This window comes from Anastrepha ludens, chromosome 3, assembly GCF_028408465.1.
Source record: "Anastrepha ludens isolate Willacy chromosome 3, idAnaLude1.1, whole genome shotgun sequence".
NCBI classification, from domain to species: Eukaryota; Metazoa; Arthropoda; class Insecta; order Diptera; family Tephritidae; genus Anastrepha; species Anastrepha ludens.
Window position 1 is genome coordinate 114912131 of NC_071499.1, and position 72089 is coordinate 114984219.

Consider the following 72089-nt stretch of genomic DNA (forward strand, 5'->3'; position numbering starts at 1 on the left):
ATAATTAGTTAAATAATTCACTCAGTTTTATTTAGCTTTAGTTTTTTTTTAACATCAGGTGGCATTGCCCGCGATTGCAGGTGTTGTTGGTGTTCTTCTGCTTTCGGCAGTCAAATCTCTCTCTCTCTACTGTAGTGTTGCTTAGCTTTGGATATAAAAACGCACTAAAATGCCCATTTAAAGTAAATAAAACACCAAATTTTTATTGAATCACTTGAAGAACTTTTTATGCGTGACAAATTGTCTTTAGAATGCGCGTTTTTTTTAAATAAATGTGTTATGCTTATGTAGAATTTAATTTAAGATTTTGTTTTTGTTAATCGAGACTCTTTTGTTAAGTGAACGACTTATTTGCTATATTTAAGGTTATGTAACTCGATAAGGTACTCTTTTTGTAAAAACGTCAGTATGGTTTCTTTAGTATTTTCTGGTATTTCGTAGCTTATTTTTACAATGAATACACCTCTTGATGCCCTATGTCCCAGTAAGGATTGATGGCCGGAAGAAACGATTACACCTCTATGGTTTTAATCCACATTAAGTAAATTCAAACGCCTTTTAAAATGAGTAAAAAGGTTTTCAATCTTAAGGGGGAAGTCTACTGTGAATTTTTCAAAAAATCGATTTTTTTTTTATTAGCTTAAAAAATACTTTGAACCCTCTTAAATAAGGTTATTACAATATGTGTTACAGCTGGCTAAATTTTTCTTCGTTGAAATTTCGACCTTTTCCCGAAGCGCGTACCTGCTATACTGAAACTTTAAACGCATTTTTCTCGAAACTAAGTTTTTGTATACGGTGTACACGATATCTCGAGTTCTGATAAATGAATCAGCTTAAAAATTTAATTATATATTCTCTGTAATAGTGTCTCTCGTCTGACATAGGATTTTTTTGATATCGTTATTTGTTAAATTGTTATAAACAATAGTAACATCAATTTTAGGCAAAAAAAAAAGAAAAAAATTTCAAGAATTTTTTTTTCAACGCCAAAATTTTTTATCGACATAATCCTACGTCAGACGAGAGTCAATACTATGTATATGATAACAATATTTTGTTTTTTTGTTTTAGATCACCGAAACGTAGGATTTCATGTACACCGTTTAGGCACCTAAGAAAATCGGACCTGCGCTTGCAGAAGTGCCACAGCGACCATTTTGAATATTTTGACTTAAAATTTTTTTTTCAAAAACTTAAATATATAATAAAGATAAGAGTTTAAATAGATTTTATGTACGAGCAATATTTTGTTAGAAATAAAATCCGGAAAATAAGCCTGTTTTTTCCCTTGTCACAGTAGACTTCCCCCTTAAGAAGAGTTGAGAAAGGGACATTAAATATTCTTGCATAACCTTAAAAGGAGCAAAAAATTAAATTCACACTTTCAAAATATCAAATTTTATAAGAACCTACTAATTTTCATTAGCACTAAAATCCTCTCAGAGTAGCCTTTTTTAACCTTCTTTTGTATAATAATACAGTTTTTTTTAACTTAAAGTTTCGGTAGCATAAATTAAAAAAAAAGAAACAAACACGAAACCTCAAAATTTTAACATTTTCGGTATAAAAAAGCACTAAATTTATTGCGAAGAGTAAATGGTTGGCAATACTGCACAACTCGGAAAACGTGACGTCGCGCACTCTCTGATGGGCGCAATCTTCTTTCTATCATTCTTGAAGATGTAGACAAAAATGAGAGGGAGATTAGTCAACTTGCAACCTAATAAATTAAGGTTAATTAGCTGGCATCTAGCATGGTCGGGGGAGTATTGCCAGCAAAATGCAGAGAACGCAGAGCATAACGAACAACACCTTTTTTGAATTCGTTCAAGTCGATTGATATTACAAGTAAATAGGAAAGCCTCTAGATTAAGGTGGCGTAATTTAGCTTAGAACGCACAAGTGAGATATGTATATGTAAAGTAGCTTAAAGGTATGAGGATCAGTGAAATCTGAACTTAAATGACGAACAAAAGCCAGAATAAAGTATGCCTATCCTATCGTGTATTGTAAGTGACTTTGTAATGCGAATATATGAATCTTAAAAGACTACATCTAGAATCTAATTTCGAAATTTAGGTAATTTCCTCATTTACAAAAGGCAAGTGTACCTTAAATATTTCTCGAAAAAACGTGATCCAAAATTTTCCTGGATCATTGAATACCATTGAAGCATTGATACCCTGCATTCCACGTAGAAGCCACGTTAAAAGTTTTAACTCGCGAAGAACAAGTATGGCGTCAGGTAGAGAGGAGGAAGAAAGTTCACGGCCATTTACAAATGCCACGATATGTTGCAAATAAATACTTTATATTCGTCCTTAGAAATGCAAAAAAAAAGTCATGTAAAAAATACATGCGACATATAGTAAATTTGGGTATAGATTCTACAACTTTAAAAAATCTTGTAAGTTGAAAAAACTCTTAATATTTTCCCGAAAAACTGTGCAAAAGAAGTAATAATGAAACTCTTCTTCTTCTTCTTAATTGGCGCGATAATCGCTTACGCGATTTTGGTCGAGTTCAAGAAAGCGCGCCAGTCGTTTCTTTCTCGTGCTAACCGGCGCCAATTGGACACACCAAGTGAAGCCAAGTCCTTCTCCACCTGATCTTTCCAACGCAGAGGAGGCCTTCCTCTTCCTCTACTACCACCAGCTGGTACTGCATCGAAGACTTTCCGAGCCGGAGCGTTTGAATCCATTCGGACGACATGACCCAACCAACGTAGCCGCTGGATCTTTATTCGCTGTGCTACGTCTATGTCGTTGCCAACGTGCAAAGGTCCAAAAATCTTACGCAGAATCTTTCTCTCAAACACTCCAAGCGTCGCTTGATCGGATGTTGTCATCGTCCACGCTTCTGCGCCATACGTTAGGTCGGGCATGATGAGAGTCTTGTAGAGTATTAGTTTTGTTCGTCGAGAGAGGACTTTACTACTCAATTGCCTACTTAGTCCAAAGTAGCACTTGTTGGCAAGAGGGATTCTACGTTGGATTTCAAGGCTGACATTGTTATCGGTGTTAATGCAGGTTCCTAAGTATACGAAGTCCTTTACAACCTCAAAATTTTAATTGTCAACAGTGTCGTGGGTGCCGATACGCGAGTGCGCCGACTGTTTGTTTGATGTCAGGAGGTACTTCGTTTTGTCCTCGTTCACCACCAGTCCCATTCGCTTTGCCTCTTTATCCAGTTTGGAGAACTAACAGCGCGGTTGTTAAGGCCGATGATGTCGATATCATCGGCATACACCAACAATCGTACGCTCTTATAAAAAATTGTGCTTGAGCGATTAAGTTCTGCGGCTCGTACGATCCTCTCCAACATCAGGTTAAAGAAGTCACACGTCAGCGAGTCACCCTGTCTGAAACCTCGTTTGGTATCAAACGGTTTGGAGAGGTGCTTCCCAATTCTGATGGCGCTGCTGGTGTTGAGCAGCGTCATCTTACATAGCCGTATTAATTTTCCAGGTCTAAAGCCACACTGATAAGGTACAATCAATTGGTTGACGGTGGGCTTCAGCCTTTCACACAATACGCTCGCTAGAACCTTATAGGCGATATTTAGAAGACTACTCCCGCGATAATTGGCACAGATTGCAGGATCGCCCTTCTTATGAAACTCACGTTGCATAAATATTCATAAAACACAAACAATTCATTTTTATTACAAAAGAATTAAAATTAGTGTCCAGTGAAAATTCAATCCAAAAGTACGAAACATAAAAATTTAAATTAAAATGAGCAAAAAAAACAAATTTGCAACTATTCAAACGTGCACGCTCGTTTATTACGGACTGGACAAAAAATGCTATAATCAGTAGATACCATATGTCAGATACTATGTCAAATATGTCCAGCCTATCTGTCGGGTTTTATTCAAATAATTAACGGCACCCGCAATAACAGAGTCTGTTATTAGCCATTGTTTTTTGCTTTCCCGATTTGTTTATACAAGGTGGCGCAAAATTAGTCACCCTATCGTATAATTTATAATTTTTGCAAATGGCGTCATACGTCAGTAATATTTGACATTTGTGAAGTTGACAGCTACAGTATACAAACACACCAGCAATGGATCACGTAAATCTCAAATAAAGATTTCCTTCACTCAAAATTATTATTTTTTGTGTTCAGTAAAGAAATTACTCGAAAACAAAACTGGATAATTAATTTTGCTCCACCTTGTACAATACTTGTTATCCAGCTAGACGCGACCTAAAGATTACGTTGAAATCTACACAGATGGCTCCAAAACGCTCCAAAGAGTAGGAGCAGGAATAGTGGGGCCTAGAGCACGCAAATACCTAATACTAAGTACAGATACCACGTTTTGTGGAGCTCTTTGCCATAATGGAAACAGTGGAAATCATATCCAAAAGAGGGTACGAGAAAGTAAAAATTAAAATACTTTCGGACAGCCAATCGGTTCACAAAGCCTTGAATAGCTTCACATTCAAGTCAAAAGTCCTAATAGAGTATAACAATGCACTCAACAAACTGATCACTCATGACCAGGTCTCACTGATTTGGGTACCAGGGCATGAGGGACACGAAGGAAACGAGAAGGCAGACTTGTATGCCAAAAAAGGGGCAGAAAGGCTATTTATTGGACGAACCCAATTTTTCAGCTTTAACAAAAATAATATAAAACAGGAAACCAAAAAATGGATCCAAACTAAAATCAGGGAACACTGGAGCCGCACAAGCGGCCTTAATCACACCAAAAAATTTTTGAACTTCAATGCCAACAGAGAAAATCTGCTCTAACCCTAGATGAAAAGGGCCTCAGATTACTCTGTGAAGCACTTACAGGGCACTTTGTCTGTAATAAACACTTTAACACAATAGGGTTATCTAATATAAGATCATGCGCGTTCTGCTGTGATGAAAAGGAGTCTATGAACACTTAATCGCCAACTATGAGGCATTAGGCCACAAGAAACACAGAATCCTGGGCTCGTACCTACTAGCCATTACCATAACCATGTTGAAATCTAAATTCACAGTTGCACTTGGTTAGTTCTAAAATGTACTTATTGCTTTTATGTTACACGAAAAATGTTTTCTTAATAAGGCATCCTTTTAAGAATTATGTTTGGTTTAGAAAATCATTTTTTGTTTTGAGATTCGCGCAAGAACGAAATTGTCGTGTAAAAAATGTTTTTATCATATGTTATTTTCACAATGACAGCTTCTACCCGCTGGCAATTTTGACTGGACAGTCAGTACCGTATCTTCGCGTAAAGAAATACTTGAACAACATTGAAGATATGAGCTTGGAGATCTTTGACTCACAGCCGTCAACTGGATTAACAGAATGCGCTACTGCGAACCCAGCCAAGGCAGTCATATGAATATTGAGATTGTTTGCTATTTCAAATACAGGGAAAATAATTTTTTTTAATTTTTTTGAAGATTTATTTATTTAGTTGAAATATATAAGTAATTATAAATAAGCATATTAAGCCAAATAGCATCAGAGGCTATCGGCCTACATCTCCCACATTGCACATCTCCTTCATCTATATTCATTCTATATTAGTAGTATAAACGCGTTCCCAACATCCCCCGTAAAATGCGTTTTGGCAGAAGGTGGTCTCACTACCATAAAGGAACGTGTAATCGAAGCGACATGGCTACTAATTCCGAAACTCTTTTCTACTACTAATCATATTTTGCACAAGGATTACATATCGGCGTTTCGACACAAACGTAGATATAGGCTCAAGTCCACAATTTGCCACTGTATTTCGTATGGCTTAGAGATTGATTTGACTCCACCTAGGAGCTGCACTAAATTAAACTGCCTACCATCGTGGTTTATATAATATATAAAACGAATTTCAACACCGTGCTTCATGCACTTAATAAATCTACGACAAATAGTTCGACCAATCAACAACTCTTCGCAGAACAGGAAAGAAACTACCGGAACAACAATTGGAATTTTTTATATACGGATGGATCAAAAACCAGCACTAACATCACGTTCGCTATAGTTAATCAACAAGGATTGCTCATTTCTGGAGGCCAGTTATCTGAACACTGCTAGGTGTTCACAGCGGAAGCAATGGCCATATACAAAGCAGCAGATTTCGAACAGGGTAATAAAGGAAAATTCCTCATTTGTACGGATAGCATGTCGTCTATTAAAGCCATACAAAACATTTATAGTAATAGCAAATTGGTTGAAAAAATAAGAGACCTTTGTATTCGGAATTCAAAAAAGATCAACATTATGTGGGTGCCAGGCCATAATGGCATCCGAGGCAACGAGCGAGCCGACGAAACAGCTCGACTTATGCCAGCAACAAGCTCATTGTTTCCAGTTTATTCAGAGAATGATTTACATACAAAACCACATATTGACTCGATTAAGCTGACAGAATGGTATACGTTTAGCCATCGGTATACTGAATTCAACGACAGGCGCAACCATCTATATACCCAAGCAATACACCTCGATATTTATCAAGCCAGTTCGCCATACTCAGAATCGGACATACTAAACTCACACACCAACACCTCCTCACAGGAGGTACCCAACAACAATGTCCATTTTTGTGATAATAACGCAGCAGCTGACCATCTTTTAAACGATTGTCGTACCTTAGAAAGTTTCAGGAAAAAACACTTCGGATCCACCAAAGCTTCTGCTCTGCTGGCTACGGTTTCTATAACCAATATAACTGCTTTAAATAATTTTTTGAAAGATTGTAACTTAACTATATGATTTAATATGATTTGCTAATAATAACACAGACTGTTCTATCTAACTATCGAGTTGTAGGCCCTGGCAGCTAGTACTCGTTCTTGTATTAGTTTTAGTATTATATATTAATTCTAATAAATAAATAAATAAATATTCGTATGGGAGCCTTATTGAAAAATCTTAACCCGCAGCTCGGGAGCTAATTGTTAGAAATACAACGCTGTACCTTAAGCGCATTCAGCCGCACTGTCGAAATCAAATGAAAAAACTTTGACTGGTGCGGTCGTCCTGACAAAACGTTCGAAAGAAACAGCTTCTTATTAAAAACTGCTCAGAGGCACCATAAAACAAGGTGCAAGCCACAACTTAGCGGAGAAGATTGATCAAATACCTACATATGTATTTCTTCTTCTCTCTCCGGCTTAGAAAAGCATATTTGCAGAAACCAGCCTTCGTTGCACTTTCTGGCCAAAAACAAAGATCTAATCCGGATACTTTTTACACAGAGTGTTTATGGAAATGTGCAAGTAAGAACGATTTAAATACATATGCAACGAGCATGCTCCATGCTTCTGTGTGTCAATAACCCTAAATTTTTCACCGAATTTCACCAACCGTAACTATATGTAAATGCACGTAATGCCGCACAAAAGTTTTTCGGTCCATATGCAAATATAACGACGCATACAAATTAACTGTCAAACCAACAAACAAACACCCATACAAACGCGCGCATTCAGTAATAAGTAAAAAACACTGCGGCATATTTATGCAAATGATTATCAATTTTGAACAGGAACGCAGAAAATTCGGCGCAAGAACCCGAAACATCCGTGCATGTGATGGAGGAGTATACCCGTGCAAAAAAACACAAAATTTAATACGAATTCGTTGCGCGTAGTGAGAGTTGAGGGGGAGGAGTGAACACACAGTCACAGCGGCCAGGACAATCATTAGTGAACGAACTCTGGTATACATAATACATACATAAATATTATAAACACAAATGTAGATATGTATGTATATATGCCGTTATATGGCTGCAGTACGCCCCTTTAAGCTTATTCATCCCACCAGGCTTTCAATTCAGTTTGGCTGTAGAGTTTTTTCTTCTTTGTAGGGGAAGTGTTGAGGAGGGCTGCGCAGGAAGCAACTACAATGCGAATAGGAAACTTCATTAACAGTTGTTACCATGAGTTCAAAATACACATTTCATACACGCATATAAATGCATGTGTACATATGTATGTGTATGTGTGTTCGCCTAAATACGAACCAGCTCGTGTTTTTGTAGGAAAAAAGCTTTGCCTTTCACTTTTCAGTCTTTTTGCATATTTTTGTTCAGTTGCGCAAGCACCAACAACAATCTTCCCCATTTCCTATGCATGGCGTCTGGAATTTCGTGATACACATTTTAATACCATATGCCAAATGGCTCTGAGCGGCAGCGAGCAGGCGCCAAAATTAATTTCGTAGGATAACACCAACACATAGACAATTTGATATTTGCAGAAGAAACATACTGATGAGAGCGCTAAGGTACTACAGCTTTTTGCTTAAAAAAAAGGTTCTGGTTAAAATTGTTTGGTGGCCTCCAAATATTTAGTTTACTTTGTGAGGGATTTTATCGCCCCCCGGGTATCAGTGAAAATGTAGATATCAACTCCCACCAATATCATCTCATCATTGCACCAATGTCACGTCTTTTATTATTTCCATCAGTTCAGCCGGAAAGACGTTACAGTAGACGGTGAGCCGAAAACTGAAGGAGATCCCCAGGTGTTCGGAATATACACCTCCGCTCACCCTGCGCTCGAAGTTTGAGGCGTCTGCGTTGGTATATGGATGGGCTCGTCCTGTCTTGCCCACTCTTCCCTTAAGGGTAGTAGGGTCGTGAACGTTGTAATCGCAAGTGTAGGCGGATGTTCATCGTCCACCAGTCCGGGAAGCTCCGAAATACTAGCCAGGATTTTACCGTGACCGTAGTCCGCGTTTGATCCACATACTTAAAGTGTTCAGCCTTATTGCTACACTGCGCGCGACGTATCTTGCGTACATACCTACATAGGTATGATAACACCCGACTGGGGAGGCTAATTGATAACTGAATTACGCTCGTGAAATACTTGCTAAGAACAGACATCCTTTTATATTTCTTGAGGAAGGCAGTAGATTTTTATAACGAAGTGCATACCTCAAACAATAACGTTTTCGTAAGTTCTACTTACAAAGGATGCAAAGCTACGACTACAAGTGAATGTAAAAAAATAAAACATTTGACGATAAATGCGAATAACGCGACCTTCAATATTGAGGAGAACAGCATTAACAGGGTGAGCAGCTCTCAATATCTTGGAAGCCAATTCACGGTAGATGGCGGAATCAAAAGTGATATTTCCACAAGGCTACAGAAAACAAGAAACGCCTTTGTTAATCTCCGACCAGGATGGCTGTCCCAACAAATCCGCGTGCGTACCAAACTTCAAATCTTTAATTCAAATGTCAAGTCTGTCCCTTCTCTATGCTTGGCGTCTATCAGCAGAAACCGTTCAAAACCTGCATGTGTTTGTAAACCGCAGCCTGAGGTACATCCTGCGCCTTTGGTGGTCAGACAATTGGCTATTAAACGCCAAAAAATTTTGCAACAGAGCACGAGGAATCATAATTGTGATAAAAGCTAAGAAGAACTCGAGAACTCGAAATTTTTCTCCTGCTGGTGAATATAATTTTTTAAAACGCCGCCAAGGCTTTTTTAATTAATAGGTTTGTGATTATTTTTGCTTAAGTATGTTTTTTTTTTGCTTTTGGTATGCGGTTCTGGGAGGTGGAGCCGACTCAAACGTATGCTCGATTCACATGCGATATTCCCCAGCTCTTTTTGAACTAAGTTTCGTAGTGCCTATCGCCTCGCTGTTCTTCTTTTTTCCCCTCGGTATTACCAGTTAAAATATTCCTTCGTGGGCGCAGGATGTGTTTATTCACTCATTTGTCTGCGATTATTATCAATTCTCAGCCTTCGCATAATTGTTGGGGCTGCGTTACAACCATAGTTCCACATTTCGATTCTGATTCAGATTCTAGCATATATTGTATTAGGCTAGCAGCTGTCATGCTCCCGCCGATATTTGAGCGCCACATGCTTCGTTCACCATCAAATCTAGAGCATTCTAACAGGACATGCTCAGGAATTTCATATTTTCCTGGGCAGCATAGACAAAATGGGGAGTCTGTGTTCTTGTTTTGCTTGTACCTGAAACAGCCATGCCTAGTCAAAAACTGTGTCAGCATGATGTTAACGTTCCCATGTGATCTCCGGATCCATTTCTGTATGTCGGGGATCATAGTGAGAGCAGTTATTCCCTCCCCACTAACGATTCATTTGCAATCGATATCATCGATCCTCTGTAAGGTGTCCCTCAGTGAGGCTTTGTTACCATATACCCGCTCGTTTTTTGTATGCTGGTATTTTTGTTTCATATATTTTGCATTGATATGGAGGAGGACTCTGCCTGCTATTACCCTTGCTGATTCGTCAGATATGGCCCTGTAGCCTCTAATGATTCTAACATTGCATAATCTGTACACCCGCCTGTCTCAAGTAGTTGGGATATTTTACTACGTGTAAAACAGGATCGTTGCTAACAATGCTCTCATTTGTTGTCTTGGTCCACCCTCATTGGGCATTAGTCGCGATAAAGCCGCGTAGGATTTTGCAGCTTTCGAGCTTGCGTATTCCAGATGCTTTTTATAACTGAGTCTTATGTCTTCACCCATATTTTATAGTACCCGTTGATGTTATATTGTGAGCACCAACCTTTATTTGAAGGTTTTCAACTTTTCATCTAGAACTTATGAGAACCGGGTCGGTCTTATGGTCTGCTAGTCTTAGCCCAGACTATTGTAGCCATTGCTTAATTCTATTGATGGTGTCCTCTACCCTTCGTGAGACCTCTTCTAGCGTTTTCCCTACAAGCCTTGAGGAACTCCTCTAGTTACCTTATAGCTTTCTGTATTATACCATAGGGTTATCAAAGTATGAAGCAATTACCTTATCAGAAAGTTCGGCACATTCATACGCCAAAGTGCCATCAGTATTTGGTCCCATTTGGCCATATTGGACGCGTTTTTAACGTCCAGAGTCACGACTGCGCAATATTTTTTGGTTCCCCCTAGCCATATGCTACCCGCGATAGCAGTTTTTCCTATTTCACATACTTCTTTTATTGCGTCTACTGCACTGCGATGCTTTCTGAAGCCGTAAGCTGACAGACCAGTATGGCCTTCTGAGTACTGCTCTAGTCGGTTACAGATTATTGGGCGGCCTGTACGATGACGGTTCTTCTAGAGGTTTTCCAGGCTTCTTCAGTAGGACCAGTCGCTGATGTTTCCATTTCACAGGAAAACTACGCTTTTAATGTTGTGTACATGTTTCGAAAAACATCTGGTCTCACTTGGAGTGCTTTTCTCAGCACGGCGTTAGGGATTCCATCAATGCCTGATGCTTTTTGCAATTTAATCCTTTTGCAGGCCAGTTCTATTTCGTCGTGGTTCAATATATGCATAGGAGCATATGTGCATATACATATGTATGTATATGCAGTTATTATTTACAAACATAAGCCACCTACCTATGATATTTGTATATATGTACAGATGTATGTATGTATTTGTGACTGACTGCTTTCGACTTTTAAATGCTGACTTGACTCGGGAAAGTGGGTAGGAATATGGTTTGTAGCGCTGTTTGCATGTGTGCAGGTATGTAGGCTTGACTTCTTATTCACTTTCATAAATTCACTTGTTGCTGCTCATCACTCAACCACATATATACATATATACATATACTCGTCCATACATATGTATGTAGTTACGATTGTTTATTGTTGTGCCTACTTGTACAAGCTTTAAATAAGTAATAAATTTACACTTATTTACATAAACTGTCGGTTCCGCTCCGCTTTTTCCAACACCTATGTATGTATGTAACTGCATTTTTAGTTTTATATATTTGTATGTATTTACATCTGCGTTTTTTTTTTGTTTTTGTTATTCACCGCTACACTGAAAATTGACGCAAAATTTACTTTCTGGATTCATCTGTTTGCCTGGAGGAAACATTTTGTTGTCACAGATCATGCGTCCGATTGCATGTGTTCCAGTGGCAGTGACGTTCACTCAGCAGCAGCAGAGAAATTCACATCTGTGCCTAATTGGCTATCGCCTGCTGGAATACACAGCGAAATTCGTAGGTGCTTACGCTGGTGGGTATGCAAGTTCTAACTTACAATGCACATACATATGTAAGTACTTATATACGAGTATGATTGAGTGTGTATATGCCAATGTATGTGTAGGTGTAGATGGCAAAACGCTGATAACAAGTGGTTGCTGTTCCCTTGACTGCTACTACTACGCGCATTTGTATTTATAAGCATACATGTTCGTACATGCACAGTTAGGAGGCTGGTTGGGGTGTTGTTCGATTGCCATTTGGCGCTCGTGTTTTTCACGTTGACTGATGTTCGCTGCTAAAGGGTGGTTAGGGTTACTATTGGGGGCGCAGCAGTACTCGCTGTGTGCGTCAAGTAGCAACCTACTCTATTTACCAGTCGGAGAGTGCTTTTTTCATGCATTTCGCGGTCACCAATCGATAGTTTGATTACATGCAAAAGCGGAATTTATAGTTTATACTTACATATACATACATACATACATTCGTATATATGTAATAGGACTATGAATAAGTTCGTGCGGTTTTTTTTCGAAATTTGAAACTTTATTGACGTAAAATGGTTACAAATTTAATATTCAAAATATTGTCCATCGCTTACTACTACTTTTTCCCATCTTTCTGGCAATTCACGGATTCCCTTTGTGAAAAATTCGGTCGGTTTTGCCGCAATCCACGAATCGATCCATTTTTTGACTTCATCGTAATTACGGAAGTGCTGGCCAGCCAGGCCATGTTGCATCGATCGGAAGAGATAGTAATCGGATGGCGCAAGGTCTGGACTATACGGCGGGTGGGGTAGGACATCCCATTTGAGCGTTTCTAAGTATGTTTTGACCACTTGTGCAACATGTGGCCGAGCATTGTCATGTTGCAAAATAACTTTGTCGTGTCTATCGGCGTATTGCGGCCGTTTTTCTCGCAGTGCTCGGCTCAAACGCATCAATTGTCGTCGGTAGACATCCCCCGTAATCGTTTCATTCGGTTTCAGTAGCTCATAATACACAACACCCAGCTGGTCCCACCAGATACACAGCATAACCTTCAGGCCATGAATATTCTGCGCCGACGTCGATGTTGAAGCATGGCCAGGGTATCCATACGTTGCCCGACGTTTTGGATTGTCGTAATGGACCCACTTTTCATCGCCAGTCACAATTCGATGCAAAAAACCCTTTCTTTTGTGCCGTTGAAGCAGTTGTTCGCATGCCATAAAACGGCGTTCAACGTCTCTTGGCTTCAATTCATACGGCACCCAATGGCCTACCTTTCGGATCATTCCCATGGCTTTTAAACGTTTGGAAATGGTTGATTGATCAACTCCCAAAGTTTTTGCAACCTCTTCTTGCGTTTGAGCCGGATCTTGATCGAGCAATTCCTCCAATTCGGTATCCATGAACTTTGGCGGCGCACCCTCGCGTTCTTCGTCTTCCAAGCCAAAATCACCACTTTTAAAGCGTGCAAACCACTTCTGGCACGTTCGCTCAGATAGAGCATGCTCACCATAAACTTCCACCAAGATACGATGACTTTCGGCTGCTTTTTTCTTCATATTAAAATAATGAAGAAGAATTCCCCGCAAAAACACATTATTTGGCACGAAATTCGACATTTTCAAGTGTGGTAAAAATATTGTTGTTTACGCTTCAAATAAAAAACTTATACTGACGTTTGTGCCTTACGACAGTAGCTCTCCAATGAATGTTTGGAAATGTGGATCGATGGAATAATAATCAAGTTACGCCATCTGTTGTAAAACCGCACGAACTTATAAATAGACCTATTATATAATAAAATGTACACTGTACGCAAATGCACAAATGTATAAGTACAAGATAAAAACATATGTATGTACATACATATATACGAGGTATGCTCAAAAAATGAGGTGAATTTTCATTTTTCTCAAAAAATATTTATGTAATATATTTATTCATCAATTTCAATTTTATCTCCTTCAAAGTAGTGCACACATAACGCCATACACTTAAGCTAGCGTTTTTTCCAGTCCTCGAAGCAGTTCTTATATGCACTCTTTTGTATGTCCTTAAACTGTTGTTGTTTTTGGCCAAATAATCTTTCACAAGCAAAGATGAGTGAGCAGCATTATCATGATGTAAAAGCCATGAATTTTGTTCCACATTTCGGGGCGTTTTTTCGTATTTCCTGACACGAACGGTGCATAACTTCAAGGCTATACTCCTTATTTACCATACGACGCATGTGGTAAAAACTCCTGATGCACTACGCCATGGCAATCGAAGAAAACAGTGAGCAAAATCTTGACATTTGATCGAACTTGGCGTGCTTTTTTGTCTCCGTGCGCTCCTAGACTCTTCCATTGGGACACTTGCGCTTTGGTTTCGATGTCATAACCATATACCCACGATTCGTCACCAGTTATGGCCCTTTTAAGCAAATCTGGATCATCGTTGACGCCATTCGTCAATTCCTGAGCGATGCTCATGCGACGTTGTTTTTGATCAAAATTCAGCAATTTTGGAACGAACTTCGTTGCCACACGCTTCATGCCCAAATTTTCCAAAAAGATGGCTCAGCAACTTCTCTAATTGTGATTCGACGATTCGTCATAACAATTTTCTTCACTTGCTCAATCTGCTTTTATCGGCTGTTGATGTGCTGGGCATCCAGAGCGAGCGGCGTCATTCTGTGAAAAGCTTGTACTACTCGTAAATACGTTTTAGATTCAGAATACTCTCACCGTATGCCACCGTCAACATTTCAAGTGTTAAGAATTATGTAAGTGCCCAAAATTCTTTTTTTCGATAGCAGAAAATCATCGAACACGCATAATACTTGTCGTATTTATGCCTCTCACAAACAAAGTAAACCTACTACTAAAACCATGAACGTATCTTAGAGACGAGCGTACAAACATAAAAAAGAATAATAATCGAAAGCCGAATGTACGTAGTCCACGAAATTTGAAAATTCTCCTTACTTTTTGAACACACCTCGTACATATGTACGTAAGCTATGCATGTAAGTTTCCGTCCACTAAAAATAGTAATTGGCTCTAATTGGCTCCACAAAAGAAGGGACCTTCATTTTTATAACCACTCCGAACGGCAGAAACACACCCGTAGTCAAAAGTATTTACACAAAACTGAAATTGTGACACTTTTTATTAAAAAGCCTTGCTTGTTGTTGTTAAATAGCTGTATTGGAAATTGCTATTGTTGTTGAAATCTGTGCTAGCTCAAAGAATGCAACGGTATCTTTCACATTAACCCTTAGAGTACTGAGTGGGGCGCCTTAAGTCCCCCAAAATTAGTTTTTCTTTAATAACTTCGCTAATGATTCTTTTCACTCTTTTTCTCTTTAAGTAGCCAAGTTTTATTTTAAATCCTGTATAAAAACTTATTAAAGGGATTCTAAAGGGTGGTTAAATTTCAAGGGCCGATGTTGAATGTAAACCCACCTAAACGTCAAGTTTTTTCTGCGTTTCATTTGACATTTTTCAATTTCAGACTAATTCAATTTGAACCATGGGAAGATACACAATCGAGCAACGCGTTAAAGTTATTCAGGCTTATTATGAAAACGGGCGTTCAAATCAAAATCAAAATCATCTTCAGTGATGAGGCACATTTTCACCTCAGTGGATTCGTCAATAAGCAGAATTGCCGCATTTGGGCGAATGATAATTATCATTGGATTATAATCCAAGAGTGATTGCCGAAAAACCAATGCACCCACAAAGGCTGACTGTTTGGTGCGGTTTATGGGCCGGCGGCATCATTGGGCCGTATTTTTTCCAAAATGAGGTCGGTTAGGCAGTTACTGTAAATAGTGTTCGCTATCGTGAGATGATAACGAACTTTTTATGGCCCGAATTGGAAGATATGGATGTGGACGATATGTGGTTTCAACAGGACAGTGCCACTTGTCACACAGCTAACGCAACAATGGCTCTTTTGCGCGAAAAATTTAAGGCCGAATAATCTCACGTCGCGGCGCCAAGATCATGTGATTTGACACCGTTGGATTTCTTTCTTTGGGGTTATTTGAAAGAAAAAGTGTACGTCGATAAGCTAGTAACAATTCAAGAGCTAAAAGATGAGATATTTCGGCACATTAACGGCATAGAACCTCAATTATGCCTCAGCGTCATCGAAAATTTGGACCATGGGATGGAGGTGTGCCGCCGGCGGCCATTTGGCCGATATTTTGTTCAATACGTAATTGAGCCATACCAATATTATCATAATAAAGATAAATGAGAATAATTTCCTGAATAAAATGTATTTTATTCAAAATCAATACCGGCCCTTGAAACTTAACCACCCTTTATTATAAATTCATGTATAATTAATTATAAGGAAAGCTTTCATTTGATGGATCCAAGCTATCGCGCTTCACCCTTTATGCTACAAAATAGACTCCGTACTCTAAGGGTTAAATCAAGCGCTTGAACTTATGCCTCCTAGCGTCAAAAGTAATTGATTGGCAAGATAACCGCTTAAGCGATCTGGCCGAGTCTAACAAAGCACGCCAGTCGTTTTTTTCTCATGCTAGGCGGCGATAAAGTCCTGTTCCACCTGATCTTTCCAACGCAGAGGAGGCCTTCCTCCTCTACCTCTGCTACCACCAGCTGGTACTACATCGCATACTTTCAGAGACGGAGCGTTTGTATCCATTCGGACGACATGACGCAGTCGTCGTAAAGCTCATACATCTCATTTTTCCATCATTTCTACGATACTCGCCCTCCACACAAGGATTTTTTTTACCAATTTTCTCAACAATTCGAACTTTAATAAATGTTCATGGATTTTAACCATTGTCAAAATGTTCTTGAAAAATAATTTTTTTCTTCTGCAAACTGTGTATTTTTTCACGAATGTTTTTCTTTCAGTTGATCTAAAATGTTACAATAATATTCAGAATTTATTGTTTTACGAGTTTGCAAGTAATTCACACACAAGATTCTTTCGCATCCCAAAAAACTGATGGTAACACCTTCTTGGCCGATTTCTACACAAGAGCTCGATTCGGAGCCGAAGAGCCAGGTACACACCACTCTTTAACCTCCTGTTTTGATTTAGGATCACGATGATAAATCCATTGTGTCATCCATAGTGATGAATCGACGCTCAACATCCACTTTGTCCTTTCGAAAACGCTCTAAATTTTGCTAAAAAAAATGGCATTCGAATGTGTTTTCGTTCCAATGTTAGCGAATGCGGCATCCATTTTGCATACAGCTTTGTGAAACCCAATACTTCAGTCAAGATATTGCTTGCACTGCCTAATGAGAAGCCTATGGCTTCTACTAAATCTCTTTCAGTCACTTGGCGATTTTCCAATACGTCTTTTCTACGGTTTCTGGTGCTCTTTGGACGTCCTTGACATGGATCGTCTGCAAGGCTTGTACGACCAAGTTTAAATTCAGCAACCCATCTTTCTACTGTACTAATTGATGGCGAAAAGTCCTTATACACTTTCAACATTCGTTCATAAATTTGCTTTGCTTTTAAACTTTCGAAAAATAAAAATTCAATCACCGTATTGTGCGGTTGGTTTTTCCTTGGCTTGTAATCAAAGAATGAACTGACATATTGAAATGAAACTTCACATACGTTCATATAAAGAGAGTACCAATATGACAGAAGGAAATCTAGGCTAGTAGCAATGCCCTCTCTTAGCGGACCGCAAGACTTATTGAACAACCTGGCATACCTTTAATGCTTTCGATGTGTATTTCGGAAACAACAAAAAAGCAGCAACTGTGACTGGAGGCTGTGATTCAGAAGTTGGCTTTATACCATTGGCCGATTCCTATTTAAGGGTTTAGGGATAGTCAGAGGCCCGAAAAAAACGATGATTTTCAATATTTTTTTTTTGCTATTCAATTGCTTTATTTCACAAAAATAAAAACATAGCATTATACATACATCATGTTTCGACTTGACTTTAGCAAAATTTCAAAAAAAATTACAAAAATTAATAATTGTAAAATTTATCGCTGTTTGTGTGAAGCCCGTTTCTCCAGAAGTCCTTTGCGGTGATCGTCACAAGTCCTTGGAGATTCATCTAAAATCAATCGGACAAGAGAAATTAGTTTTATTAATAGAAAATCTTGTGCCTGATCGAAGCTTTTTTTTTGTTTTCAAAATTAACAATATGGCGGCCTCAGGAAATATTTTTCAGATTTTCGAGAAAAAAACCGACAATTAATTGTTTAAAACAATCGAAATTTTTGCAAAAAAATTCTTCGATCAAGCGCGAGTTTTTATGTTTTTCAAAAGCAGTATAAATTTTATTAAAATCTACCAAGCGGTTTTAAGGTACAGTGAACACCAAAAAACATAGTTTTGAGAAAAACGCCTTTAAAGTTTTACGCCGAGCGCCGGAGTGGCCGCGCGCTCTTTGTTAATTGTTGAATAACTCGAAAAATATTTGTCGGATTCACTTCAAATTTTCACACAATATTTTTAAGAAATACTTTTAGAAAATGCAAAACAAATCGAACTTTGTGAAAATTTTGACTACCCTAACCCCTTAATTTATGACTTCAAATAAACTGTATAAATTTTATCTAAAATATATTTACTTACATTCTACATTTTAACCACAATCTTTATTTAAATTTAGAACTTTGACTCAACTCGCAAATTTCAATTTGCGATCAGCTGCTTTTCTCACTTGCAAATTCTTACAAGTAAAAATGTATCCAATAAAAACTTACAACTTCCCCTCAAAATGAAATATCATTCTGCTCTCTCACTTTCCCCTACTTTGCAGGCTTTTTGGCGTACATGAACACCATTTTGCCAGTGAGTGGTACTTCAACCATTTCGACTACCTACAAATTATTTGCTTCAAGAACAGACCTACATAATATACAGTTAATTGATTTGATTGAAGCTGAGTGAAAGAAACAATTACTAATGCATACTATGAAAGATGTAACAAAAACACACTCGCTCATGCAATAATATAGGGTGGGCCATGTAAAATTTGCTTTTTGAATCGGCTATAATAAAAAAACTAATCAGCATTTTTTCAAACTTTTTTTTTTTAATTTGAAGATTGAATATTGTCATTTATGAATGAAAAATAATATCGTTCAAATGACTGCCACGACTGGCTTTACAGTAGGCCATTCGATCAACCCAAATTTTAAGCACATTTTCGATTGCTTGGGCTCCAATTTCATGAATGGCAACTTCGATTTCGTATTTTAAAGCAGCAATCGTCTCTGGATGGTTTGCATAGCATTTGTCCTTAACGGCTCTCCACAAAAAATAGTCCGACGGGCTTAAATCACAGCTCCGAGGCGGCCAATTGATATCGGAATTTCGGCTGATTATTCGGTTTTCAAAAACGGTAACCAAAAGTTCGAGTGTAACTTTGGCAGTGTGACAAGTTGCACCGTCCTGTTGAAACCAAATGTCGTCCAAGCCATCCTCTTCAATTTTTGGAAACAACTCGTTGAGCATGTAACGCTCGCCATTTACTGTAACCGCGGCTCCTCGTTCATTTTCGAAAAAAAATGGCCCGATGATACCGCCAGAACAAAAACCGCAGCAAACAGTGACTCGTTGTGGATGTATTTGCTTCTCTACAGTAACGTGTGGATTTTCTGAGCCCCAAATCCGACAATTTTGCTTATTGACGTAGCCACCGATGTGAAAATGAGCTTCATCAGAAAAGAAGAAGAAGACTCACCACTTTGGAAATAGGTTTTCAATATTTCCCAATTTTGTTCAAGCGTAAAGCGTGCCATTTCATAAATGTCAAACCTTTGGGTAAATTATGAACACATTGGACATGCCATTTGTGTTACCATTCTCAAAAACATAGGTAGTTCAAAAAGCAAACGGTGTATGGCCCACCCTGTATAAGATTCAGCGATTAGTTCAAACAAAGCATTTGTTTTAACCACACAATGCATTTTACTTAGTAAGTAATTTAAAACTTTGCATTGTACTCGCGCAGCCACCCGCAGAATAAAACAAGCAACGCCTTTTTGTTACATGTAAATAATTATTTATTATATGGATTACTTGAATATTTCTATATTCGTACATATGTATGTATGTATGTATCTCTTCACATTTATAAGGAATTACGAATTGCATGTAATGTTTATCCATATGTATGTATGTTTGTATGTAATGCATGTATTCTAATATATTTATGTATGTATTTTTTTAACATCGATAAAATCTAAAACACCACAAATTTGTTAAACTAATTTAAAATTACATATTCCTCCGCTTCTGCATGCCGAAGTATGCGCATAATTTTTCCATACTTGCACGCAGTTTTTTGTTTTTTAATATGTTTGTATAATATTTCGACATACATACGTATGTATATGAATTATGTAGTTGGTACAATTTTGCATCCCTATTTAATAAATTTAATAAAGTGATTAAAATTCAATAAATGTCTATTTGTTGGATAAAAATATAAAACAACTCAACAACACTTGCAGTTGAAGTACAGAGCTAATTGAGGTAAGCTATTATTATATAATAATTTAGAAAAAATAAAAGCATTCCAATTGTTGGCAAATATGTCGCTGCTATTTATGAATTTACAAATTTGCAACAAAATTTTTGAAATTGTCTATTTCTTAATACTAAAAATAGGACTTAGTATTCAATTGCATTTAATAAATATTAATTGAATGGAACTGAATAAATACAAATAGGCAATTCTAGTAAATATTTTAGTATTACTCCTTAATACAGCAGTATTCAGAACTTTTCTAAGTACAAATAGTTTCATATAGTTCCCATCTACTTCAGCTAAGGTTTTCATTACCACATACATAAGTATCTGGCATGAACAAAGAATAAAATTTCTAAGGCGCGCGTATACAATTAACTACTCAATAAGCATATTTTTTTAAGGGAATTCAACCACAGCAACTTAACAGTATTGCATTGTCACAATTTTGTCATCATAACGGTTTTGAACTACTTCATACAATGTCAATGCGTGTCACTTAATACATTTGTTGTTGTTATAGTCGTTACTACACAGCGCTTATATTACTGCCGACGTCGCTGTGTTGTTGCTGTGCCCGTCGCTGTATTGTATGCACTAAACGCTGCCGCTGCACCACCTCCCAACGTCCCACTCCGCTGCAAATATGCCGCCAGTCTACCATTGCGCCCCTGCACCAGACTATTTGCAGTTAACGCATTACCGGTACGCGCACAAGCTGTCGCTGGCTGTTAGAATAGTCGTTTCTCATAGGAGAATAAACCATGCACATTACCCTCGAGCTGTGCGGAGTGTGTGCGCTTCATAAAACGCAACTTGCCATTGTAAATCATTGATCTATAAATGAATTACATTAATATTTTTTTATTCATTAGGAGACAAGTCAAAATAACATACCTTAATTCATTGACTGTGCGTGCGCCGATATCTTGGCAACTATGCTGCAGTCCACATTCCAAGTAGGGCAAATAACGCAGTACTGAACCCTTGTCGACAATACTGCCGCTCACACCCTGTGCAACCTTTGTGCGATCCATTTCTGTGTGATAGTAGCGTGACATGGCAGCGCCTTTAGCATCACGACGCTCCATTGCCTCCAGTGAACCCATACCGCGGTACTTCTTCAAGCGTACACCATCCGAAAAGAAATACTCGCCAGGCGCTTCGGATGTACCGGCTAAAAGTGAACCCATCATAACAGCGCTCGCTCCCAGTGACAATGCTTTTACAATATGACCTATGGATTGGATACCACCATCAGCAATAACTGGCACGCCAAACTGTTTGGCATACATGGAGACCTGGTAGACAGCAGTGGCCTGTGGACAACCGCAGGCCATAACCTCTTGGGTGATACAAATCGACCCGGAACCCATGCCAACGCGTAAACCATCAACACCGGCATCTATTAGATTTTTAGCCTGGGCGCGTGTCACCACTGCGAAAGAGAAAAAGCAGTTATACAAAAAATTAAAAATTCAACTGCAGGTCCTACTCACCATTGCCACCAATCACTTGCACTGCGTAAGTGTTCTTGATAAATTTTATCATTTCAATCTGATAAATGGAATTGCCTTGCGAGGAATCCAATACAATTACATCAACGCCATTTTCAATCAGCAATTTAAGACGGTCTTTATCTTCTGGGCGTGTGCCAATAGCAGCGCCCACCAACAATTGCTTGTTGCTATCTTTCGAGGCATTCGGATATGAACGAGATTTCTTCAAATCGGTGCGCGCAATCAATGCAACCAGCTCACCATTTTCATTTACAATTGGCAGTTTACCTTTCTTACTCTTCTCTAATATGGCATTGGCCATGGGCAGTGTGATGCCATTCGGTGCAGTGATCAATTCGGTGGTCATAATAGTACCCAGTTTGATGTCTGGCTGATTTTCACGAAAATCAATGTCGCGCGATGTCACAATACCCATCAAACGGCCACCTAATTTACCATTCGATGTTATGGGGTAACCGGTGAAGCCGTTTTTGCGGCGCGCTTCAAGCACATCACCAACCGTATTCTCAGGGGACATAACTGAGGGGTCACGTATGAATCCATGCTTGTATTTCTTGACTTTGTGCACCTCATTCGCTTGATATTCCGGTGTGCAGTTGTGATGGATAATACCAATGCCACCGCAGAGCTATAAATAAACGAAAATTATATTAAAACAATAAAAATATATGGTGATATAGCAGAGAATGCAATATATTATTATTATATACATAAATGCAATATAATGGAAGTCTGAACGCTTCATATAAAAGTTTTTAATTCAATTAATTTGAACAAATATTAAATAATTGCTTTCGAAGCAATTTTAAGAACAGAGGCTGTTCTTGTGCTTATGTTTAACTGGACAGTTATTTAAGTACTTCCGGAAACTTCATTTGAGATTTTGATTCTTACGTTGCATGATTACTAATATACCAGTGAAATATTTTTTGTTGTTGTTGTTGTTGTTGTTGTTGTAGCAGCATAAACATTCCCCATATTTACATACGGGGAAAGCTGCTGGAGTGACAGTCCCTGGCCGGATATAAATCCGGATATAGATATATAAATATTTTTTTCGTTGCCGTTGCCTGTTAGCAAACTTCAAATTGTAAATTCTGTTTGCCTATTATTTTTGGTCCCTGATCAATAACACTTACTGCCATTGCAATAGCCATATCTGACTCGGTGACAGTATCCATAGGCGATGAGACTAGTGGTGCACGCAATGTTATATCTTTTGTTAAAGGTGAACTCAGATCTACTTCCTCAGCGGCGAAATCAATATAGCCGGGCAAGATAAGAAAGTCACTAGAAATAAAAGTAAATAAATGACAAATGTAAGAGCACGCAAATAATAAATTACTTGCTAGAATAAAACGTACTTGTAAGTCAATCCATCACTGCCAGCGAAAAGTTCAGTACATGAAAGGCCATCCTGCAGTTCGTCTCCATTAACTCTTGTAGCTACACTTTTCACCGACGAACTTTCAAAGCCATTGGTGGTAACATCGTTTGTTGCTGTTTCCATTGTTATAAGATCGTGTGAAACGAACAAAAACGTTTGGCACTAATTAAAATATGTATGTATATATATGTTAATTGACACAGGTAAATAAACTCTTCTTTTTATCGAAAATTTGGCAAAATGTTTCTTTTTGCTCGTCAAATCAAGTGCGCAAAATGCTTCAAAATTTGCCTGCAGCCGCTTGAATGCCGGTGGAAAATTTCCAGATGTACCACTCGTATAATATTCGGAATTAGCCACAAGTTATATATATACTTCTACAAATTTGTTAAAAATGCAAGTTCCACACAGTAAATTAAAAACAATTCTGTAAATAGAGTAGAAATTTTCGTAAGTAACGCAGTAATATGTTAGCTGGCAGTTGTCTATAATACCACATTTTTTTAATAAATTACTGACCGTCCGTCTCAAAATGCGTCTCACTCAAATGCTCCACACTAAATGAGCACTTTTGCAAACCCCACGTGTTGCTTATGTCCGTCTTGTTGAGGGTTCCCCATTTTCACATGGTTGCATTGCTTATTCAATTTTATCCCAATAAAAATAATTTATTTATATATATTGAACCAAATTTTATTTAATTTAATGTTACTACAGCTGTGTTATAAGAGCGTGTTAAAGACGGTTCTACGTTACCGGAACGACCCGGATTTATATCTGGTCAAGGACGGTCATTCCAGCAGCATTCCCCGTACATTTACAACAACTGCTACAACAACAACAGCAAGTAAATTTGAAGTTTAAAATAGCAAATAAATATATAGCTAATTTACTAAATAGGCATTTAAATATATAATTTCGCAACGAAATACATCAGAGTTGTGTAGTTTATATTCCGCAGTTTTCTAATGCATTAGCAACCCTGAATGTATTTCTCAACATTTGTCATTGAACATACCTGCCTACTGACAGCCGCGCTAAACAGCTGAAAAAGTTAAACAATTCACTTTAGGAGAAAATTTTACCTGCCTTTTAACTGAATTTTTGTTTGTTGTGCCAATCATTACTCCTGAAGTTGTCCGCTACGGTTGCGCGCATCGATTTTCCGGACAGCAAAACTTTGAGATTAATTATATACAGAAATGAGTTTGCCTCCTGCATTGTTGCAACGTTTGGCTCAGCGTGGTCTTGTGCAAAAGTCCAAAGCTAAGGAAACAGGTTTGTAACTGAGACTTACACATAAAATTTAGTAAATGTATTTTAACGAATTGAATTTATTGCGTAGATCCGCCTCAGTCTGCGTCAGTTGAAAATGAAGAAGTTATCGCTGAAGATTACGATGAAATGGAAACAGATGATCAAAGAGCTAGTGCCCATGAGGAATATCAATATCCACCCCTTTACGACACCGACACGGGAAGCAAACGTGTAGAAGAGAATTTCTGGCTCGAACGCATGAAGGAGCGTATGGGGGAGGCCAACTCCACTACCGGTCATCGTGGTTGTCCGAATAAGTACAATATTTGGCACAAATGTACGCTCTTTTGTGTTAATCGCTGGGGTGATGGCAAATCCGAGCCAAGTCATGAATATATGCTACGCTACAAACGTTTGCGTCGCAAGTACCCGTTACCCAAAGGTTGGGCCGATCGTTATGATCCCGGCTGTGGCTGCTATTACTTCTACAGTATCTCCGAGAACTTAGTTTCATGGCTACCACCCACGCATCCCAAGTCCCAAGTCACTAAGAGTGCTGCCGTCTTTCGTAGACAGCTTGAGGAAGCAGCTGGCGGTGAGGGTGGTGGCGGTAGTGATGGTGAACAACAACCAGACGATAGCGATGGTGCAGAAGAAACCGAACTGGCGCGACATCAACGCGAAATAGATGAAATAATAAGTTCATCGATGCGTCCACGTTCACCGACAGTACCAAAACAAGATTTCCCCAGTCTACAGGAAAACACGTCGGCAGTAAGTTCGGCAACGCCACCACTGCGCAAACCGAAGTCCCGTGATTTAGACCGCACGCTAGCCAAACAACGACGAGACCGTGATAAGGAGCGTGAGCATGGCAGTAGCCGCAGACATCGTGGTCGAGGCGACGCAGAACCAGCAGATCCTATGGATCCCAGCTCCTATTCTGATATACCGCGGGGCAAGTGGTCCGATGGACTATCTGCTGGCGGCAATGAGGAGCAAAGGAAGTCCAAAAAGGCTAGCAGCACAACTACCAAAGAGACGGGAAGAGAACGCGAAAAGCATGTAGATAGTCGACGTGATAGTGAAGACTAAGCGTTAATATAATTGTAATATATTTTATACTAGAAATAAAAGTAATACAAAATAGTGTATGTATGTACGCATTCTGTATACCATAAACTATCTCAAGTTTTGTTATTAGGTTGTGAAGGCAGTAGAGCTGCGATTGACCTGTCGGTGTGAATACTTTATTCTGTTAGCATTTAGGCACAACCCCAATTATACAAACCTAAGCATACAAGCGTTAACAGCAGCAGCAACAACAGCTGAATAAAAAAGCAAACAGGAGGCGTCATCGAATCGTGCAGCCTCTATTAAATTGCTACTTTACTTTAGGGTTCTTTATTTACTCACATACCCAGCCCTGCCCATTCGCAGTCAGCAGCTCTCCGTTACTGCATCATATGCGCTCTCGCTCTCTCGAATCTCCTTGCCGGCATTAGCAGTGGTCTGCGTAAATTCCTGTGCTCCTGTTACATTTGATGAATTTGAGGCGTATCTAGGGCGTGGTGGATGCCGACCTTGGGTGTGTTCGTCGGCATTGCCGTTCCGCTATTTCGCTTCAACCTTCAATGGCCGGCTGGCTCTGTTCGTTGCCACAGCCCCGGCAGGAAGGCAATCAGCGCGCGCCTAATGGTTTGGTCAAGTAGACGACGATCTGGCCTCTCAGTAGCTTTATGCCGAGCCCAAATGTTTGTTACTACATTGCATACATACACATTCTTCATTCTTTCAGCGCTTTCCTTCAATACTAGGGTGGACAAAGCGACATAAACAAAGTAAATTGATGTGAATGGGTGCAAAGCAGGGCGGGGAAAGTACGCAACACAAACAACAGTAAAAATTTCAAACCAAACAACTGCCTGTCATTTGTGCGCTTTACTTGTGTGTTGTTACTGTCGCTGGCTGTTGATATGTACTCGCATGTAGTGTTGGTGGAGGGATTGTGCTTAGCCAGAGCCAGTCAGCTGTTACGACATGTAATCGTGCATAATTTGCCGTTCGGAATTCTACTCTTGTTGGTTATTTGTTTTGTTGTTGTTGATTTGCTTTTTAACGGGCGGTTGGTTGACATGTGATGATGGTTTCATTTGTTTTTGTTTTCACTTTGCCCCTATCTACTAACCTGCTGGTGCTCAACATTTGTTGTGAACAATACACGCGCATTGGTTTTATTGCCTCTCTTATTTCCTTACGAATCAATGAGGCAAGTCCATTTAATTATGTGTTCTCAAGTAGAGGTGGTGTAGAGGTCTTCTTGATGTTAGTGAATAACACCGTATAAGATTTTAATTAGTCACACGCTTTACAATTTCTGTCTCTTTCTGTTCCGGTAAGTGAACAAACCTGTTAGGAAATTAATAGCCCAATGGCTATAAAACTTTAGAAATTATAATTATCTTTATCTATATATATAAAAAGAAGTTACATTTCCTTGGTAATCTTATAACTCAAGAACCGCTGAACCGATCGACACAAAAATTTTAGAGTTCTTTTCTATCATTGAGGAGGTGGTTTGTGTGAAGTTTGATTGAAATCGGTGCAGCCGTTCCTGAGTTATGACATTTTATGTGAGTAATGGTTTCCTCTCATACGAAATGCCTGTATGGGAAAAACAACAACAAATACACAGCCGCTTATGAGCGTTTCTGTTCTGCTGTTGTGGTTCTAAGTGTATTATGTTAATATTAATTTGCTGTCGTTGGAATTAAGTTGACAGTTCTCTTAGGTGCTTTGAGTTCTTTTATATCGTGCTCTCATTGCGAACAGACATTCTTTTGGTGAGTGTTAACTGGAATTGTGGAATAAATACAAAGATTTCATGGCTGAAGACATTTTGATTCGACTTCAACATCGTTCCAATAATCCTGCATTGCTGCTGACATTGGAAATGTATAATGAAGCCTTGATAATGATCGAAGATTTGTACCTTACTATTGCAAATAAAGGATTGACTCAACCAAATCGTCCAATGCATGATTTATTTGAACGAGAATTGCAACGCGAACAGCAATTCGATCGTGATGAATTGCGTGCGTTCGTGCAAACGTATACTCCACAGTTAAATGATCAACAAAAAGATGCATATGACAAAGTGATGCAAGCTGTCAATAACAACACTGGTGGATTGTATTTTTTGGATGCACCTGGCGGCACTGGAAAAACATTTTTGATTTCATTGATATTGGCAACGATTCGGTCGGAACGAAAAATCGCATTGGCACTTGCTTCTTCCGGTATTGCAGCTACATTACTTGATGGCGGCCACACAGCACATTCCGCCTTGAAATTACCATTGAATATGCAAGCAATTGAAACACCAACATGCAATATGTCAAGGAGTTCTGGAATGGCTAAAGTCTTGCAACAAACATCGATTATTTTATGGGACGAATGTCCAATGGCCCATACAAAATTTTTGGAAGCCTTAAGTCGAACATTGCAAGATTTGAGACAGAGTCAACAGCTGTTTGGCGGTGCATTAATATTGTTATCTGGTGATTTTCGTCAAACGTTGTCTGTTATTCTGAGATCAACACCAGCTGATGAAATTAAAGCATGTTTGAAAAGTTCATTTTTGTGGGCACACGTACAAAGGCTTTCGTTGACGACCAATATGCGTGTGCGTCTTCAAAATGATTCATCAGCACGTGAGTTTTCAAAGCAATTGCTGAAGATTGGCGATGGAAAAATTGCAAGTGATCAAAATGGGTTTATCATGTTACCGAATAATTTTTGCATAATTGTATCATCAAACCAAGAACTCATTGATCGCGTTTTCCCAAATATTGTTAAAAATCACAATAACCATGATTGGTTACGAAAACGTGCAGTTTTAGCACCAAAAAATATCAATGTCAATAAAATCAATTTCCACATCCAGGAAAAATTGCCAGTTGATTCGGTAACGTATAAATCCATTGATACTGCTATGAATAATGAAGTCGCAGTCAATTATCCGGTCGAATTTTTAAATTCTTTGGAACCACCAGGCATGCCACCGGATAATTTGAATTCGAAAGTTGGTTCATCGATTATACTTCTCCGAAATCTTAATGCACCGAAACTTTGTAATGGAACGAGACTTTCAGTGAAAAAATTGATGCCAAACTTAATTCAAGCAACAATTCTCACTGGCAGAGCAAAAGGTGAAATTGTACCAATACCGCGCATTCCATTAATACCAACGGACATGCCATTCGAATTTAAACGTCTTCAATTTCCTGTTCGGCTACCGTACACAAAGCCCAAGGGCAAACGCTCCAGGTGTGTGGAGTTAATTTAGAGGAAGCTTGCTTTTCCCACGGTCAACTGTACGTTGCATGTTCGAGAGTTGGAACGCCAAAAAATTTGTTTATTTATGCACCACAAAATAAAACAAAAAATGTTGTGTATACAATTGTATTAAATTAAAAGTTGCTTTTCTTTTTCCGAAATAAAAATAAAAATTATTTCATTTTATTTTGTGCGTTATTGTGTTCACAAATCAAATCTTTTTAGCAATCAATTTTTTATCGAATTGCAAGTCATTTTGGACGAAAATATAATAAAAAATTGAATGCTCCAGGAGGAACTGGAAAAACATTTTTAACTTTATTTATTTTAGCATAATTTATTTAGCGTAAAAAATAGAAATGGAAATTAAGGAATCAAAGTTTAATTACAAGTTTTTATCGGCTCTTTCACCTTACATTCAACTGTTTAAACATTTTACGAGTTCTATAAAGAAAACTTAATATGAAAAATTTCTTGCGATATAAAAAAACATTTTATGTATGATGGTGCGAAGCCCACTGGGTAATGCTAGTAAAACTATTAAAATTCGAATAAAATATGGATTTTTTTTCAACAGATTAATCTGCTCTGGCTAAGAATTAACTTTTTTCAGTATCATTTATTTGTAACTATGCACATTAACCGAAACAACACCGATTTTAGATGCCGACAAAAATACGAGCAGAACAGCTCGTGAACTCTTAATTTTCCTTGAGTTTTAGATGATTATTTATTAGGTACACCAGCAGGAGCAGATGAAGCGAAAGTGGCTGTTGGAAGCTATACCGTTTATACCCTCCTGTCCCGTGCGAAAAACCATTGAGCAAACAGGTTGAAAACTACTCCATTCCGACTACCCCGACAAAGGTGGCAAGTTGGCATTTGTGATGTAATACATAATATGTACAGCTGCGAACACGAAAATAGCAGTACCAAAAATATTACAATAGATTTAAAAAAAAAATATTATTATGTGATTAGAAAGATTTTATTAATATATTATTTCGAAATATTATTCTATTCCTTAACTGTACACATTTTTAATTAAATAAATTCTGTAACGGAAAAATAAAATAGAAACTCAGCGTTAAGGCGTTACATACATACGTTCAGAATTTTCAAAAAATCGATTTTTTTACAGATTATTATTCTTTATAGCTTTAGGCGTATTTCTGTAGAGGTCGATTGTAAAAGTTCCCCATAGATACAAAGTTATGGTAGAAAATGTAATTGCCCGACGAGAGTTTGATGCGCACAGGTAGCTGTCCTTCGCAAGAAGAGCTTGCTTCAGTATTGGGAGTTACCCGCCAATCCATGCTTTGGGATTGCATGCTTTGGGAATGATTCAGAAACAGGGGACTTGGGTTCCTTATAAGTTAAAACCAAGGGATGTTGAACGTCGTTTTTTCGCCTGTGAACAACTGCTCCAGCGGCAAAAAAAGACGGGTGATGAAAAATGGATTCATTACAGCAATCCATAGAAAAGAAAGTCATGGGGACTGCCTGGTCATGCTTCTACGTTGTCGCCTCGGCCGAATATTCACGCTGCGAAGGTTATGCTATGTATTTGGTGGGACCAAGTTGGTGTTATTTATTATGAACTTTTAAAACCAAGCGAAATCATCACTAGGGATCGGTATCGACATCAATTGATGATCAATTGAGCCGAGCACTGCGCGAGAAGCGGCCGCAATACGCGGAGAGGCATGAAAAAGTGATTCTACAGCATGACAACGCTCGGCCTTACATTATCAAATCCGTTAAAACCTACCTGGAAACACTGAAATGGGAAATCCTACTCCACTCGCCATTTTCTCCAAATAATGCGCCGTCCGATTATCCCCTGTTCCGATCGACGGCACATGGTCTAGCTGACCAGCAGTTCCATTCATATGAATGCATTAAAAAATGGTTTGATCCGTGGATAGCCTCAAAAGATGTACATTTTTACCGCGACGGTATACGAGATCTACCAGAAAGATGGGGAAAGTGGTATCCAGATATGTGTAATACTTTCAATGATTCACTTGTAATCATTTTTTCAGAATAAAGTTGTATTTTCATCAAAAAAAACAGCGAAAACTTAGTTGTTATTCCTTCTATAAAAAATTTTTCTTTTGGCGCATTTTTGGCGCTGCTGGACCTACGTAACACCTTAACATTAAAATTTCATAAAAAAATTAAAGAAACCCTACATTGACAAAGTTGGCAGATCCAATTGAAACTAATATTTAGTTGAATTTCTCAAATTTTATATTACGGTAGCACAATGGCGCGGCATTGAGTCCACCAATTGCTCACATCGCTGCTTCGGAATCTGCCAGCACACATGTTTAACAATTTCCCAAAATTTTTGACTGTTGCTCGATTTGTCATTGTGTACAAATCTTTTTAAGTCCCCCCATAAATTTTCTATAGAGTTGAGGTCGGGGGACTGAGCTAGCCATTCCATAGCCTCAATTTTGCATATTTGCGGGAAACCAATCCTTGGTTTTACGACACGCGTATTTAGGATCGTTATCCTACTGGTAGACCCATTTTATTGGCATTTCCTCTCTGCAATATGGCAACATAGCATTCTGCATTAATTCCACATAAATATTGGTGCCCCTTTAATGACATCAATTTTTTGTATGGGGCCTGCGCCATAATGCTCGTATAAGAATCATTCCCATACAATAATTTTCGAGCCCCCATGTTTAATGGTTTTTAGAGCGTATTGTGGCTGATTTTCAATGCCAGCTGGACGTCTAACATATTGTCGTGAAACCGTTCACCATACAAAACTATTTTAAACTCATTAGACCTTAAAATATTACGCCACATGTCAGCCGTCCAGCTAGCATTTTTTTTTTTTTTTGCAAATTTGAAACGTTTTGCCTTATGTTTTGGTGTCAGTAGTGGTTTTTTGGGCTGCGAGCTGCTTAGTAGTCTTCTGAGTACGGTCATGTCAGAAACATTTATGTCACCTCTTTTTTAATTTGTATGGCAGACTTCATAGGATTCTCTTTGGAGCACTTTACAATACTGTGAGCGTCTTGCAAGGAAGTTTTTCGTTTACCTACTCTATTTTCCGGCTATTCCACATATTTAATTGCATTTAAAATGATTTTTGCTGAGCATGAAAGAGTATTTTGTATGTATGTGTTAGATCTTCCATCTGCTCTCGCTTTCAGAAGCTGCTTTCGTTATTCTTTAGTGCTGTGTTTGGCTCGACCCATTATAAAAAAATAAGAAATATATGCATGAATCTCACTAAGATTAAAAAAAAAAAAGTAAATAAAAAATAAAATAATAAAAAACGTACTTTCGTCTAAATCTGTGCAAAACTGTATTAATATTCCTTGCTGCTATTTCAATGTTGCACTAAAAAAACGTAACGACACCAATAAAGAGCCGTCATTTACGTAGTTGCTAGATTTATTCAGACAAATTCCAGAAATCTGAAATCTCTTAAGCCTTCGTAGATATTTGGTATTGAAATTTTTTAAATGTAATTTCATAGGTCTCGAAAAGTGTCAAAAAATAAATAATATAACACATAGGTCAGTTTGGGATTACAACGTATTTTTATGCGTTGGATACAATTATGGGGTCCGAAAGTGCCCATTACGCTAAAGTTTCGTTAAAAGTGGAGGTAAACCCCATAAAACGTTTTTTGTTTTGCTTTTCTCAAAAGCTTTACGTACCATAGACTTCAAACTCTACTAAATTTAAAGCTGGAATCTTATTGGGTAGACAGATGACAAAGTTAAGGGGCATTTATGAACGCTCATTCAAATTTTTACTTGACAAGCGACAATTTTGTTAATTTGACAAGCAACTGATTTGTTTCAATTTTGATGTCGTTATACACGCACAATACCATTATGCAAGTGATTCTATGGCTGATTAAAAAGTTTAAATTGCTGATGAAGTTTTGAAAAATTTTGTTCAAAACTTGAAACTTTGCCATACGTGGTTTTTGTTGCAGTAAGCATCATATTTCTATAAAAAATAGTGGTGTGTTTATAATTTTGCAACGGGGTATACATAAATGAGATGAAATCATTGGGCGTACTAAGAAATAAATAGTGGTTAGAGCAAGCACCTATTACAATATATTCTTATTATGTAAGTTTTTATAATTTTGGGGCAGGAAGACTACCCTATAAATTAATGAAAACATTTGTGTGTTCCCTTCCATGTTTTTAAGTCAGCAACCGAATTTTTTCTCGATTTCCCGTCTATTGAGAGGCGACCGCTATTAGACATTATTTTTATCAATTGATATTTCTTGACCACAGTGGTCAATTAAATTCGGGTAGAATCGATGAGGTGTCATGCCGAACCTCACTCATGGAATATCTTAAAAAAAATGTAGTAAAAACAACAAAACTTTTAATGTTCCGGAGCTGCCATGTATTTGTTCACTGGTTCAGGTTTTCCCTGCAGGGATATTACATATCCGGCTAAGAAATGCATACTAGTGACAGACCGAATATCCATTTTCAATTAGCTATGACTATACAAATGTCTATAAAGGGCTTTTCAAAAGACGCGCTTAAATATTGTTTTAAAATAAAACATGCAAAAATTCAGATTCTTTCAGATTTCACTATTATATTAAAAAAAAATTTAATTGAAAATAAAAATGAAAAATGGCCTCACTTAAATGCCCACCATAAGCACGTCTACAGGTAAAATCCGTCAAGCAGTCATTTCATGAATGAATCATTGAGAACGTCGAGATGCTGAACGTCGAAGCTGAAGGTTGTTCAGCAGAATACATTGCGGTGCAGCAGCAATATTCTTAACAGAATGTCTCGTTTCTGGTGTGCCAGTCCTTTTTCTATCCTTGATAGAACCAGTTTCTTGATATTTTTCACCAATCTTCGAATTGTCGACTCATTTCGACGATTAAAAAAAATCAGGAATTTTGCGATATGTTGCTCTTAAAGATCCACCATTTTCATAATAAGTTTCAATAATTTCAACGCGTTGTTCGATTGTGACATAAATAAAAGATACGTCTAGGAATTATTCACTACTGACAGCCAAGCGTCACTTTTGAAAGACCGATATAGGTGTACAAGGTGAAGTCCAAAATAAACAAGACTGACGTCATGTCAAAAATATTTTTTATGGCGCCATCTTCTTAATGAGTTAGTGCGTTGGAAGTTACATCCCTAGCTGACTTCCAGTGAAAGCTTGGTGACATTCGGTTCAGTGGAAGCGAAGTTATTGCGTCTAAAGTGTCAGTATGTTTGTGTCATCGGTACAAAAATGAGTTTTGAACAAAGAGCTAATATCAAATTTGGTTTTAAAATCGGTAAAATCGTTTACCGAAACATTTGAATTGGTGTATAGCGATGATTGTCTAAGTCGTGCCAGAGTTCATGAATGGTTTACACGTTTCAGAGGTGGTTGTGAGGACAGAAAATCAGTAATCACCGAAAACTCCATCGAAATTGTTCGTAACTTGATCAAAAATGAACCGAAATCATTGTTGAAATTCATGGAATCGGAGTTGAATATCTCCAAAACATCGATTTATCGCATTTTAACTGATCATTTGGGCTTACGACAGGTCTGTGCATGTTTCATTCCGCACAAGCTAACTGTGTGTTGCTCAGAATTCGACATTCGAAAGACCTCATTAAAAAGGCGAGAAGGGAGGAGAACTTCCTTTACAACATTGTGACGAAACGTAGTTTTCCCAACATGAACCTGAAACTAAGCGTCAAAGTGCCGAATGGAAGACCTCAGACGAGCCACCACCTAAAAAATCGCGTTTGGAGAAGTCAAAAACCAAGTCGATGCTCATTTGTTTTTACGATTCCATGGGAATTGTCCGCAAGGAGTTAGAGCCAACGGGCCAAACCGTGAATGCAATTTTCTATTATGGCGTTTTGAAGCGTTTGTTGCATCCCACTCGTCGAATTGGCCCTGAATACCGCGAAGGACTTGTGACTGATTTTTTGACTAGAAATCGCATTTTAATCACCAATTACTCACCGTACTCGCCTGATGTGGCTCTCTGTGACTTCTACCTATTCGGAAAATTGCATTTGGCCATGAAAGCAAAACGTTTTGTGTCCGTAGAGGCCATCCAAAAGGCTTATAGCGACGTCCTGAAGGATATTCCGGTCAATGACATGAAACACTCTTTCGAAAAGCTTTTAAATCACGCAAAACAGTGTATCGAGGTCAGAGGGGACTATTTTGAATAAATAAACTCGAAGTTATCAGAAGAAAGCTCCTGACGTTTCTATTTTGGCTGACTTGTTTATTTTGGATTTCATCTTGTATGCAGTGACAGCCCATACATCTTTCAGCAAGACTCTTCCTCACACAAAGTGACAGCGACACAATTTTGGACGGCTGGAAATTGCCATGCTCACATAGCACGGAACTTATGGCGGCCTAACTCCCCAGACTTTAATCCCCTGGATTACTACGTATGGGTCGTATTTGAATGTGAAATCAACAAAAATTCTCATAACTGAAATTAGTCACACGATTCAACTTCTTTTGCAGAAATACTACAATACCTAAATATGTATGTATGTACAGAGATGCTCGTTTTCGGATCAGGAAGAAACTTAAGAAATACCGAATCTCAATTTATCCGTTTTCGGTTAATCACTATTGAATTCCTTTAAGAAATGATTTTCAAACAAGCGATAAATGGGAGGTGCTTCATTGCACTTCGAGTAATTGGTCTCTAATAAGTATATTAAAAACACACATTTATACGTATGTGTACATACAAGACATAAGTATGCATGTATGTGTATATACTACATACAAATGTTTGTATGTACATATAGCATTACCCAGTTGGCATTAGCAAAAGGGCTTCTCCAACAAAGCCTTACTGACATATCTTCCCTTAGTGGCCCAAAAAAGATGTCGCCCTTTTATTTCAGCTTCTTTAAAAACTCAATTGGAAGTTCTTTGTTCAAATGCATCCCTGTTCTGCTGCTGCAGTTTCATTCGTTTTCTTCTTGTTTCGATTTTTTTTTATTATTTTGCTATACAATTTATGCAAGAAGCTAATAAAGAAGGTTAAAGGTAAGGTTAAATAAGCTTGATTTTTAATTCAAACCACTCTACACGAGTAGAAGAAGAATTAATAGTACTTTTAGAAGAGGTATCAGGTCCAAGAAGGCGTCCGACACTATCAAACGAGACGCAATATGGCTGACGCTGAGTAGAAATGGAGTTTCCGCCAAGATAATCCGCCTCATCAAAGCCCTCTACGAGAACTCCGTACTGGCAGTGCTTCACAAAGGCGATATCAGCGATCCATTTACTACCAATGCAGGCATAAGGCAAGGTTGTCCGCTGCCGCCCCTTCTCTTTAGCCATCGTCCTTGATGACGTTATGAGCCAACTGGCCCTGCACAAAAAAGGTATCGTATGGAGTTTCAACAGAAATCTTGAGGACCTGGACAAAAAAGGTATCATATGGAGTTTCACCAGAAATCTTGAGGACCTGAACTACGCCGTTGACATCTGCCTCCTCACTCTCAAGCTGTCTGACACGCAAGCGAAGGCGGACAGACTAGTCGCTCTGGCACGCACTGTCGGACTGGAGGTCAACATCGCCAAGACCAAGGCTATGACAGTTAACTACAATAACGCAAGACAGATATTGAATGACGGATAACCGGTGGAATTTGTCGAAAGCTTCTGCTATCTCGGCTGCATTATCACGGGTGCATTATCAAGGGCGGCATTCGGGCGAATGCATACAGTATGGGGGAGTTCGCAAATCTCCAGGCGCACTAAACTACGAATATTCAGCTGATGCGTGAAGTATGTATTGGTGAACGGAAGCAAAGCATGGCTGGTTTCTAACACCATCACACAGAGGGTACAATCTTTCGTGAACAAATGGCTCCGCATCATCTGTGGGCGAATACCATCAGTAACGACGCATTGTGGAGATGGATAGGTCACACGTTGAGAAAACCACCAGATAGCTTCACGAGAATGGCACTGGATTGGAACCCGCTAGGGAGTGGAGGTCGCAAAAAACAATTGGAGAAGGTCGATGTTGCGCGAACAAGCAGATGCCGACATCTGATGGGACGGTGCAAAAATAACAGCACAGAACCGTGTACGATGGAAGAGTCTTGCCGAGGCCCTATGCTCCCGAGAGGAGTGAACAAGGAAAAAAATCAGGTCCTGCCATTGTCAGCAGGATTATGTTACCATTTATGATAAATAAAAATAAATGAAAAAAAATTTAAAAAGCGAAATCACGAGCAATAGGTTTATATATGTACATACATAATTGGTGCATATACCCTTTTTGGGTGTTTGGTCGCGCTCCTCCTCCTATTAGTGGCGTGCGTCTTGATGTTGTTCCACAAATGAAGGAACCTCCAGCTTCAAGCCGACTCCGAACGACAGATATTTTTTATGAGGAGCTTTTTCGTGGTAGAAATACACTCGGAAATACACCCCGATTGCCTGCCGAGGGGTGACTTCTATTAGAAAAAACTTTTTCTTCATTTTGGTCTTTCACCGAGATTTGAACCTACGTTCTCTCTGAATTCCGAATGGTTTGACACCAGCTTTTTCTCCGCGTAGCTGAGCTTTTCGGTTATACTCTTTATCGTCCCCACAAGAAACTTGAAAACATTTCAATGTCAAAAAAGCAATCAGTAGCTAACATTTCCTAGGGAAAAATTTAAAAAAAAAAAGTTTTATAACTTCCATACCCAAGAAATTCATATCGAACCCACAATTTTCGCTCACATCACCGAATACCATTTTGCTATGCAGCCCCATTACGAACGCTTGCAAAACACGGCTCAATTGGCATGCAGGTAAAATAAACCGTTTCTACTTTCAAAACTGTTTGCGTTGTCGCTCATAAAAACTCCACAAAACCGCTAATTAGCGCTATTGTCGAGTAGGTGTTCTATGGATAACAAAGAATGTAGCAACAACGAACTCTTACATAGGGGACTTGTCAGATACCTATATAAGTATGACTGTATGTAGAGTAATGGCGTGGTGTGACGCGAAATGGGCATGTCAGTAGTCTGGCACGTCAAGGCGTAATTTTTTCGCGATAGGCGAGCCAGTAAGCCGAGCCCCGAACGGACAGCGGTGCGCCTGGTTCTCAGCGCTAGAATGAGATGGCGCGATATGGAGACTATGACCTCCAGCCCTCCATCCACTAAGAGTCATTCAGCACGGCAGCCAGTGAGTCGCCAGGCGCCAGTTTTGTTGGCTCTTTTACGCCAAGCTTCATACGGTGGCTACTTCATGAAGTGAGTCAAGGGATGTGGTACTACGAGCGGACACACACACATACATATGTATACACGCACATGCATGCCAACGAGTCGAGTATGTACACAAATTAGCACACAATTCCAATTAAGCAATTAAAAGCCGCTTTTTGTGGCCATATAAAATGAAATGAAAAGCAAAAACCGCTGGGGAGCGACGGATGCAGTGGCACAGGCAATGTTCTGAATCTTGTTATTGTTGTCACCACCACACTGCCCTGCAAGCCTTAGTTATTGTTGTTATTACATGTAACAGTGGGCGGTGGGTGAGGAGGAGCAATCGGGCTTGCAACTTAGGTGGCAAATTTGTAACTAAATGCACATAAAAACATACTTACATACATACACACCTATATGCGAGTGTGTGCACAAACACTTTCGTATATTTGTATATGTATGTATGTGTGTATGTCCATAAGTTTATTCAAATGTGCGTTCGTGTGGCTGTGCGTGCGGCAACATTTTAATGGCAGACAAAATGCTTGTGCCAGGATTTTAATTAAGATGATGTTAGTGTAATAGGATAGAAGAAGAGTCGCTGGCAAAAGTGTAGGTCGAAATTTTTGCTAATGAAGAAACATTTTTAGAATTTTCACTAATTGGCAAAAGTGGTTAAGTGATGGGTGAGCGGTCTTCGGTGGTGCAAGGGGATACACTAAACCGTACGTATGTATGTATATGTGTGTGTGTGTATATTATTTTATTTTACGGTTTCATTGTAAGGCCAGCAAAACGAGAAGCAATGCTGAGGTTGTTGATGTGTTGGAAAGTTAATTAAAACAGGCAGACAGACAACTTGGCCAGACCGTTAAGCTGTAGTACCTAGCAGTAAAGTTCGGCGAAGAATGTTGTAGAGTATACGGAGGGTTGACTTTTGGTCGTGGTGGATGGTGGTAAAATTTTAGTTGTTAAAGTAATCAACTTAAGTGTAGGCGAATCGTAAAATGTTAAGGCCTACTTGTAAGCAGAGATGCATAGTAAAATGTAAAGGGTGTTTCAAAAGTGCCACCTAGATGTCAGTAGTGAATAATTCCTAGACGGCAGCTTTTTTACAAAGCGTTAAAATTTTTGAAGTTTATTATGAAAATGGTCTATTTTTAACCCTCCATTGAACACCTCTTTTAAAATCTTCGATGGGGCACCCGGGTCTGGCCTTTTTTCGTCCCGTTCGAGGATCCTCTTTAAAAGATTATATCCATAAATCGATAGAACATAAAATTTTAGGAAGCTACCTGTAACCTCAAGCCGTTAGCTATAATAGAAATATGTTAAATTCTCCTCCAAAGCCGAAAAAGTCTGGCCAGAAAAGTCATCCGAATCATGAAAGGCGCGAAAAAGAATTCAAGGGTTGATGAAAAAATTAGAAGAAAACTGCATAGAAAAAGGACTGTAGAGCAAAAACTGGAAGTTTTGTTGAAAATACTGCTGCTGTAGCACAAAATATTGTTATGCAACCATCAACCTAATTATTATTTGTTATTATGTATGTATTTCTGGCATGAAAAAGCTCTTCATAAAAACCATTGTCCTTTGGAGTCGGCTTAAAATTGTAGGTTCCTCCATTTGTGAAGCAACATCAAGACGCACGTCACAAATATTTTTTATTTATCTTCTATTCCAAAAAATAACCATTTTTAGAATAAATGTAATTTTTTTGACAACTATTTTGATTGAAAAAACAATTGTTTGATTGATTGCGCTGTGAGACTAAACTGGACGAAAAAAGATAAGAATACAATTACTGGCGTTTTGACGTACTGCGCCAAATATCGCACACTATTTTCGTCTGAGAAGACCTCTACTAAAGTTTTCTGAGAAATATTTTTGAGCCCTTTTTAACCTTCCCTACGAACTTTAACTTTTTCAGATTCAAAAACAAAAAACAAGGGTCAAAATTACCCACACGAGTAAAAAAATTGATTAAAATGTATTAGGCTAAATTTGGTTATAATGGCAAAAACACTCTTAGGCGGAACGTTTTTGAGGTAGTTGCTGTATTTACGAATTGAAATAAAGCTGGGCATATTTTTAAACATTTATTGCAGATTTTTATTATCTACTCTTTTTACTTAGTAGAAATAAATATCAGAATCTTCAAGTGTCGTAAATATTCTCGTGCACTTACATACATACCTATGGTGGACCTGGAACTGTTGTTCAAGATAAGTGAACGCTTGTCTACGCAACCACTTCAGGCAAGAGATTAGGGGGAAAGGCATACAAATAACACATGGGATGAAAAGTCCCGGGCCTAACACATAGATGGCACTAGTATTATTGCAATTACCTCTTTTTCAGTTAGTACTAACCTCAAAAAGAGAGCTGCTAAAATTTCATGATATTCTATTCATTAGTTCGTGAGTTATTGCGCTAAGACTGACGCTACTTTTGTTATTTTCAAAACAATGTATGAAAAAGAATTTCGTGTTTTATTTTTGCACTGCTTCTTGATGGGGAAAAATACCGTTCAAGCGAAGCTATGGGGGCTCCGCTCCATCAGAAACAACAATAAAACGTTGGGCCTCCAAACAGTGGACGTCCAAATAGGTGGTAACACCAGAAAACATCAAAAAAATCCACAAACTCGTTTTGAATGATCAAAAAGTGAAGATGCGTGAGTTAGCTAAATCGTAAAGCTATCAAAATAGCGTGTTGGATTTAAAGGGTTTTCCAATAATATGTGAATGGATTGCGCTATCGAGAGAATTGGAAGGTATTGGTCTGGACAACGTTTATTTTCCACAAAACGGCGCTACGTGCACACAACCATTGATCTTTTACGGGAAAAGTCTCCGGACCGTGTTATCTCTCGAAGAGGTGATCACAATTGGTCACCGAGTTCTTGTGATTTAACACCTTGTGACTTTTTTCTGTGTCTGTGACATGAGCTCTGTTCAAAGTGAGTGCCCCATTCGCTCACTGTTGACCAATAACAAGTGTCACAAGTCAATCAAAACTATGGCAAAACAATATGAATTGAAATTCGCACATTCACCGTTTTGGCTCCCAGGGACTACTGGCAGTTCGCAAACCAAACAAAAAATTGCTGCCGGTAAGAAAATTCGCTCGAATAAAGAGGATATCACTGAGACTGAGGCCAATTTTGAGGAAAAGATAAATCGCTCAAAAGTTATATTGAAATGTTAGAGCGGCGCTGGAATGATTGCGTGAAAATTACGTTGATAAATAAAGCTAGATAATTTTGAACAAAAGGAAAACGTGTTTTCTTTGTTAGGCCCGGGAATTTTCATGTATTATACTAAAATTGATTCACCTACATCAATTCCTCTTGACTTTTAAAAATTCAATAGGATAAAAAACGCAACCAGAACTCCATGTGAAATAATGGTTCCAAATACTCTTCCAAATTAATTATTAAATAATTTCGTTTTATTGATTTATTTTCAATTTTCAAAGTAAGTCATTCCATCGATTTCATTAACATCATTACGTAAAATAACAGCCTTTTTCCCAGTACTTGAATTTTCAAAGAGGGCTAAAGGCAAAAGAGCACGGCAGTTAAATGCTTATGAATATTCATTGCATTGAGAAGTTTATTGACTAAAAAGACACACCCCCTGCAAACCGTTCTCACCAATACTATACGCAAACAGAAACAAATTCAGTGAACAGTAGAGAAATATAACGAAACACGCACTCAAATTATAACAAATAATCAGAACAAAGAGGTGACGGATTTGTAAATTATTATTACTTTTTTAAAATCCTATTTGAATACCCAAAAGAAAAATATAAAAAAAAATATTTAACTTGCATTTCTTACAAACATTTTGGATTTGAAGCTGCATGCTAAGTACGTCCGAGTTCTTTATTGAGCCATTGTAGGTATAATTGAATGTTTAATACGAGTATATTGCATGGAAAGTTTGGAAAATTGCAAAGAGATAAGCTATTAAAAATTTGAAATATTTACAATCTAAAAAAAATGAAGCTAAATTTCACTTCTACTTACTTACTAGCACTCAATCACTAGATTTTATTGTGTTTCTTCTTTGGAAACCATTTGAAACAAATTACGAATTTATTGAACCATTTCGATCTTTATGCAACATTTTAACTCTAATTCTAGCACTTTTGATACCGGATCTACTCTGTACCATACAGAAAACGAATTTTTTATTCAGCTGTCGAATTTTTTTGTATTCAAGCTATATTCACTTTTATGATGATTGGGGTTGAAACTACCTAAAATTATTGTTAAATGGTAAAATCCTGCGAGGTCAAGAATTAACTTTCATTATCAAGGTGCGCAAATAAAGAGCTTCGATAATTAAAATGTCAAAAAGTTACCGTAAAATTATATTAGTTTTTACGTTTTTAAAACAATATATTAAATGAACAATGCGGATGGAATTGCAGTTGGAAGCCAATTTTGAAAATGTTCAAACCAAGTTTTCGTATTTTCTAAACAAATGAAGTACGAATGAAGTTGCAGTTCGAACGAAATCTTAAAAATATTCAAACCAAGGCTACACATTTTTCAAACAATAAAAACGAAAAAATAAAAGAAAGTATTCAAACCAAATTTACACATTTTTCAAACAAATAAAATTAAAAGAAATCAGCTCTTGGCAATCAAACCTCTGCGCATATCTCTGACACGGAAAAGTTGCTCATTTCAGCACTCTTGATAACGAATCTACTTTTTACTATAAATAAAAGGATACTGTTTCCGATTTATATTCAACCTTAAGATGAATGGGGATGAAACTACCTAAAATTATTGTTTAATGGTAAAAACCTGCGAGGTAAGGCATTAACTTTCATTATCAAAGTGAGCAAAATAAAAAATGTGGATAATTAAAATATCAAAAATTTACATCAAAAATAGAGAAAGACGCAAGGAAATGCAGTTGGAAGACAATTTTAATGCTTAATTGGGCACCCGGGTCTGGCCAGACTGACTTTTTCATTTTTAACATATTTCTGAATTGAATATAACATATTTCTATTATAGCTAACGACTTGAGCTTCCATGTACTATAAATACCTAAAATTTAATCTATATATATAAAAAGAAGTTACATTTCCTTGGTAATCTTATAACTCAAGAACGGGCTCACCTATCCAAACCAAATTTTTAGGCTTTATTTGGACTATTCAGTAGTTGGTTTGTGTTTTGAAATTTTAAGAATCGGATACCAGGGTCTCGAGAAATAGGCCAAAACGTGAACCCGGGTAACCCTAGGATGTGTTTGTACAATATGGGTAGCAAATGGAAGCTGCTGATGATTCTATAGTATAGAGTATTTTTGATGCCGCTCCGTGACTAGGGTCTCGAGATATCGGCCAAAATGTGGACCCCGATAACTTAAAGATGTGTTCGTACAATATGGGTAGCAAATGGGAGCTGTTGATGATTGCTATAGTATAGATTATTTTTAATGCCCCTCCGTAACTAGAGTCTCGAGATATAGACCAAAACGTGGACCTGGATAACCCTAGGATGTGTTTGAACTACATGAGTATCCATTGTAAGTTGTTGATAAATGCTAATGAAAGAGGACTTTTCTTTTCGCTGGGTAACTAAGGACTCCAGATATAGACCAATTGGGAACTCGCCTTCAGGTTAAGAGATTGCATTCTTATGTACTACAACCAGTTAAAATGTTTTTAAAAATTCAGATCCGTTATCTACATATATTTCTCGAACTTTACAGATTCAAGGGCAAATATACCATAGAGCTGGGTCTTTGCTACCATTCCCAGATGGTGACCATCAATTTTTGCAAATATATTTTATTGGTGATGAGAATCGTGAATTAGATCAGCGCTGTGCAATTTCGACGTATACGAGAAGATCAATCGTGAATGAATTGCAAACAATGTTCCATCAACACAATGAATTGGTGAAATTGTTCAAAGTGGCACTCGATCTGATGCCCACCGATGGCCACAAAATCATAATAAAAGCCGATAAAACACCAATTGGGAGCACGCCAGACGATTCAATGTACCAACGATTGATGAAGTAGCTATTGTTGTGGTTGGTGAACAGTTTCAGCCACGAGATATTGTTTTGTATCGTAGAAATGAGCAATTACAACGTATTTCAGAACTCCATCGCTGTTATGATGCATTGCAATACCCCATTTTGTTTTGGAGAGGGGACGATGGATATCATATCAACATACCAATGATAAATCCAACAACTGGTACATACACATTTTATTTTTGTTTAAATATGATTTTTAAATAATTTTCATACGCTAATTAATTTTTGCATCGCAGGTCAAAAATCAACGAAAACCGTCAGTGCGATGAATTTTTATTCGTATCGATTGATGATTCGCCCTCAAGAAAACAATTTTATTTTGCGATGCAATCAACTTTTGCATTAATTTTGTATCGAATTGCAAGTCATTTTGGACGCAAATATAATAAAAATTTGAATTCTCCAGGAGGAACTGGAAAAACATTTTTAACTTTATTTATTTTAGCATAATTTATTTAGCGTAAAAAATTGAAATGGAAATTAAAGAATCAAAGTTTAATTACAAGTTTTTATCGGCTATTTCATTTATACGTAGGTGACCACCACAATCAAATTTTAAAAAAGTACAGAAAAGGCTATTGTGACATCTTTAGAAAGTATGTTGAATGAAAAAAATCAACTAATTCAACTGTTTAAACATTTTACGAATTCTATAAAGAAAACTTAATATGAAAAATTTCTTGCGATATAAAAAAACATTTTATGTATGGTGGTGCGAAGCCCACTGGGAAATGCTAGTTTCCTATAATTTTCTATCGAGACCCGGGTGCCCAACCGAAAGTTTTGAAAAAGTTGTACGAGGGTTAAACATTTTCAAACCAAGTTTGCGCAATTTCCAAAACAAAAAAAACACGATACCATTCATCCGGCAGTCCGAAGTCAATTTTAAAATTATTCAAACCAAGTTTACACATTTTTCATAAATAAATAAATAAAATGAAAACATCAGCTCTTGACAAGGCATATCTCTGCCAGGAAAAAGTGGCCCCTAGAAGACGGCAATAAACTACAGAACCTATAAACTAAATTTCTAGCACCCCAAAGATAAGATTTTACCTGTCAGACTCAACCTGTATTTTATTAACTTAACTTTAATTTAAATAATATAGTTAATAGTTCAAATTCATAAAGTAAGTCGTTGACAGTTAGAAAATGCTAAGCCAATTTAAATTGTTTTGTCAAGAGCTCGTTTGGCTATAATAAATAACCAAACAAAAAATCAATAAAACAAATGATATAAATAGTAATCATATTTGATTAAATAAACCGGTTATAACAACTCTAAAAATATTAAATCTAACCATTTCATTAAAAAAAAAAAAATCCTCAACTAATTAATAAACTATAAACAAAAAAATGTATTCTACATTAAATTAAGACCAAAAATCAAATTCTACAGATAGATAAATACTTTTTCACGATTTAAAATGTTACAAACTATTTAAAAGAAAATTAAAGTCAAAGCATATTATTTTCGGGCATTTATACATTTAGAGAATGAAAAATTCAAGAATACCTTTTATTATTTCTTCATTAACAAATTCAAAAAAATTAAAAATATTCTTGAATTCAAATAAAAAAAAATTACCTTTTTATTTTCCTGGAAAACTATTTATTTATCCATCAGTTTCCATTTTGTATTTTTCTAAGAAAACCTCGAAAACGACCGCTATTAGAAAAATATATATCTTTTATTTTGTGTCTCATGCCAACAGTGAGTTTCAAGCCTCGGCTCTATGAAATAGTATTCACGCACAAATCATTGGCTACGGTGAGCGTTCGTTTCTGCATACAAATCTTAAAAACAAAAATTGAATTATGATACTCTTTCAGCAAACAAATGAATACGAAGTTTGTTAAACAAAAATGAGTTGTTTTATTTTTCTCTATAAATATTTATTTACTCATCAAAAGACCTCTTTTATTCGCCAATTTCTGATCGCTATCTAAATTTGCATGTAAAAGCAACAACAAAGTTGTCGAGCAAGATATGCCGCTGGCGAGTTTGGTTATACCGCATAAAACTTTTATAACTATTTTACAAGCACGTACCTTTAGGCAGCTCTATTCCGGCGTTGCCAAGATATGTTCATTCATAACAGTTGCTTCATCTATTCGCCACTTGCGAACACTTAACGAGAATAAGAAGCCTAAATCTACTTTGTCCCCTTCAAAAATATCCTTCATCCATCCATTCTTCCAATCTTCGAAGCACCCTGGTAAGCGCATTTTGGTATGACTCTTCCAACCTCGTACACGCACACATATGTTTGTATACATTCTTTTGTCTGTCTTCTTTAAAAGCCCAGCACACTGTACGACTTCCGTGCATTGTTATTCCAGCTAATTGAGATACTATGTCCGCCTGCTTCCCTTGCTCGTTTTTGATATTCGTATCAGTTCTCGTTTGTGGAAACGGGCTACACTCGACGATGCGTTCGTTCGTTACTGTTGCGGTTTTCTATTTACTTTACCTGTGGTGTCTTCTATCTAATTGTAGTTGTTGTCTCTCTTGAGCACATAACGACTAATGCGCGCACACACGAATTCAGGGGCCTAGTCATTCGATTTTGCATCAGGCTCGCACAAATAACAGTAGCTCGTTTGTTATTGTACGAACAATTCATTCCCCTTTGTAGATATTTTCAATGTTTCGTTGTTGTTTATCTTCGAGAGTCATTGATTGTGAAATCGCAGAGCAACGCCCGCCAAAATATTGTGAGGTTATGTGATGGGAGATAATGAAATGTGTGAAAGAGCAATGCCGGCGTTATTCATTCAGCAAATGTGTAAATACAAGTCACGTCCACTTTTGTGAAAGCGAAAATGAGTAAACTGATAAATGCAGCAACCGTTTTTACGCAAGTGTGAAGCGAACAGAAAGTATTAGAAGCGTTACAGTTGAGGCGTCAATGTGTGGAATCAGCGCATGCGGTAGAATGCAATGTGTGTAATAGCGCGCGTGCTACCATCTCCCTCACACACCCACAACGTTAACGTATGCGGGAATTTTGGCGCGATTTTAGCTTACATTGCCTAGCACAAGCGTTCACCTTTTCATTGGATGTCGTCATGCTGTTCCCGCTGTTCGCCTGCTGGCCAAAACCGTTTTTCATACAAGGACATTGCCATTGCGCATTGGCGTATTGCGGCCATACGATGTCGCCGCCGTTGCGTTGTTGCTGTGTGGTGAATGTGTGCAATCTACACTTGTGCGGCCTCAAGCAACAAACACCAGCGCCGTCGTCCGTCTCACCACATGGTGTCGCATTGCGGTGTTTGTTGATGACGCGCGCGCGCGCTCATTGACATTGCTGGCATGCGAGGGCACCTGTACGTTGTACGTACTACGTGCACAACTGTGAATAAATTGTAAACACCCACAACGTCACATCGCCGACAGCTGACTGGCACAATAGCGAATAGCGTTGGTTTGTTGTTGAGTTGCACTTGATACGCCAATGCCAGCGGTGGCGGCCTTATGTGTGTGGTATGTAGAGCCCGGAAAGTAAATAAAATCGAGCTTTTTCGCCACCGCTGCTGGTGTGTTGCGCGCTTCTGGTCGCCTGTTTAGCGGCCAGCCACTGGTAGGAACAAGAAAACGAAAGTGTTATCGGAATCGTTCAGTTGATTCGCTCGCCACTGTGCATGGTGGTGCAGGCATGCCAGCCATGCGAGTCAAATAGCGGCCGACAACCGACCGACCGACCGAGTTGCGTTTTTGGGCCACACACAAGAGCGCAGCTGGCCGCACGAAAGCAAATTGGTTGGGTTTGTTGCTTGGTTGCACGGCTCTGATGTATGCGCACGTCAGCGATTTTCGATTGGCATCGACGACTCTGCTGCTGATGGTGCCGGCCCACACATGTGCCAGCCACATAAGACAACAAACAAGACAATTCCGGCTATGGCCATATGTGTGGCCGTTTGGGTTGCACTTGTTGTTTGTTGGCTGGCTGGTTGGTTTGCTGGATGACTGCTGGTGATTGCTGCCATTTAGCGCTATCGGTGGCTACACTACGCACAGCATTGCGGGCAGTTGAAGATGAGGCGAACAGCAAACGTCCTGCCACAGGCAGTACTGCGAGATTTTAGAAACTTTTTGCTTTGCACTCAGCCACAAGTTTAAATATTTACAGAAAAAAATAAGTATCTATATTTCTTTCATCCCTGAGATTATGAAAAAATGGGCGTCCAGCGTGCGGTGTAAGAATTTCTTTCCATTTCTTTTTTAGCATATTTAATTTTTTCTTCCACTAGCATCCTTCAAGTTTTAATCGAGGTGACGACTGCCAGCACGTGCCAACGTGTCGGAGATTTACTCTTGAACGCGCAAGGTTTTTGAGAGCCGCAAAAGGACCTGTTTGTGCAGGACGAGCGAGAGAGAAAAATTCAAATTAAAAAGCGTAGAAAGTGGGATTTGCGCGGGGGTGGGTTTCTGTCACATGTCATTAATACAGAGGGCGAGCTGGTAGATATTTAAATCCACAGTTTGCCTGCATAGTTTGTGGGTGTTCCCAAGAAATTCGTTCCTCATGCTGATTTTGTTGTAGGCGTGGTAAGAAAGCAATTAAAACGGCTTACTTTTTAATATGCATCGTAAACACCCAGTTGCCGAACAACAACTTTTCTTTTGAGGCGTAACCTTTCCTACTAGGCAACAATCGCGATTTTGGAAAACATGATGGCGTGTTTTTTGTTTTTTGCTATTAACTTTAAATGTAGCATTATTGCCGCAAAAAAATTCTTTTAATATATAAAAAATGTGTCCCCTTCATTTTGTCATTTTTATTATTGACATAAGCAAATGTTTTTCCTTTTCGAATTTCTTGCTCTTCTCGTCTGTTAAGAACTTAGTGGATGCTCAGAAGCTTCAACTCGACTTGAACAATCTTCAACGATGGTACATGAAGTCGCGTCTGTCTTTGAAAAAAAAATATTACAAAAAATTATTTAACACTTTCGAAGCGTCAGTGCGTTTTTAACATATCCCTCATCATCTCTAATAATGTACTACAAAGTGTATCACAGTTTAAGGGTCTTAGAGTTTTATTCGACACGAAATTTTCCTTCAATTTTATTCTTTCAAAATCGTACTCGGTGTAGGCTTTATTCGTCCCAATGCATCCGAATTTTCTGATCCAAGAATTGCTGTTTACGACTCTGCTTCGTTCTCACGTATGTACAGTAGTACGCTGCTATCATTTGGAGACCTTACGATCAACTCTTGAGGAACAGAATAAAGTGTTCCATCCTATAATTTTCTATAGGAGCTAATTAATCTGAAAACGGTAGAAAAGAGAGCATTTTCGTTTATTTTCAGTGTTGTTAATGGCATCGTCCAGTGTCCAGTTCTACTTGAGCGCATAAGCTTTAATGCTCCACAATGAAGTCTTCGCAATGTTTATCCTTTTTATGGGAAAACTTTAAGACTAAATTGGCGAATAATGCACCCATTTTCCCGCACACTTTGAGACAGTAATTTCCCATTCCAATTCGCTTTAGTTACTTAATATTGAATTTAAGTTGATTGGTAATATTTTAGTGGCTTGTTTTGCTTCACACTTTTGTCTAGACTGTGAGGTAATTTGTAATGTGGAGTATTAAAATAAAATAAGTAAATAAAAAATAAATAAAATAATGATTTCTAAGTTTACGAAGGATGATATAGACGCATATATTCGTAAAAGCACTGAATCATCTTATTATGGAAGATATTTTTGGAGATGGTTGCCACTTGCTTGAATTAAGCCTATTCAATTTGATAAATAAGTCAACTTAGACCACTATTAAAGGGTGATCAATATTTATTATTTTTGTGTAGAATCATTCATGACATTTATTTTTTAATGATAATCTCGTTCAAATGTTGGCCGCAACTGCACCGTAATTCGGCCATCTGTAAACACCAATTTTGAATGACTCACTTGACGGCTTCGGTCGGTATCTCGTGAATAACTTTAGTAATGTTGACTTCCAATGCCTCAATCGAAGCTGGTTTATCCACAAAGCATTTAGGCTTTACATAACCCCACAAATAAAAGTCGAAAGGTGGTCAATCCACTGATCCCCGACGAGAGCTAAATTGCTCCCCGAAAGGGCGACGCAGTAAATCGTTTGTTTCACGGGCTGTATGGCAAGTAGCGCCATCTTGTTGGAACCAAATGTTGTGGAGATAACGAGCTTCAATTTCCCGCACCAAAAAGTCGTTTATCATGGGACGATGGCTTCTCCACTCACTATTTAATTGGCGCCAACCTCGGCTTTGAAGAAATATGGGTTGATGATTCTTCCAGCACGTAGACCGCACCAAACGATTATTTTCAATTGATGTAATGGCTTTTCTTGAATGGCTATTAAGCACAAATATGGCGATTTTGCTTATTGACGTAGCCATTAAGCTAAAAATGGCTCTCATCGCTCCACACTATGAGTTGGTCGGAGGGCGCGAGGAACACTTTTTAAAGAGCATCAATTTTCATAGTACAATTGTACGATTATCAAATTTTGTTGAGGCATTAGTCTATCCATGATGAAATGTCAAAGAATACTGAAAAAAATATGTAGTTAGCTTCACAGTAGTCACGTGTGATCTGTCAAAGAAACCCTATTGGAAAAAGTACCTCCAATCTGATTACCCTTCATAAAGCAAAAACATATTCATGTTTAAAAGCAGTTTTGAGCATTTTTTATTTTGTATTAATTTTCGTAATTCATTTGGTTTAGATGTTTTGTTCATATGCTTTATATTGTTTTACTAAATATTTTTTAATTATCTAATTTAAATAAATAAAACATATTTGCCAAGCGGTTTAAATATTTGTTAAAGAATAAGGCAAAATAAATTTAAAAAAAAATATATTATCCTCATTTAAAATATTGTTTATACACCAAAACCAAATTTATAATTTATTTAGCACTCCGGGTTGTTGATCTTACAGGTAAAATGAAAAATATGCATAAAAGTATGTTCACGTATGCAGTAATTAGCAATAAATGCACAAAATTAATCTAGCCGTTCACATAAGGCAGATTACCTGCAAAATTGACAATCAGCTGGGAATACTGTTTTAAAAGGTTGTTCTTCATAGATATTGGTTTGTGGAAATATTTTGGAGTTTTCGGTTTTTGGTTCCCAAATTTTCGAGCAGTCATTTTTAAAGCGAAATTCCTCAAAACCCTCTCCGCAGCAAAAACACGAATCCAATTTTTGGTACAAATGTTCCAGGCGTTGTGCTGAGAGACTCAGCAATTCGGCTTACACAGTTTCTTATGAAGCCTCGCCCTTACAACTCAACAGCGAGATGCAGCGGGACAGTTTTTAATTACCAACTTTGCAAGTCTAGGAGAGTAGCTAGGAGAACGCTTTCGGTCAGTTGAAAGTAAGGTTTAGAAATTTTGATAAGCCAAACAAATTTCTTATTCGCAAATCCACGAGAGCAACCAAAACCGACGCTCTATACTAAAGGCCACAACTTCAGTGCAGAACACCGCTTCGTTTTTAAATTCCTTTTAAATTTAATTTATTTCAAAATTTAATTTATTTCAATTGTTCTATTATTAAATTAATTAAACCTACTTAAAGTACTAACAACAAATAAATAGTACATGGGAACTTTTGTTCGACAAGTTTTAAATTAAAAGTTTTATTTCAATTTATCTGCAAATTTATAATAAAAATAATTCATTTGTCACACTTATATTTTTCTTAATTTTTCAAAATTGAAAGATTTATACCCGCCAAGGATATGGGGTACTTTGCTGAACTACTTCCACGTAGTGGGGTACTTTCTGATGTCCCAACAACCTTCTTCTCATCTCTGTAAAACAAGAACAGCTTCTCTTGCCACAATTCCCAAAGAAATTCGACTGCTTATCTGTAAAAGCCTCGCTGCTTCTTCGCTAAAAGCTTCGCTTTTTTCTGTAAAATGAATGCATAACTAAAAATATTTAACAAATATTTTATTAGAATTATGTCTACAAACCTGTTTTCTTTGCCGGCGTCTGTTTTATTTAACATTTACTTTGACGTTCTCCTTACATTCGCAAAAGTAATTTTCGATAACGCAGGGTTGTATGTAAAAAAGTATGGTTATAATCTAGGATTATTTTATAATTTTGAATTACGGATTGTGACTTAAGCACGAAAAAGTAGATAATCTACTTCTGTGTGAACGTATTATAAGTGAAGAACTTCTATGGTTTAATGGAACAACTTGAACATTGTTAAGAGCCCATATGCTTTGATTTACTGAAAAAGCATACATTTAATGCCTACATTTGCTTCAAAAACACTTGAAAAAAAAAACAATTAATTGCGGATTAAAACTACACTTTAAAAAAGGAATCTCAATATTAATTTTAGAGTTATGCATACATGGATTTTTTTTTGTTCAGAATTATCAGTAGAATACTTCAGTTGCCGAAACAAGGCAAAGAAAACGTTTGAACCGCCCTAATGTACATATATTGTGAATATGTATGTATTTAGGAACCATGCCATATGACTTAGAGATGCGACACGAGCCTGCGTTTATTTTTAAAATTTATTTATTTATCTAAATCTAGTTTTACTATATTAATTTAATAGAATCAGTATTTAATTCATGATTCAACAATTAAAAGGAAGGTGCTAGATGTTAAAGAATTTCTGTTTTGTCTTGCCAACAACTACTGTCTACCTAATCTAAATTGGTTACCACATAAAACATTTTTTATAGACATTTATTTATTTTTGTTCTCAAGCAATCGCATAAATTCGCTTGAATGTGTGCCATCTTGCATTTGACCGTAAAGTGGCAAACCACAAAATGAGACATACAATTTTGCGAGTGGCTACTTTATGGGCGCCTAGTGCGCTAGTAACTCACATGACGCGATTTCTAGTCAGCAGTGACCGAGACTTTTCGGGCTTTGCGACTTATTCGCCACACTGCATTCACGAGTGAGTGCACCTGGTTTATACGACGCCACGGAACACACAGTTGAATCAAGTTTCAAATCAGCTGGGGTGTGTTTGTTTGCGCACAAGTTTGTGTCCAAGGCGAAGTCGCAGGCGAAGGGAGGCTATAGATACGCCTTGTTTGTGTCGTGAAGGAAGGCGGTTGTTTTACTGCTTCAACTCCGCTTTTTGCATTTATTTCAATATGAATATTGAAAATGAGTGGTCCAAATTTGCGACCGGTACAGCTACGGTATACGGTAGTGAGTTCACTTGAATGCGCTTTATCGCTTGAGTTTTAAGCAAGAGAAAATCGTAAATGTTGCCTGCAGTGTGAAATTTTTTTAATTAATCTTGCTATTATGATTTTACATAAATTTGTAAATCAAAGCTTCAAAGTTTATACAAAACTCAAAAAAGTCACAAAAAACAAAATAAATATTTTTTATGCAAAATTTGTATCGTTAATTTGTAATGAAAATATATGGTAAGTCATTGTATAAAAAAACCTCATAAATCATAGCCTCAAAGTTTATACCAAATTCACAAAAATCAAAAAAAAGCAAGAAAAAAAATTATCAAATTTCCAAAAAAAATCAAATTTGTTCAGAATTTTTCTAAAATTTTTATAGCCCAATCAATATTAGTATTATACAAAAAAGTGCAAGTCGTTCAAAACTTGTGGGCTTTTTCCATATAAAAGACTTAGACCGAGCATTATTTTTATCTTTTTAATTCGTAATATTTTTCATGCAAAATGTTTTCGTTAACTTTTAATAAAAATGTATGGCAAGTTATAGTACAACAAAAACCTCATAAATCTAAGTCTCAAAGTTCATAGAAAATTCACAAAAAATAAAAATTAACAAATTTCAGAAAAATTTCATGCAAACTTTTTTTGCGTTAATTTTTAATGAAAATGTATGGTAACTCATTGTATAACAAAAAACTCATAAGTCAAAGTTTCAAAGTTTATACAAAATCACAAAAATCCAAAAATATATCTAACAAATCATGAAGATTTTCAACTTTTTGTTCAGAATTTTTCTACAATTTTTATAGCCCATTCAATATTAGCACAAAAAAAGTGCAAGTGGTTCAAAATTCTTTTCGACCTCTTCTATACAAAAGACTACTGAGTATTATTTTTTTTAATTCGCAATATTTTTCATTGCAAATTTTTTCGTTAATTAAAAAAAATATAATTCATTGTATAACAAAAATTTTATAAATCAAAGTTTCAAAGTTTGTGCGAAAATTACAAGAACTTAAGGAAATGTTTCTTTTAAAAAATTGTTAAATTTAGTTTTTTATTTTAATTAGTAATTTTATTTTCATTAGAAAATAGTAGAATTTTATTTTAATTTGTGCATGGTTCAAGTGGCTCAAAACTATTGTTGATTTTTTCTATGTAAATGACTTCAGAAAACGTGCTTTATATGAAAGGAAAGTATACAAAAAAAAATTAATTAAAAATCAACGCAAACGCAAACTTACACTTTTTCTTCTTCTTTATTTAGGATAATATCGCGTTTGATATAACATCTATTTGCATACTTTAAACAAAAATAACATAAAAATAAGAAAAATATTTAACAAATTTCATCACTTCTAATTTAATATCACAGATTTAAGTTCATTGCAGTAAATTTTAGTTCACTTCGTTGTACTAAAATAGGCTATAAAACTGCGCTGAAGTTTTCTAAAGAATTTGATTAAAAGGTTGAACATTTTTTTAAATTTGACATTACGTACCTTGAATTTTCTTCCGCCCTGTCGTTAGTAAAAAGCGAAACACCGGGTGGAGATAGAATTTCCTATCCCATGATCAAGCAACTTCTACCGTCGATGATTTCCCGTCTCCTCCAATTATACAACCGCACCTTTACCGTTAGTATTTACCCCCAAGTTTGAAAAACTAGCTCAGTTACCCCCATTCTTAAAGCTGCAAAACCTCCTCTAGATATCTGCAGTTATCGTCCAATATCCCTGCTACCCTGTTTAGGGGAGTTATTAGAAAAAAATCATCGCTGCTAGACTTTCCTGGTACGCCAATATAAAAGGTCTTATTCATCACTGCCAAATCGGATTTAAAAGAGGTCATGGAACCATTAACTCTCTTCTCCATTTAAATTTCTACATTTCAAACGCATTATAAAATAAAAGTCATATTCTCTATATTTTAAAGCCTTTGACCGCATCGGCATCCATATTGTTTTGAGACAACTTGATAAATGGAAAGTTTGACCGAAAATGTACAATTTTATAAAATCGTTCCTATCCCATCGAAAAATTAACGTTTCAATAACCAATTCCTATTCATCCACCTTTCCCCTCCAAAGTGGGACTCCTCAAGGATCACCTTTATCTGTGATCCTCTTCACTATAGCGTTTGATGAGCTGAGTATGACTTTATCTAAATTTAGCAATGTTGAACATCAAATTTACGCTGACGACGTACTCATATGTATATGTCATAAGAACGTACACAGAAATTCTACATCAAATTGATACCTGGTCCAAAATCTCAGGCGCTTCAATTTCTCCCGATAAGTGAAAATTACTACATACTACTACCTTCACTTACTTTTTACAACATTAATATAAACTGTACAAATAGCCTTAAGTTCTTAGGTTTAATATTAAATAAAAAGTACACTTTTACCGAACACTGTCATAATATTAGAAATAAACTAAGTTCTAAATTAGAAGTTATTAAGTACCTGTCGACAAAGCGCTCATTTATCGGCTCGGCGTTGTTGATAATCGTCACAAAGGCTCTTATCACGTCAACTTATCAGTACGGCTTGGAGATTTACGGACATAATGCTAAAAATAAATTAAAGCTACTCTCGGCTCCCTACCATACAGCCCTGAGAAGATCTCTACGAGCATTTCCAACAACTCCTTTGGAGAATATTTTTGCGGAAACTGGACTAACTTCTATCGCAGATAACGCAGAAGACTGTATTGGTTAACTTTACACGAAGCTTATAACAACATCGAACAACGCACTTCGAAAAGTTGTATAGCTTGCTACACTTCGAAAGCGTATTCCAAAGATACCGTCAACCATCCACCTCTGTCTCACATTTGCTAAAGATAATGACTTACCACTGCAAAGATTTCAAATCAGTTAACATCGAAACCCACCCTGGCTACTTAAAGAGGTGTCCTTTATTAACAATTTAGCACTAAAACGTAAAGCAAATACATCTCGTGAAGAATATAAAATCATTTTTTCTTAAATCGCAACGAATTACAGATCCATGGGCTGGAAACTGATCTACTATACCGACGACGGGTCTAAGGCAGAACAGACTTCATAAGCTGTCGTAAAAGAGCAAAACGAAATAATCACATATGGGCTCTTATTCCCATTTTGCTCTATTTTTACAGCAAAAGCGGTTGCAATTTTTAAAACTTTTTTGGACGCAATCCAAAATAAGGGCAAAATCATAGTGTGCACTGATAGCTTATCGTATCCAGAACTACAACAACTCTAACTACATAATTGATTTTATAAGGGACACACTAGTTATCAAACCACAAAAAATCAAAATTATGTGGATTCCTGTCCACGCAGATATTAATGGTAACACACATGCTGAGAAAATTGCAAAACAAATGAGAATTCTCGCCTACCATTACAACCAATATCATCTTTAAACATGACATCTACAGTCTCATAAAACACCAAAGGCAAAGTGATCTCCTACGCGAGTGGAGCAACTATAACCATCCCTACTCGTGTAAAACCAGGTTTTAGTGAGTAAATCCCAACGAATATGGTCACACCATACACACGCCTTCGGCTAGGGCACACAATACTTACACACTCCCATATACTTCAAGGCGTTCCATCCAACCTATGCCCTTTTTGCAACTCCACTCTGAGTATAAATTACCTTCTGTCTTCATGCCCTAATCTTGAACCGGCTAAAAATCATCACTTACGCAATATCGACCCTCTTGAAATATTAAAAAAACCCAACCGAAGCCAACATAAGTATATTGTATCACTATATCAAAGACACTGATCTACTTCGTCGGATCTAATCGAGCTATAATCAACCTGCCAGCCGAAAGCCTCCGATGATAGCGCTGCACTACGATTAGTTTTTATAATTTTATTTTTATGTAAACCTTTATAAAATAAAATAATACAAAGTTTTGAGCAATTGGATAAATAATTTTTTTTTTGTAGAATGCACTATAATTTTATAAAAATAAAAAAAAATAAAAATAAAACTTGGTAATTTGTAGCGCTCCTATTATTTTGAACACAGATGTAAACTTAATAATCATTTCGAAACTTTCCTTCCAGAAAAATAACATTCGTTCTTTGCTCAGTATATATATATAATATATATACACCTATCCATGAACAATGTACATATGTATGTATGTATACATTCTTCATTAGGTGTGGCTAAAAATATCTTCGCGTTTGCCGGTGAAATGCAAAAGCTTAGCTATTGACTATCAATGAACGAGTACTACCAGCGCCTTCCTGTACGCCTAGCTCACTACTGACTCACATGACGATATTCCAATGAAAAGATAGATTGCGCAGAAACGCCGTGACGTGACGTAAGTGGAGATGAACTAAGAATAAGAAGGGAGTGTCAAAAAGCGAAGTTTTGTAAAAAAAATTAAATTTTGGTAGATTAAATCTAACAAGGAAAATAGAAAGAAAAATGTTGTTTGTTAATTAATATAATACAAAATTTTAAATAAAAAGAAAGTCAGCTAAACTACTGATTTTGCCAAATTCACTTGGATATACGCAACTTTTGGTCAGCACTGACTAAAACTATAACGGCCAGCGTGGGGCCACCAGTAACGATTGCAAGGCGCGTAAAAATTTCAAACGCGGAAGCACATTTATGTAGCTGATGAAAGTATTTATGGAAGAATATATTTTTATTAATATCTTTAATTAACTTATTTTCCAAGCAGGACATTCATTCCCTCAAAACTCGAAAATTTTCAAAGCTTATGAATTTTGGGTAATCAACCTTTTGTAACCTTGCTGAGTAATTTGAGAGTTCAGTTAAATCATAAAAAAAAAACCAATACAAAAAATTAAGAAAAATAATTGCCACGTACACTTCTGTTTCTGTTCAGTGTTCGGCCTAGCTTCTCAACTTATTTGTGGCGCGCGTCTCGATGTGCGACAAATGGGGGGACCTACAGTTATAAGCAGACGCCTAACGGCAAATGATTTTTAAGCGGAGCTTTTTCATACCAGAACTCCACTCTGAGGCTTACCATTGTCTGAAATCAGTTAGATAAAAAGATATTGGGTTGTTCGGAAAGTAATTTCGTTTTTTCCCGACAGAGGTTTTAATTGTATTTTTTCACAACTAACTTCACACTTAGTCGCATTGTCATTATATGTTTTGACATCTGATATTGCAAGGCTTGTCTGTGAAAAAGTTCAATTGATTTTACGCAGTAGTTTTTGCCTCGGTGCCCTTTTGAATATGGAGAGCAATAAGCCGCATTTTCGTCATATTTTACTTTTTTACTATAGAAAAGGTAAAAATGCTGTTCAAGCCAGAAAGAAATTAGCCGATGGATATGGAGAAGATGTGTTGACAATACGCCAGTGACAGAACTGGTTTGCAAAATTTTGATCCGGCTATTTTGATATTGAAGATGCACCACGTTTTGGAAGGCCGGTTGAAGCTGATAAAGGCACGACAAAGGCATTAGTTGATACAAACCGCAGGCGAATAACAGCACGTGAGATCGGTGAGAGGTTAAATTTATCGAATTCAACTGACCAATAAATAATTAAATTAAATATTTATTCATTATACGAAGATCGTCTTTAATTTTCACCACAAAAAACGAAATTATTTTCCGAACAACCCAAGATTTCATCTCCATTGCTTGCCTGTTCGTCTACTGCAGCTGTCTAGTGTACAAGTGATTGAAATATGATTAACGTAGGTCGTCTTTATAGCAAAAATTATAATAAATATGTATATAATACAAAAAGGTTCTGTGTACTTATCTAAAAAATATGTTTTGTTTTTTTAGGCTTAAGATTGAGGCAAATAGCGATATGCATGGCAGGAAATTTTAAGTTTAAATGAAAACGATTTAACTAAGAAAAATGGTCAGGCATAGTTTGCAATTTTCCATTTTTTTCAACTTTCAAGATTGCGCGCCATGAAAACTTACAAGTTTAACTTTTTTTGACTTTGCGGATTGTTTTCTGTTTTTCATGAAAATTAGTTACTAATTCTAATTCTTACTGAAAAAGAACAACATACATACATATGTATTTATTTACATCAAAATCAAAATCAATTTACAGTGGTACACACATGCATATAAGGTGCGTTTCATAATCATAAGACATCAATCATTTTTCAGAGTATTTTAATTTATAGATTTCAGAGCAAAATAAAAAATTTTACACATCGATTAAAGTAACAAAAGTTATCGGTTTCATTAAAGAATTTAGAACATTTTTTTGTACATAAAGAAAATTTTTAGCAAAAACGTATTTCAAGGCGTTTCAAAATGATAAGACAGTGTTGAATTAAAATGATCGTTTAACAAAAGTATACTTTTTTCGAATTTTTTTCTGTCATCTAGAATATTTTAGTATTCTATAGAAGCACCATTTGCTTTAGCGACACAAAATAACCTTTTTTTCATCGACGCTTTTTAAGTAAATTTACATCTAGAGAAGCCCATTGTGCCTTAATTGCCGCTTTAAGCTCGTTGGTGTTGCCAAATTGGCGATTGTTGGCGTAAACTCTTCTGACTAATATACCCCAAATGTGATCTATGGGGTTTAGATCCGGAGAACACGCCGGGCAGTCTATAGTTTCTAAGGAACAATCGGTCAAATACTGCCTTGTTTCCCTGCTTTCATGGATTCGGGCGTTGTCTTGCTTAAAAACTAAGGATACTTCCCGATTATCCTGAATAAAAGGAAGGAGACTATTTTTCAAAACTTTTTTGTGGTCACCACTATTCATTCGCGTTGATGTAAACTGTATATCAGGAGTTGCTTTCGATGTAAATGCACCTCTACCGAAATTGCGCTTGGAAAATAAGAGGGTGCTCTTGCGCAAATCCCTCAAATAATTTAAAAAACGATCGGGTCCATCAAGATTCCATTTTTTTTTTCATCCGAAAATTTAATCTTTTTAAAAAATAATATGAAATTGGGTAACCTTAAAAATATTCCAAATATCTTACGGTGTCCCAGTTGCCAAAAGATGGGGTCCTTTTCTTATTTTTGGTAATTTTAAATCACTGCACCTTTGTAATGTGCGCCAACCTGTAATCAACAGCGGCCAAGTTGGCGCAAGACTTAGTCGAGTTAGAAGCTTTTCTTATGATTGCTCACTGTTCTCGACTTGATAGTGATAATTTTCCTCCAAAGGGCTTCAAAATGTTGTAATTCTCAGGACTGCGTAATAAATTCCAGATAACACAACGACTTCTGCCTGTTTTTTTTTTTGCAATTAATTTGCTTGACCAGCCTGAATCCTTGTAGGACAAAATTTTTCCACGCTCCTCTTGTGATAATATTGAACTCCTCGGCATTTTAGGTTAAATTGAAAAAAATTATAATTAAAGTCATCCAAAACAACAATCAGCACCTTCTATCTCTTCAGAAGCTTATTTTCGACCAGTGACTTATTATTATGAAACGTCGAATAGACTAGCAAAAGTGCAGCTTCATGGAAAAGGATAACGGTTCTACAAAACAGAGTGAGCTTTCGCACCGAAAACAATTGATGGAAGTCTTAAGTCTATAACCGTTAAAATTACGCTAAATAAAAGCTACTCCGATAAGTAAAAGCGAGCTTATGGTAGTTCAAAAAAAGGTGTCATGATTATGAAACGTATCTTATTTTATTTATCCCCTAATTTAAATATACTATATGTATGTATGTATGCATACATTTCATCCAAAGAAATACCGCAACTGAAATTGTCAACAACCGCCTTAAACAAAATATAATTTTTCGCATCACTACTAAATTTTGTTTCCCACAAATCTCATACACACACACACAACAAAAATTCAATCTTCTTCTGTTCTTCTATTCGACTACATACATATACTCGAGATTATATACATATGCAAATGTATGTATCGCCTTACATTTGTGCAGAAAGTAGTAATCCCGACAAACCATTGAATAGCACAATCAATGAACGAATACTAGCAGCCTCTTGCTGAGCGCCCGTTGCGCTAGTGACTCACATGACGCGATTTCTAGTCACCACTAACGAAACAAAAACAAACAAACGCAACGAACGTGTGCGTCGAGCGAAAAATTTAATAAAATAAGTTACACTTAAGAGAACCTATAAGACTGGGATAAGAGAGCGGAAAGTAAGTAGCATGGAAAAATTTAACAAAATAGTAAAATGATTGATATAACTATATATATATATGAATGAATAAAAATTAATCAAATAAAAGTAAATAAAATAATTAAACACCAAAATTAAGAAAAAACTTTTCCTAATAGCGGTCGCCCCTTGGCAGGCAATGGCAAACCTTCGAGTGTATTTCTGCCATAAAAAAAGCTTCTCATAAATATCTGCGGATCGGAGTCGGCTTAAAACTGTAGGTCCCTCCATTTGTGGAACAACATCAAGACGCACTCCACAAATAGGAGGAGGATCTCGGCCAAACACCCAAAAAGGGTGTACGCGTCAGTTATATATACATATATAATAATTAAACAAAAATTTCTCCTGGATCCCTTTTTAAAGTTCAAATCCTTTTTTGGGATATTTTTTTGAAAATAAACGTTGTCCAGATCAATACCATCCAATTCCGTCCATACAAAATCGTTAATCATCTCTCGATAGCGCAATCCTATTCAAAATAACGCCTATTATTGGAAAACCCTATGTTAAGTCATTCAAGTATTTTGTATATTGAAATATCTTCTTTTAACATTATGTCAAAAAAGTACTGGTAATTGTTCAATAAAACGCAAAATAGTTATTTAATCATCAAAATTTATTTTGTCGCCTTCAAAATAGGCTCCATTCGAAGCAATATGCATTTGCCGACGATTAGTCCCGTTATCAAAGCACCTTTTAAACGAATTTGAAGAGATCTTCTTCAGCAATTTAAGTAAAGGAAAAGGAAAAAGTCACAGGGGCTAAATTCGGTGAATACGGTGGTTGTTCGATGATATTTGTCGAGTTTTTGGTCAGAAAAGTGTTCGCCTTGTGAAACAATGTGTTTTATCATGGTGCAAGATCCATGAGTTTTCTTTCCACAAATTGGGCCGTTTCCTAGGCACATTCCCTCTCAAACGTCGCATAACTTCCAAATAATATTCTCTATTTACCGTAGAACCATTTGGAACGAATTCCGAGTGCACATTACCACGTAAATCAAAGAAAACGAGTAGCGTTACTTTCACTTTTGACGGACTTTGACATGGTTTTTTTGGTTTCGGCTCATGTGGCTTTCGGCTTGTTGACTGTTGACTGGTTTGCATGTCAAACTCATATACCCACGCCACATCTTCTGTTATGATGCGCTGGACAAACGTTGGGTCCGAATTCGCTTGCTCAAGCATGTCTTCAGCCACATTCTTCCGATAAATTTTTTGAAAGAAATTAAACTCTCTTGGAACGAGTCGAGCAGCCTCGCGTCTCATGCCCAAGTAATGGTGTAAAATGTTGCGAATTGATTCGTGAAACAAGCTAAGGTCACGAGCTACCTCCCTCAAACTTAAATGATGGCTTTCCAGCACCATTTCCTTGACTTTGTCGACGATTTCATCCATTGAAGAAGTTGCTGGGTGACCAGAGCGGGGCAAATCCTCTACGACTTCTCGGTACTCTGCAAAAGCCTTAAACCACTCGTAGACTCATGTTTTTGATAAAGCACACTCGTCATAAGAGTTCTGCAACTTTTCCAACGATTCAGCATAAGAAATCCCGTTCAAAACCCAACATTTAGGACAAATTCTTTGTTCGATATTTTTATCCATAGTGCAAATCGCAGAGCACATCTGCGGTTGACTGATATAATTAAATGTCAAAAACAAGCTAATTGACAGATCACGCTCAAACTCTGCGACACTATAGAGGACAGTTGTACCAGCAAAAAAATTTAGATATATGTACATATGTCGACATCGCGCCGATATTTTTTTGACAGAATCTACATTAATATTTTAATTTTCCGTTGTGTGCCAAATGGCCGACACTTCGACCTAAAACATCTTCTGCGTTCTACTACACGTTTTAGACGTGGCCAATACTAGTCCTATCGACTAGCACTACTACCATTAAATTTATTACATCAGGTTCTATTTAACGCCGATGTTCCCTCACATTGGAATGTCAAATGCTTACATTAAATTTTTCGCCTTGCGGACTAATTTAAAACTACCTGCAACAGAAGCATTCTTGACTTTATTCGGATCCATTTGATCTCGATAAAAGATGTGCAGTCTTGGCTTTGCCAAGGCAATACAGTTGAACAGTTAAAATGGGTATTCTCCCAACTAACTTATTAACGCTGCTTTAGCTTTTGTTCCAGTTGATAGCACAGTATAGTTCGGTACCGTGAAAATCTGCTGCCGGTCCCGCACTAGCGAGTTCATCAGCAATCCCATTACCATGTAATCCAGAGTGACCTGGAACCTAGCAAAGTACAATTTTGTATGTTGTGCTAATTTGATTATGCCTACTAAGGCATTCATACATTAGTTTCTATTCCACAGAATGTGAAAATTATAAAATAAAATAAAAAAATTAGCATAGCTTGCCCTTTCTTACTTAATATGATTTCTACTTATTGAATGACCTCCAAATATTTAATTTTCGTATTTTTACTTTGTCAATTCAATGGTTGCTGAAAATGATATTAGGTGCGCAACTAAGTTTGATGAAAATACAACTTTATTCTGAAAAAATGGTTACAAGTGAATCATTGAAAGTATTGCCCATGGCTGGCTACTACTTTTTCCCATCTTTCTGGTAAATCTCGTATACCGTCGCGGTAAAACTGTTTATCTTTTGAGCAGGCCCGACGAGAGGGGGGGGATCGGGTACTTTTTCCCCCGGGGCCGGAGTTTTCAGATAAATATAATATAATATGGTGATACAAAAGTGTATATTATTGAGCTCTTATTAAAATAGAACATTTTATTCTACTGATTTATAAGGTAATTAATAATTATAGTGATGATTAGATTAAATTTAGATAGTTGTATTTTAAATGAAGACCAATTTTGAAACGTATGTAGTTATTCTTTAAAGCAATTTGTTCTTACGTTGATAAAGAATTAAATGTAGAGATAGCAATAATACTTTTTATAGACTAGAAATTTTTGATTTTTCACTGGGTATGTTATTATATAAATAATTTTTTAAATTCGTTTCCCCTGTCAATTTCACACTTTTATTGTATTTTTTTATGTTTCGGCAACTAATGCGTGGCCCCTTTTTTAACTTTTTTCAGCTGCGTTTTTTATTTCAGATCTGCTGAAGAGTTTTCTAAAATTCATTTTAATCAATATTTCATAATTAATTTTATCAAAAATTTTATCAATGAGTTTTTCAATGTTTAAATGTTATATCACTATAACATAATACGCATTTTGATAAATAAAAAAAATTTTAAGGGGCCCGCATCTCAAGTTTCCCCGGGGGCCCGAATACTCTCTCCACGGCCATTTTTTTTTATGTCTTCATATGAATAGAACTGCTGGTCAGCTGACCATGTGCCATCGATCGGAACAGGTGATAATCGGTCGGCGCTATGGAGAAAATAGCGGTTGGAGTAGGATTTCCCACTTCAGTGTTTCCAGGTAGGCTTTAACGGGTTTGGCAGGGTTTGAGGCCGAGCGTCGTCATGCTGAAGAATCACTTTTTCATGCCTTTCCGCGTATTGCGGCCGCTTCTCGCGCAGTGCTCGGTTCAATCGCATCAATTGAAGTCGATACCGATCCCGAGTAATGGTTTCGCTTGGTTTTAACAGTTCATAATAAATAACACCAACTTGGTCCCACCGAATACATATCATAACTTTCGCAGCGTGAATATTCGGCCGAGGGGACGACGTAGAAACATGACCTGGCAGTCCCCATGACTTTCTTTTTTATGGATTGCTGTAATCAATCCATTTTTCATCACCCGTCACGATGCGATGAAGAAAACCCTTCCTTTTTTGCCGCTGGAGCAGTTGCTCACAGGCGTAAAAACGACGGCATCCCTTGGTTTTAACTCATAAGGAACCCTAGTCCTCTTTTTCTGAATCATTCTCAAGGCATGCAATCGTTTGGAAATGGATTGGCGGGTAACTCCTAATACTGAAGCAAGCTGTTCTTGCGTTTACAGGGATCCTAATTGAGTTATGCCTTCAATTCAGTGTATTCGAAGGTTTTTGGCCTTCCTTCACCCGGACGTTCGCAACATTAAAATCACCGTCTTGTCTTTGAAGCAACGGAACCAATCTCGGCACGTTGTTTCACTTAAAACAGCATCTCCATAAACTTTTTGTAGCTCTCGATGCGCTGCAGCCGCCGTTTTTTTTTCAACACTTCCGGCAAATGACGATCATTCGGCACAAAATCAGACATTTTCACAAAACCAAAAGTATATGGTACCAAAACAAAATCACTAATGTGTCGAAGCAGTTTGTTTACCATATGTCTAAGCTTTGTTTACCACGTTTAGGTTATGTTAGAATTGACTAGCATACACTGCTGGCTGCATCTATTGACAAACAGCGGAAATTTAGTTGCGCACCTAATATTTATAATATTAATAAAAATGAATATTCCTAATTAATTGGGCTTTGGAAGCCCAGGTCTAATTTTAAATCTAGGTTACTTAATTCCATTAATTGACTGATTTATGAAATATATAGTAATTCTCACGTATATGAAACGTATATTTGAAACTTGCAGGGCCTACTGAACTATTATTAAAAACCATTTGAAATAAAATTTTTTCTAAGAAAAATTCCAAAAAATTTGTAAAAAATTGTATGTATTTATTTCTAAAATATATATTTTTTATTATCCTGATAACATAGACTTTTTATAAAAAAAATATTAAAAATAATCATAATTTTCAGCATTAAATACATAATACATATACATTTTATATATAATACAATTAATTTTTTAAACTTTTAAATTTTACTTAAATTTCGCAAATAATTTTAAGAAGAATTGGAGTAATAAATGTGCCTATTGAAGAACAAAATTTGGTGGAACTACGCGAGTAAATTAATTAAAAACATAATTTAATATTGTATGGATTACTGAGGAATTTGGAATTAAGGAGTCGCAGTCGAAACAAAATATCCAATTTAGAGAAAATATTATTTATATTCCTAATGCAGATAATATTCCGACTTGACTCAGTAGCCACATTAAAAAAATCCACCTCCAAAACTACACAACACCTACAACTACAACTACAAAACACAATAACAAACATTCACTGTTCACATTATCATTTATTCTCAACTCATACAGACTGCAGCATACAGATGTGTGTCGTCTCATTCAAACCAGCAAACCCGTAAAGCCATTGCGCATTGCCAATCAATGAGTGACGACCAACAGCCTCTTTCTGCGCACCTGTTGCGCTAGTGACTCACATGACGCGATTTCCTACGCGAGCACTAACCGAAAACAAACGCAACGCCAACGTGTACGACCACCGTCAACGGCAGCAACGCGTGGTTGCTTGGCTGACAGGCAAAAAAACAGGTCGGTGGTCGCTTGGTCGCCAAAGTTGATGTGACTTTTGCGAAACTCTATCAAACCACCACCAAGAAGAACACCGCAGAGTGACGACGATGGTGGCTGTAACTATGGTGGCGCCCGCTCACGTTGCCAATGCGACCATTTTGCAACGCTTTATTTATTGGCACTATATACATCTCTATCGCACTTATGTATTTACCGTTTACGCTCATATTTGTAACCGCCTCGTCTGCTAACTGTACAATTTTGAGCGCCTATTCGTTTAGTGACTCACATGACGCGATGTTTTTGCGTTCGCCAGTCACGACACCGCTCATGTGATTTAGCTAGCGGGCAGGCGTTTGGGCACACCGACTGCCAGGCCAACCAGGTGGTCTGTTTATTTGCTGCTGTTGTTTATACAAACAAACAAACAAACAAACAAGCAAGCAAGCAGCACACGGTGTGCAGCGTGGGTAAACGCGTGCCAAATGCGAACGTGCACTACTCACCAGATGTCGCCGCGCACACACCAACCACAAGGGGGTGTGTTCAATACACTGAGCTCTGGCAAATACAACAGAACCACCACTATAGCTGTGTTGTTGTTGTTGTTAACCAGCGGTAACTGCGAATTGTGTCGATTGCCAGTGCTGTTGCGGCCAATCATATGGTTTGGCGCGCTTTCCACTACTACCATTTCGCTTGCAGTGACGGCTGGTCGCCTGTCAGCTTCGGGTGGATTTTACGCGCGAAACTGTGAAAAAGTAGCGGCCGGTGTACACTGCCGTAGCTACCGCGTGGGCACACTGCATGCCGGTACCGTAACTGCTTGCCCTATGCAACACTGCCACTTCAAAGAGCGGCGCAGATACAACAAAGCAAGTCGGCCAAAGGGAAAATACAGCAAATTTTTTTATATTAAAAAAACGGATTTTGAAATTGTTTCCATGTCGGGAATGTTAGAGAAAATTAAATAATTAGTAATAATTAATTTAATATAATAATAATATTATAATAAAATTTTTTAGAATTTTAACTTTCATGGAAAAATACAATTTTTTACTTAAAAAACCTTACATTACTTTTTCCCGGCTTTAGTGCATGAAATAGGGCATTCAGGCCGCACTAATCCGCCATCATGTATGTACGTACTAATATCTACCATTGGTCTCGGCAGCTCATTTTCATTTATTTGATGCCCTAGGGAAGCGCATCCCAGATTATCTGGAAACATTTTTTTCATTATACGCATTCCTATAAGAAAGTGAATACTTATTTTCACTTAGCGCCTAAACAATTTGTTTCATAAGGTTTTCATGTGCAGAGAAGTGCAGTATAACTTTATCTCTTTTTTTTCTTCGATTTAAATGGAAATCCATAATTCTACTCTCTGTGAGATCACTGGTGTGTAAGCAAATACTAAAATTCAATTAGCTTCTTTAATAAACGAAAGCAAATTTAGTGTATATTTTTGTATATTTATTATACATTGACTTTGTGATCATTCACGTAGGTTGCGAATCTCCAAACAATTCAATGCACTTTATTTCTAAATCTTAATAGACAAAACTGAAAAATGAAAATTAGAATCTCTCCAAAGTTACGCACATTTACTTATTTATTTATTGAAGTAAAAATTAGTCAACAAAAACAAATTGTCCTAGAGACTAATACAGATGTTTTAACAAATAAAAGAATAATCTTAATCAGTAAGAAAAAAATAAAACAAAACATACTAATAAAATTCATGAAGCAAATAGTTTGTAAGAATTGTAATAAATTATCACGTTTTGGTGTTCATGTACCCAAAAAACTTGCAAAGTAGGGTAAAGTGAGAGGGCAAAATGACATTTCATTTTGAGAGGAAGTTGCAAGTCTAGTGTAGAGCCATGAATTTCGCCCGGTTTTTGAAGCGCTGTACAAAGCAAGAAAAATTTTGCCATCCATTTTTCTATCTTTTATTTATTGATTATTAAATATTAGATTAAAAACTAACCGTGCATGATTCCAACCCTCCTGGTGATCTGAAAAATAAAAACCAAACGGATTCTTAATTAAATAGATGCCGCTATCGAATGTCGGCTGTTTGAATTTTTTTTTTGTTTATTTATTTTTTCAACAATACCGATTTTTTTTTTAACACGTTGGCTGCCAAAGCCTTTTTAGAATTTTGATCGTTCAGTAGCAGTGCCATTTAACAATTTTGGTCACCTGAGGCCAACAACTTATTTATGTTCTTTTTTGTTTCTTAGTGCCTAAAAATAAGTTTTGACTACTCGCGACTTTATTTTGGTCGCTAATTTTGCAGTTATAATGGTTTTTTTGTGTCGCACATTTTCGTGCGACATGGCCTGGGAGATCATAAAACATGTCGTGGGGCCACGTCGCACGAAAATGTGCGACAGTAATTTTTTGTAGTTTTTGAGTTGTATTTGATATTTTTGGTTTATTTTACTTAGTTTTCCACCAGGAAGCGAAGGCAACGAGCTTTTGAAAAACCTCTTGCTGTTATTGATTACAATAAAGCCAAATTAGGTGTTGATATATCCGATCAAATGACCGCCTACGCCACCGCTCTCAGAAGAGGTGTTATGTGGTACCGCAAAGTGCCTTTTGAACTGTTACTAGGAATGTCTGTCGTAAATGCCTTTATAATATTATATATAAAAAGGCTACAAACAAACAATAAACCGCAACTATGTGTAGAATGTTTTCCTAAATATTCCCACCAGAAAAATTAATTTTTGCACTGATCTCCATTAAAAAATTGAATTTTTAATTTTAAGTTTATTGTTTTTCTACTGATTTCCATTTGAATTTACATACATATATATTTTTATATTTGTTTTGTTCATGAATGAACTAATTTTTAAAAGAATTAATAAAAAGACAAATTTTAATTTACAACTTTTTTATTATCCAAAAAAATAACATTAAAAATACACAACGGCCTTGGGAAATACACCAAAATGTTCACCACAGGCCAGAGAATCCAAATTCTATGTAAAATTCTATATTAAAATGTACAAAAATGTGTGACGTGGCTTCGGGGTAACATTTACGTGTCGCATGAAAATGTGCGACGTGGCCTCAGGGTAACATTTAGGTGTCGCATGAAAACGTGCGACGTGGCAGCCAACGTGTTAAATACACTGGTTTACAGCCAAAAGGCACCAGAGACGCCGTTATGAAATTGCTATGTAAAATCACCGTCTGATTCCGAAAATCAAGGTTATTTTTTATTCTATGGTAACGTTTTTGAGTTATTTACGAATTACCGTTATTTCAAAAAAAAAAAAAAAAATTCGGCCCACTTAATCATATATATCTCGAAAACGAATTGAGCGATTCCAAAACCGTTTAAGGCTTTTAAAAGGTAATAAAATTTGCTATAAACTGTGTGTAAAACACTTTTTGCTAGGCCCTGCAGATTCAAAAATAACGAACTATCATAACGGATTTTTAAATTTCTTTTTGTAAAAATATTAAAAAATTTGTACTTTGAGAGAAAGGATCTTTAAAACTTTTTATTTTTTCGTATATTTTTTGTTTTCACTCTAAGCTCAACAGAAAAAAAGTTAAAATTTGTGATCCAGTAATATCAATTGAAAAGTTATAGTCTCGAGCTGGAGTCATCCGATGAAGGAATTTATAAAGAGCATCTTCCCTAAATTTGAAGTAAATCGGTCCATTAGAACTCGAAAATTCCTTACCGCCAGCTTGAAAAAAGTAGTTTTGAGAAAAACTGTCTTTTGTTGAGTTGAAGCGGATGGATCGGAACCGATGTAATGCCACCCAAAGGCTATAACTCACGAAACAATATGAATTTTAAAAAGTTCTCTTCATGACATATTTTTAAATGTCTAAGCTTTGAAAATATGCAAAACTAAAAATTTCAATTTTTTCAATTTCAATTCTACACTAGAAACCCCCTTAATGCCAACAAGTTTTCCCATTTTAGATTCTTTCGATAACTCAACACCACCGAAAATCAAATCATTTAACTCCTCTTTGGCGCAAGGCTCTGATTCTGTGCACGCAAACCCTTCGAAATCACTGTCGCTGCTCACTTCACTGGCGATTTCTAGCATATTTTTTGAACAATTTGGGGTGACTCCAATTTGTATATTCACATACCAATTTTTTTTTTTTGAAAGTAGGAAAAAAACGAGCAATATTTTATAAAATCAGTAATAGTTTTTCTAAACTTTGTAATTTCTCATTAGAATTCTCTGCATGGAGGACATGGCTTTAAATCGATTTATGCAGGGACATATATCGGGAAATCAACACACCGTCTATACGAAAGTACTGATGACAGCCAATATCTGATGTTGATGAAACTGCCGGTGAACAAAGCAACGACTGACATCAAGCAGTCAATGAGATAAAGACCAAGGCCAATAGAAGAGTTTAAGCACGACAAAAGCAGGGAAAGTAAGAAAGTTGCACTGCAATCTGCATTTAGGATGTCAACGCTGGTTAAGTAAAAATTCGAATGTATAGAGGATTTGGTTAACTTTGTGTCCTGCGTTCGTTCCCATTGCGAGAACGAAACACCAAAATCATTGAAGTTTTTACCAATACCGGCCACCTCTCGGCAGTCGATAGCAAATCTCCGAAAGTAGTTTTTGTTTTTTGTTTAGTGGATGAGGAGGGTTAAAATAGCTGCCGTCGCAGCAATGGTATGTACGGGGACTAAAAAACTCCCCCTCGTTTGGAATCGCTTCGCATTACTTCAGAGTGGTGTTCCATCTTCCTCATTAGAAAGGTCTTTGCCTAAATGCCTGCGTCCAGGTCCCGCTCTTTCATATGGATGATTCTTTCCGCGAAATCACTAATGATCTCCCACGTTACCTCGCTACTTAGCCTCTTATCGATTACATTTTCAGTGGTTATGTGGGCGATTGTATTCTCCAGGGTTTGACTTTAATATTCCCAACGCATGCATTGGAATGTGTGTTAAGCGTCATCTTCGACGGCATCTCCATATACGCTTTTGCAATTTTCGCTTCTCCTTATTTTGAACAGGTATTTCTGGCAATACCCGTGCTCTGAAAGCATTTGGGTTGTATAAAAATTGACTTCACCGAAGTTTCTGTTATTCCATGTAGCGACGTCTTTTATGAGTCTAGCCGTCCGGTTTTGCCATAGCCTTAGCGTTTCATCCCTTATTTCGCGCGCA

The 72089-nt window shown here is 37.1% G+C and overlaps 3 protein-coding genes across 4 annotated transcripts; 2 read left to right on the forward strand and 1 right to left on the reverse strand.

Annotated features, from left to right (window-relative positions):
- Positions 1-19998: 19998 nt before the first annotated feature.
- LOC128858837 (inosine-5'-monophosphate dehydrogenase) lies at positions 19999-23948 on the reverse strand. 2 transcript variants are annotated; one of them, XM_054095359.1, is made up of 6 exons: positions 23855-23948; positions 23313-23762; positions 23088-23238; positions 21928-22576; positions 21326-21866; positions 19999-21265 (listed from the first exon to the last, which is right to left on the reverse strand). In XM_054095359.1, exons 2-6 carry the CDS (start codon positions 23456-23458, stop codon positions 21160-21162), a joined length of 1593 nt encoding a protein of 530 aa, XP_053951334.1. In that variant the 5' UTR covers positions 23459-23762; positions 23855-23948; the 3' UTR covers positions 19999-21159. The 2 variants fall into 2 exon arrangements, with proteins under 2 accessions (XP_053951334.1, XP_053951335.1); XM_054095360.1 differs by having other exon boundaries at positions 23830-23928.
- Positions 23949-24346: 398 nt separating this feature from the next.
- On the forward strand, positions 24347-25777 carry LOC128858838 (uncharacterized). The gene is made up of 2 exons (XM_054095361.1): positions 24347-24613; positions 24681-25777. Exons 1-2 carry the CDS (start codon positions 24538-24540, stop codon positions 25685-25687), a joined length of 1083 nt encoding a protein of 360 aa, XP_053951336.1. The 5' UTR covers positions 24347-24537; the 3' UTR covers positions 25688-25777.
- Positions 25778-27476: 1699 nt separating this feature from the next.
- LOC128857683 (ATP-dependent DNA helicase pif1-like) lies at positions 27477-28940 on the forward strand. The gene has a single exon (XM_054093429.1). The coding sequence runs from the start codon at positions 27477-27479 to the stop codon at positions 28938-28940; it is 1464 nt and encodes a 487-aa protein (XP_053949404.1).
- Positions 28941-72089: the final 43149 nt, after the last annotated feature.

Excerpts from the sequence above, each read along its gene's own strand:
- LOC128858837 (XM_054095359.1), bottom strand. The coding sequence starts at position 23,458 with ATGGAAACAGCAACAAACGATGTTACCACCAATGGCTTTGAAAGTTCG. Across the intron at positions 23,239-23,312 it reads AGTGATGGATTGACTTACAA|TGACTTTCTTATCTTGCCCG; the intron begins GTACGTTTTATT and ends TTTTATTTCTAG. Across the intron at positions 21,266-21,325 it reads CGCACAGTCAATGAATTAAG|ATCAATGATTTACAATGGCA; the intron begins GTATGTTATTTT and ends ATTCATTTATAG.
- LOC128857683 (XM_054093429.1), top strand. The coding sequence starts at position 27,477 with ATGGCTGAAGACATTTTGATTCGACTTCAACATCGTTCCAATAATCCT.
- LOC128858838 (XM_054095361.1), top strand. The coding sequence starts at position 24,538 with ATGAGTTTGCCTCCTGCATTGTTGCAACGTTTGGCTCAGCGTGGTCTT. Across the intron at positions 24,614-24,680 it reads GTCCAAAGCTAAGGAAACAG|ATCCGCCTCAGTCTGCGTCA; the intron begins GTTTGTAACTGA and ends TTTATTGCGTAG.